The 69,775-nt window shown below is 36.2% G+C and overlaps 2 protein-coding genes across 2 annotated transcripts in view; both read left to right on the forward strand.

The window, feature by feature from the left end:
• Positions 1-4,792: 4,792 nt before the first annotated feature.
• Positions 4,793-12,896, forward strand: LOC129273446 (dopamine receptor 2-like). Its single transcript, XM_054910476.2, has 2 exons — positions 4,793-12,228; positions 12,282-12,896. Exon 1 carries the CDS (start codon positions 6,387-6,389, stop codon positions 7,821-7,823), a length of 1,437 nt encoding a protein of 478 aa, XP_054766451.2. The 5' UTR covers positions 4,793-6,386; the 3' UTR covers positions 7,824-12,228; positions 12,282-12,896.
• Positions 12,897-59,709: 46,813 nt separating this feature from the next.
• The window catches only part of LOC129272884 (flavin-containing monooxygenase 5-like), a 23,247-nt gene continuing 13,181 nt past the window's right edge, over positions 59,710-69,775 (forward strand). The window contains exons 1-2 of the mRNA XM_064107586.1: positions 59,710-60,107; positions 63,135-63,321. Of these exons, the coding sequence (XP_063963656.1) occupies positions 60,066-60,107; positions 63,135-63,321 (229 nt within the window). The 5' untranslated portion in view covers positions 59,710-60,065. The remainder of the gene's footprint in view (positions 60,108-63,134; positions 63,322-69,775) is intronic.

A 69,775-nucleotide genomic window follows, 5' to 3' on the forward strand; every position in this document is an offset into this window, starting at 1 on the left:
CACTGGAACAGCAGGCAAAATTATTATTGTAGATATTGCTTTGACATCTCCGTTTTACAGGGTCGTGATGTAAGTAAGCATTTAAATACCACGGCCGTAAACTTGTTTCTACGTTTACGAACTGATTTTACCCCCCCCCCCCTTTGGATCGTTACTGAGCCAAAATAAAACGAATTTGAGGTTTACAAAAACGATGAATGGAAATATTAGCTGAATAAAAACATGAAATGAATAAAGATTATGAGATGGATGAAAACATGAGGTGACATTATACGAGGTTGACAAAAGATAAAGCTGAATAAGATAAAGGGATATTCCTTAAAATGAACATGTAATATTAATTGCTCACAATACCTCCATTTCTTTTTAGAAGTCAATAAAATGTTATCTAATCCACATGTCGTCTGATTCTAGAAATGGTTCAAGTTAGTAATTTGACAATAATAGATACTGCAATTTGGTTTTAATGGGTAAAATGCAAATCAAGACTAAAACAGAAAGGAGGGGTTGGAGAAGTTATGAGTTTTCGAACTCGTTGAATCTAGGTTATCGCTTTGGATGTCCTAAGAGCCTCTACTACACAGCAAAAATTGTGTTGTCTGGTGAACATAAGGACAACTCCAGTAATTTTACTCCGGTGTTAAGTACTTGGTGTTAGATCAACACCTGCAAGTGTTATGTTCAGTCTCTGGGGTGTGATTTTAGCACCCGAGGGTGTGGTAGTCGATAGGTTTAAAAACTCCAGATTACATTGTTCGCTTCTGCGACGCAGACGCCCATTCTTATTTTAACATTTCAACAAAGTTATAAGATTAAAAATTATTGATAAACAAAATGAAATCAACAAATATGTATATATATATATATATATAAATATGTAAGAATAAATGAATGAACAGAAAATATAAGAATACAGTGGTAAAAAATAAACAAATATAATGTAACCATGAAGTAATAATTATGAGAATGGTTTGATATGCAGTTGCATGATTACATGACGAAAGTAAGTTTTACTGTAATAAAGCGAATCAATCTCTACATAATGAGTTGATAAATAATGGGCTAATCACTTAATGCATGCATTTCCTTTGTATTAGTGAAAATGATGTTATTTTCCTTATTCACGTAGGATAGCAGCTCTTCATCCCTTTTCCAATTCTTCTCGAGGACAATCGTTGTGCCTCTTAGGCTATTAGATACTTCCGAAGGAAAGAACGGTCAAGTGTTAAGAAAAGAATCAGGGCAAGGACTTCAGAATGGGCGCTATGCACTACGTGATAGTAGAAATACAATTACGGAAATATACACTTTGTATGAAAGAAAACAACCCCAACATGGTATCAGATATCTGGGCCCCGTCTTACAAAGAGTTACGATTAATCCAATCAATCGTAACTCTATGGAAATCTATCAGTGTCATATTTTTTTTCCAGGAAATTTGCAAAATGTTCTTTGTAAACAAAGGAGATCACACCAAATTGTCAAGAAATCAATTAATTTATGGATATACAATCATATCTGGATTTTTTAAAAAACAAACATGCATTTTATATGTTGACTTTGCTGGTGATCGGATCAATCGCAACTCTTTGTAAGACGCCCCCTGGTGTGAAATAGCCTTTTATATTTCCTTGTTTGCCAATAAACTATATTAATGATAGACAGAGAGATAAAAGAATTAGATGATAGAGAAATGAATGAGGGGAGCTTTTACCATGACAGCAGGAATGCTGGATTATAAAAATGTTTATTCGTGTCTTTTCTAAATCGCAAAGTCCCATCGCGTTAGACCTTTCGCCAGGTCCTGGTTGATACAAACACATCTTCATGGTCAGGTTTGCGTTACTCACCCAATAGGCCATCATCATATCTTCGTTTTCTATCATGAAACCTCTTCCCACTAAAATGTGAAATGAAGCTCTGTAAAAGCACGTGTTCATTAAATTGATTTAATAGGCAGGTGAGCCAGTCAATGGTAGGCGGGCTGAATATTGGACAGCGAGTGTACGTGCTGGTTAGAATTCTAATAGTACGCCTGCGTTGATTTCTACACGAGCATGAAGAAGGGGAATGACAGAAAGAGGGAGAGAGAGAGAGAGGTAGGGAGAGAGAGGGGTGAGGGAGAGGTGAATAGGGAAGGGGGAAAAGAGATGAGAGGAGAGGGAGAATGATAAAGACCTCCCGATTAACCCTTTGATTTCGGCACGAGCCTGAAAATAAATGATTGGTGAAAAGAGGGAGATAAGAGGAGGAAGCGGGAGGGAGATAGAATCAAAGAGAGAGGGGGTAGAGATAGCGAAAGAAGATAAAAGATAGATAGAGAAAGAGAATACCGAAGACATATACCTATCAACTCACCTTCAAACGACCTTGTTACTTTGCATCTGTATTCTTTGATATTGACCGTCAGTCGAGTTGATGGTTGAAGCCGTGCGTGGTGACCGAGGAAGGAAGATGGGCAGTCAGTCCTCATGTGGCCAAGAGTTGATTGACCATTCCACCTCTAAAGTCCTAACATTTTACAATTCCCTCCGACTCCATTTTTAGAAATAAATCCTAGTAGATGAATCATTCGAGATTCAAGTTTCGAGACTTCTATTCCATTTCCATATCAACAAAATAAGCAAATACAATATATATCTTGATAATTATAGTTAATGCATAGCACAAAAATGTAATCTGGTAATATGCTTTAGAAAATCGTCCAAAATTTATAATAGGTGTTTGCTATTGGCCTCTAATATTTTGTTTGATATTGTCCTTATTGGTCGCTTAGAGTCCCCTCTTTCTTCCTCACCCATTATGCTCTTTCCTTCACTCTTACATCATCCCCCTTTACTTCTTAAAGAAGATTACGCTCCTTATTTCATTTGCTATCTACTATCTGAAAAAAACACATTTGATTCTCAAGGGGGGGAAATATTGGAAATCTTTCCATTTTTTTTCTTCAAATTGCGATGCTATGCATTATTTGTTTCGATGGGAAAATTTCCTCGACCATACCAGCTTCACTTGAGTATCGCCTTTTTTGAACGATTGGTACTCAAAACCGTCGATGATTTTAGAGACTATTTTGTTAGGTCATTCAGTACATATCATGTAAAATTATATGTATTGGTTTTTTTTTCGGTTGCGTCACAGTGCATTTGTTTCGTAAGGCTGCACCGACACCAACATGAACATGATGATGTTGTTTATTCAGAATGTTGCTTTTTCTTCGAATGTCATTGTTTTTTAATATATAGGGCAAGAACTTGTGTCGTAGATGACTCTCTTGACACCACTTGAAGCACGCTTTAATAGTTAATAAAATAGGAGGGGAATGATTTTTCGAAATCGAATCGGGTGTTTGTGCTCCACTTAAAACGCTGAACAAGGTCGGATCAAAACGCTGTGACGTCATTTTTTGGTTCTGTTCATTCAGAAACACCCTCCGCTCTTTGATTGGAATTGATGACATTTAAAAAGCAAATTACGTCAGTTTATTGAGATGGATTTGATACGTCATATTGAACAAGTATAAGTTGCATGCAGTAGAGTTTAAAAAGTATTAACTTAATATCAGGGGCGGATTCAGAATTTAATGCATTGTAAAGATGAATTAAATACTCGGGTTTTTTTGTATTGTCTTAAATTATGGGAAATGATAGTGGCTGTGTAAAATACTGCTACTTATTTTAAGCGGCACCCATGACAGAGTTTTTTTTTTTTTTTCGTGTGTGTGTGTGTCTTTGATAATGCATGTCGTTCCGTACTTCTGTCACCTTATTTTCATTTTTTGCTATCATCTCTTTTTTTTTCTTTAAAATATTTTTTCCTATTTATCACATTATACTTTCCCATTTTATATTATTGTGTATTTGTACATTTTGTACAATAAACGAATTTCCACATTTCATTAACTGTTACTTAGCCTTTTCTCATTTGCTTAATAGACATTATTTCTTCAACTCGCTCTACAAGCAATGTTTTTTAGTGGATCCCCTCATTTCCATACACGCTTAATACTATTTTATACAAGCTTTTATTATATAATTATGCTGAGGTAAAATTGATTTTGTACTCATACTTTGGTTTGTATCTGTATTTGATTTATATTTGTCATGGAAATGAAAATAAACTTCTTGAATCTTGAATCTTGAATCTCAAACTTCATATGATCAACACTCGTCTTAAATGTTTTGGCCTTGAAAAGAGTAATCGGAAATCTTTTATAACCACGAAATATTACAAAATAGGAACATGAAGAAAGTGAAGGAAAACATAACACATTTGGCTTCCTCAATTTGAACGCAAAGGATTGATTATCTTTAAGAATTGCAATCCTTCCATTACAGTTTCAGATTATCAAAGCACAATCCAAATAAAGACATTAGGATGAATTACAAATATCTGAGATTCATGAGGTTATGACCCAATATTGATATCAGAGCATGAATATACCTTATCTAAAGGGAAGTTATTTTGTATAAATACATTGCGCTAACTTTGGAACAGAGCACGTCTAGAGAAATACATATCCCATTAAAAAAATCTCCTATTGAATTCGAGAACTAATATGTATTTTCAATATTCGGAAAAAAATCTGCCTTAAATTGGTATAAATGACCAATCGACTGGTTGTAATCATCTTCATGACTGCATTATCATTGGTTTGAGCATTCACTTTATTTTTGTGTTTCTTATTATTTTCATTATCGTTGTTTCGCGCATTCTATTAATTTTCGTTTTGGTCATTGTTTTGCGTGTTCAATTTATTTTCTGCTTTTGTTCTTGTTTTCATCACAGAGTTGACATCGATATCTGGTTTTGAAAATTGATGAGCTTTTAACTGAGTAAGGAAGTCAACATGATTCTTTCACCATTTTGGAAAAGATGACCTATACATGGAGATGAGCAGGACTATCGAACTAGGAGTATATACAGCGTTACTAAATGATGGCTGTCATATTTTGTCAATTCATATTTGCAACGCAGTTTATCTTCCGACTGTTTACACTATATTTTGGATGTACGTAGTCCACAAATGTGAAATCGGATGCATATATACATAATCATATCAAGGGATATTGATGTAGCCTACTGAGGAGGAATACACACTAGCTCAATGATATTGGTTGATTTGGATAACGCATAATCAGAATCACTATCACCATCATCATCAATACAAACACCACAGCCATCACCACTAGTACTATTATACAGGATCATCTGCGTTATCATTATTACCATCAGCAGCATTGTTATCTCCATCAGCATCATCATCACCACCACAACAGTTACCACCACCACCATCATCATCACCATTACCACCACCACCATCGTCATCATCATCACCATCACCACCACCATCATAATCATCACCATCACCACTAAAGGCACCACCACCATCAAACTAATCATCACTATCGTCAATCATCATCATCATTATCATCATTATCATCATCATCATCACCACCACTGTAATTTTCACAAAAGCAGTACTATTTTGAATCGCTCTTCTCCATTGTGACTAGCGATTATTAATTTATTCGATCCGCCATCTGAACAACCTATTTCTCAATCACGCTGTTTGCAAGGAATGGAAAAGCCGCGCCAACGAACGAGTGAGCGTGCTCGCACCACGCATGCGCATTATTGCTTTGCACGGAAAACACGGTAATGGGGAAAGTGGTCGAAATAAAGAGGAGCATTTGAATGATTGGAGTTAAAGCTGGAAGGTGTGTGCCTGACTGTCTCGCGTCAAACAAACAATCAGACAAAAAAAATCTCAAGCCAATAGCCAGCAGATCATTAACCTTAGGGAAACACGTTTGGGAAATTATTCGCTTGAAGTGAGTTTCAGCATTATGGATATGGCTTGGAAGTAGATCCTGTTCGTGTTTTTAGGACATGGCTTTTTGCTGACGGTATCTCACAAGGCTGTCCGATCCTTCACGATTGATAGAATACCTCGTTCGTGAAGACAAAATGGAAAGCTGGTGAGTGATGAGCACAGCAGGATTTTTTACTCGCCGGAGGTACCTTGTCAACCTGAATTGTTGAAATGATTTCGCATGTTCAAGCATGTTACCTTTATAAACAATGACTTGCATACACATCGATCTTTCACAGCGGAACGAATTCGTCAGTTACGTTCTTTGAATCAGAGCAAACCATGCTTTTAGTAAACTTTTACAAGAACAAACAATTTGAATAACTTTTGTCACATCCAAGGGAAGTTTTTTCTTTGCAATAGATAAAAAAGGAGGATATCTGATCATTAATACTACTCAAGGAAGAGCAGAGTTAAAAAGGAGCATTTTTAATATTTTAAAAACCGCAGAGAAGTTCTACCACCCAAAAACATCTTTTACGACACCCATCTTGTCGCAACTTCCCTGCAAATGTTGCCAGGTGAGTTTATCGCGAGGCAATATGAAATGACCACCATCCATGGTTTAGTTACCATGGGGCGAGATGCAAACCAATCATTCCGTACTTCGATCTTAACGCAATCGGCAATGTCGCTTGCAGGAGTAGAAATGACCGGGGCGAACACCAAGGAGTTTGACTTTGCATCCGAAAACTCATCAAACAATGCATCAGAGTTTAATATGGGAGAATTCAGAGGTCCACTTGACGGCCAGAGTTTACCTAGGACTGTCATCGTGGGCTGCATCCTATGTTTCTGCTGCAGCCTTACGATATTCGGAAATATGCTTGTGATTGCTGCTGTTTACAGAGAGCGAAACCTTCGGACGGTAACGAATTATTTCATAGTTTCTCTCGCCTTTGCTGATTTGCTAGTCGGAAGCATCGTCGTGCCATTCGCCATCATTGACACCTTGACAGCCGGATACTGGTTCTTTAATGCAATTTGGTGTGACCTATGGCATGCGTTTGATGTTCTGGGTTGTACGGCATCTATTCTGAACCTTTGTATCATTTCTTTGGACCGCTACTGGGCTGTCACACATCCGATGAGCTACCCAACCCGAGTTACCAAAAAGATGGCAGGATTCCTCATTGTCCTGGTCTGGCTCGCTTCAGCTGCAATCTCATTCCCTTGCATTCTGGTCTGGCGTGCCGTGGAGCCTCCGCAACCCCCGCAGAAGTGCATTTTCCCGCAGAACCCTTGGTATCTAGTGATATCCTCATGTGTATCTTTCTACCTCCCTAGTTTAATCATGATGTTCACTTACTACAAGATCTACAGGGCAGCTGTAACCCAAATGCGCCACATCCGGTCAGGAACTAAGCTTGTATCCGCTAAAGCAGCTGATAAAACCCATATGAACGGTGCGGTGTCCCTACGTATACATCGAGGAGGAGGCGTTAAGACAACCGGAAGCCCTCTGAGTAACCAACATTCCAATAATAATTTACACAATGGACTACCGCCAGAAATGAGGCCCCTTAACGTGCGACGGGACACCAAAATCGCACTCACCCAAGCCGCTGGCCGTCGGCTTCTCTCTAGAATGAACAAAGAACACAAAGCTGCTAAGACTCTGGGTATAGTCGTCGGTGTCTTCATCCTCTGCTGGTTGCCTTTCTTCATCATCAATGTCATGGCGCCATTTTGTTTTGAGACCTGCATCTTAGCCCCGGACCTTGTGATACCCCTCGCTACATGGCTTGGTTTCATTAACAGTGCATTAAACCCCGCAATCTACGCGTTCACCAGCCGGAACTTCAAGAGAGCGTTTAAGCGAATCCTATGCCAATGTTGCTTGCAGCAGAAAAAGAGGCAGTACATCGAGGGCCATTCTGTTAAAGACAGCACCCGTTTCATGAGCATTGATTCAGTTTATTCCATGGGTGATATCGCTCTTCAGTAGAGCCACAACTAACCGAAGACTCTGCATTCAAAACCTGACAACAATTGTCATTCTATGAATGTTCCAAAGAAATCGTGTACTTGGTGAAAGGAGTGTTAATTTAAATCATGAAGAATATTGATTAGGTCTCATTATCTGTACTCGTTGCGTATTTACCCACCGATAATTGGCAGGGGTCTCTGTTGTGTGTCATGGCTGGCTTACAGACATTAGTGGTAAGGCTAAATAAACAACGGAATATTCAGAGAATTTCAATCTAGTCACGAGTAGAAAATTGTAAAATCAAGCTGTTCTAACAGGAGAATCGAAAAATCAATTTAAAGCGAGGGTGAAAAACTAGAGCCCATAATTGAAATTCATCACACTTTATCAATGACATTAAGGACCAAAACGTCACACATTCCCTCACAAAAATATGCCTTATCGGAGAAGAACTTGAGATGACCTTTTTCCTAATATCCATACCTTTTCATCAACCTTTATTTATTACATTTTTCTCTTTGGACGGTGATTGTAGTAATGAATTCCAAATATCATTTTCTTTTTGCTCCGTTTTATATAAAAACGTCGCCAGATTGTTACATTTTTGTTTTCGTAAATCGCAGTTATTAATCGTATAATTAATTTTGTTCGATAATTCATCTTTTAAAAAGAAATCAAACAGTTCATCCAAAGGTCCATTTGTATTTCTGAATATCCGAATATTGTTTGTGTAAGTTGGGAAACGAAACGACGCTTCAAGTTTAATATATCTGGCAATCCTCCATGCAGTTCCTATTATTGGTCTTTATCTGTATTTGTCATGTGCACACTTTTCCATAGCGGTAACATGTCATTTTCTTTTATAGATTGAAAAGAGTTAGTTCATTGGCTCAGACTAGAGCGTGCACCGTGTTCATATGTATCTACGTTAGATGTAAACATACTATTTCGCAAGATTAGACAAGTAATGGAGCCCATAATTTTTTCATTGTCTTACTTGAGTTATCCTTACATGCATTATGTATTACACACTGTTTCGTTTTTTACGATTTATTTTGGATCCTCAAATACACCTAAAGTCGTACTGACGTTACACTTATCTGTATAAGATGTGAACGTACTGCTTCATATGCCTTTATTTGCAATCAATTCCATGGATTGCATGGATTGTCAAACTTAAGTTGCCCTTACTTTGTCATTATTTGGAAGTACTGTTTCAATAGTTAAGAGTCATGGAGCCTCAGGTACACTGTACTTATCTATATAAGATATGAACGTATTTGCATTTTATGCTAAAGCAGTCTCACATGAGTTTCCCTTTTTTTTTTAGATTTTTAAGTTCAGTTTTAATAGCTGTGATTTATCAAGAAGCATCAATTAGATTTACTGTCACAACTCACCATTATCTGGGTTAGATGTGGACTTACTGCTTCCCGTGCGTCTAATGGACCCATTTTATATATTTTTTAGTAAAAAAATGGTTATCATTCAAGCAAATACCACTCTCGTTGGTAACTGATTGCAGTTAATGCCAATTTAGTAAGGCAATGTTTTTTTATTGAAAAATACCTGAATACCCCCCCTCCCCCTTTAACACACATAATACTTTTAACCCTCCCAGCCCTCCTAGGAATATGTGAGTTTGATTAAATACTACCGTAACTTCGATTTATCTTCTTCACAATTATGATGAATGTTGCATTAAAAAGCTAGGAAACATTTCAGCTTGCTCCAGAAGAACACACACACTCACTTCGCAAAACAAAAACCCTCTTTGAACTTTGTTTCGTATCAAATGCCGTTGCAAAGTGTCCTTATTATTACATTGTGAATGAGACCTAACTTCTAGACAAGTCGATTAGTACGATATTTTTTGTTATGAGAAATTCGCAATTGCCGAATTTTGAAAATCCACCGCCCCCTCTCCTAGAAGAATCTCATTAATGTATTGTACGTAAGGAGACTGTAGCACCATTTAACATATTACCTTGTTAATGATTGACTGATTGCGATCAAGACGACAGCTATGGTCAATCTACCTGAGTATCGTTTCGTTTATGCAAGTAATCAGGAAGATGAATTTATTTGATTGTGTAACTCAATTTAGAGAAACAAATTCTGCAATAAACGTCTTTGAAATCTTTATTACAATATTTAAAAACTCCTTTCCTTAATTACCTTAAAAACTACACGTTTATCAACTCATTCGTATCCATAGGCTCCTATTGTTCGTAGCCTATAATCTGTTAGTGTATGTGTTAGTAACATACACTGACTCCCCATCTGCAAGTTTATGTTTGAATATTAAAACACCGTTTGAAGTTAATAGTTGCTTTGGCCGTTTGGTTATGCAATATTTAATTGTACCCACATAATAGCACACAATTCATTAAATATGCAAGCTTAAGGCCCCTTGACACAATGCATTACGATTGGTCGCATGGCTCAAGCTTACGCTTGACTGCATTGGTAATTATGTGCAATCGATCGTAGAAATGAAATGTGCGATCAAATACTCAGCACTGTGCTACAGGGTACTGGATGTATTGCAAACATAACGGTGTCTTAGACGTGGTTTCAATTACTTAACGTACATAATATAGCACGGGTATGCTGTATAAGGGCCTATGCTTTATTAAATTATCTTCACTAATCAGTTGCTAATTAATGGCAAAGGGTATTCTCATTACTTTACCGGTTATCTTGGGTAATTAACATCACAAGTGCTTTCTTTAATAGGGATATGGGTCTCTCTCTCTCTCACACAATGATCACATGTAAATCTGCTTTTTCTTGATCTCTCCCTCTATCTCTCTGTCACTCTCTCTTCCTTCCTCTTTCTTTCTATCTTTTCTATCTACTTATTTATATCTGGCTCTCTCACACCATTCTCGCTCTCTCGATGATCATGATGATATCTGTCTTTTGATCACTTCAATTTCGTGTCAGTGTTAGGTCCCAAAATCGATCGTAAATTATGAAATTGAAATCTGAAAACGATTGTAAATAGGATTATTATGTCTATGTCTATCTTTCCCTAGTTTTTTTTTCTCTCTCCCCTCTTTCGCTCTGATATTATAAAGCAATTCCCGAATTTGAGTTATAGATACAGTGTGAAGTTATCAAGACTCTTGCAAGAGTAACCCTTATGATTTTAAAGATGTATGTCACAATCCTGGCTCTTGAGGTAGAACTGGCGAATTTTTCATGTTTTCCCCCTTTTCGGCCAGAAATGTTGTTATTCATCAGGGAAACAATAAATTACGCACTTTGGGTTATCATTATGAAATAAGCCTGTATACTAAACGCTTACTCTGAATAGTAGAGTACATGGAAGGTGGGATGAGAACTGAAATAATTGCCATTAAATGAAAAATCGTTGAAAATCATACCGCTTGAGTAGAAAGACGTCACCCTGTACGCGAGATTTCCTGTCTATAAGAACATCGTTTTCAGTCATCGATATCTTATGAAAAATTCATGCCATAATGAAGAATTGATACCTTAAAACGGGGATTTAAAGGTAGATTGTAGTGGCTGGGGACTGGGAAGTCGTGAATGACGTGTGGTTGGGATAAAACTCAACTTGAAGGGGGAAAACAGAAACTCAATTCACAAATGAGAACTGGACGCTTGCCAAAGTTTTATAACAGGATTTCCACGCAGATGATTGTGAGGATGCTGAGAAGGGAAGATCTAGTTTTCTGTCTAAATCCCTGCCGCAGGGTTTTGGAGGCAATCGTAGGTTATTCTATTTTTACTGTTTTATAAGAATATGTAATTTGTACTTGAAAGTAGCTACCGGAAACACCAAGGGCGCCGATTTAGGTAATACCCATTTACGCCACCTACTTTGTCCCCCTCCCACACTCCTTTCGCATGTTCTTTTTTGAGAAACTACGGATGTGATTCTTCCCCATTCTACGTATTCTGAACACTACACATTACATAAAAAACTTGGAATTTAATATTCCATCCTTCCACATATGTGACCAGCCACCTCAAATCCAACAATAAATCGCCGAAAGTGAATTTTGAGATTTTTATTGAATTTGAACAAGCATACCCTAAGCTTTAATACAATATATGATTTGTCAAACTTAATCAATTATAACTCACTCAAATGCTTGATTGAATGCAGAGAAAACAACACGAGAGCTTCAGAAAATGAAGTTCAGGTCCACTCAAGCATGAGATGTTGCACACTTTGCAATTTCAATAAAACTTCCAAGCAGTCCACAAAAACTTGTGTCAAACAAACTCTTGTATCTTGTTTTCTATTCAACTTTACAACTCGACAGTTTAACAGTATAACAATTGCAGAAGTACTTCCTCCTCCCTCAGACAAGCTTGAATTTTGGCTTTTTGAAGACCAATTTACTATTTTGGCTATTAGCAGAGAACTTTCCATGGCGACTTATTGGTGGTTTTGGGGTGGTTGGTCACATATGTTCCATGAGTTCAGTATACATGTAGGTCTCTATTGCTCATGCACTGAATATGGTTTACACTGGTGACAGTTATTGGTTCTAGGAATATATTGATTTGGCAAAATGAACATGCGACGAGAGTGTCTGTCTCCTAAAATTGATTTTGTTTTACATTGATTTTACTTCAATCATATCGGTCAAAAAGCTAACCCACTTTCTTGCGAACTGTGTCCTAGAACTATCGGATGAGATAGAGTCCATCTTTCATCGCGTCCTCTTGTTCGAGTTTCGATTCATGGCAAAGTGGCGTGACAACCAGTTTTTTAAATTACATGTATCTCCATTTTGATGTTTGAATCTGGCTTTTTAGTTAATTGATCACGTGTTATTTTAGCATGCATGAATGATGATGTACTATATATGTCTGCAATCTGGTATTGTGCTATTTTTACATATCATGTATGTATGTTTCTTAGATTTTGACAGCTTTGTATCTATTTCTTTAAATGGATTTAATGAGGTGTAAAGATTGAAATTGTATAAAGGCTAGAATTATCTTATTTTTGCATTGTTGAATGTACATAAAAATATACAGCACAATTGTTGCTAAGAATTGTTATGAACATTGCTATCATCTATGAATAAATCTATTCACTACGATAAAAAGTATTGATCATCTGATTCGTACTTTCATCAGTTCGTAATATCATGTAGGTCATACCGGTATGAGGATGACGATTAAAGTATATGAGCTGGTGCGAGTAAAGGATGATGATGATCATGATGATGCTCACGACGAAGACGATGAAGATGATGATATTGATGAAGATGATTGTTGATGGTGGTGATGATGAGTATGATGATGATGATGATGGTTGTGATTAGGATGTTGGTGATAATAATAATGATGTTGAGGACGATGATGATCATCATCACCGATATCATCGCGGATTAAGATAAGGACTTTTATATGGGGTGTAAAATTTCACAATTATATACACACATACACACACCCTCATCACGCACCCCCCCCCCCGCACACACACACACACATATAGAGTGCGTATCAAAAAAAAGTTTACATTTTGAAAAAAACTCTGGGAATTGATGTTTTATACTTATTGTTATGTATCTGTTAGGTGCTCTCTACATGCTCTAGGTAACACAAGCTTGAGAAGTGAGGCTTTTGGTCATTATCAACAATTTATCTATAATCTTTACTTTATTTGATTTCAAAATTTATATCGTTTCATAGAGATTTAATTACTATGCTTGTAAGAACCAATGTTTTCTTCATCATCCTCCAGCTTACGTTATCTGTTTCATGAATATTCATATTCATTGTGACATAAATTATGCGCATTACCATTGCGCTTTGCGCTTTCACCACATAGCAACCAATGTTTTCATTTTGTAATTTGTGACACTTCCTTTAAGAACAAGATAGAATACGGTAGGCATCCTGACCATAATAGTCTGTAATTACAGGTATGTCATCTTCATTTATATAATTATTATTTCAATCGAACTAATTATTTGTTATTTATCAATTAATTTATTTATTCATTCATTCATCTTTCTAATGAGATTATGGAATATATTTAACTTAATGATAATTCAATGATAATTCATTGATGTGCAAGACAAACTTGGATGTTGTATCTCCTTATATTTTTTCAGACGCTTCTGACGAAGTCTTATCAAAGACGAAAGCTAAAGCTAAAATGGTGTCCTGCGTCATCTTTTGAGTTGGCCTCATCACAATATATATATATATATATACATATATATATAAATATATATATATATATATATATATATATATATGTGTGTGTGTGTAAAGTTATACATGTACAACAGCTTTGGCAACTCTTTTTATTTAAATATTGTAAAGAAATGGATGAAGAGAACAATGGTAGGCGTAGCTTAAATCAAGGTTCCCCCGAGCTATCTACCCTTTGGCGGCTTGTCATTGTTCGAAACCCACCTTCACCCGACAAAGGAAATTATAATTGGTATAGTGTCGAAAATTTGTCTATCTGACGGTCAGTCGGATCGGGGTCGCCCTAGCCACTAACCCGTCTCTGTGGTCTAGTGGTTAAGGCACCGGCGTTCAAAGCTGGGGGCCCGGGTTCGATTCCCGGCAGAGACATTTTTTCGGCGTCACCAATTTTTCCAAAAGGGTAGATAGCTCTGGGGAACCTTGATTTAAGCTACGCCTACCATTGTTCTCTTCATCCATTCCTTTACAATATATATATATATATATATATATATATATATATATATATATATATATATATATATATATATATATATATACGTATATATACATACATATATACGTGTATATATATATATACATATATACGTGTATATATATATATATATACATATATATATATATATTTATATATATATAAACTGAAACAGAACAGCATAATGATTAATTACAACCATTCATCATTCTCATGATAGATGCCAGTTCACATTATCATTCAGTAATTTGGCTTTCAAACAAGCGAATATGAGTTGCATTCTCTCGGTTCATTTTCCACTTTAGGTTACAAGAAATTTTAAGAGCGACGCGTATAAGAGAGTCTTCTATATTTGGACTACGTTGCCTCCTGACATTTATTTCTATACGTACGTAAATAATTCCTTGCAAATCTATTTTGTTTGGATTTCCCACTAACTCGAGTAATGAACAATACAAATCTTGTGTTTCTACCTGCGAAAGAAATTGTCTATTTTTATACGTATGTATACACGGAGGCCGTCAGTACGTTTGCTCCTATTTCGTTAAGGAGCAAAAAAATGTATATATATATATTTTATCAAGTAATTTTTAATTCATACTCTACTCAAAATTTAAAACAATAGGCATACTAAATACAAACCATTGCCCAGTCTGATTTCATTTTTTTCTTATTTGTTCATGGCAAATTCGATATTTTCGAATTTTTAGTAATTGCCCAGATGCCACATTATTCATTGAGTTTAATTCAGAAATTTTGCCTTTCTACTGAATCTGAAATCTATTTCATTGCAATTTAGAAATTGATTGACAATTTGCATCTATCATTTACTCTGATGAGCACCTCTTTGTGGGACCTGATAGGGCACTGGATAGCACACCATGTTAGTTTAGCGCCCGTGTCGCTGGATCGCGAGACTCCCATTCTACCCGCTGATCAATCGCGCCTATTGAATCCATCGTAAATTCGTAAATTATATCTAAAAAGTTTGTTGCATCACTACCAGACAAACGCTCCGGCGCGTCGCGGCGTCACGACATTCAATTAGACAATTTGAGTAGCCTATTTACATTTGACTGAAAATCAATGGCATTCTACTAAAAAATTTCAAAACGATTTCTGGGGAGAGGTGCAAGTCAAAGGAAAACATTGGATTTCACTATCGTATATGATATCAGTTCCTAAAAGAGTGACAAGGATTCGAATAAATCTGAATAAATTTTTAATTTCGCGTGTGGTTTTTCAATACCCCTCGCAATAAAAACTGCGCTGTTGTTCCCACGGTGGTCATTTTCCTGAGATTATGAGCTCGATTTTTAGCACCACCAAACAGAACACAGTACATGTATTGAAAATGCAAGTGGAGAGCTGAGAGGACTTTGTCGAAAACTGGTGAACCGGGACAAGCAGATCGTCCTAATAATAAATAAAGATGCTTTAATAGGAGGAAATTATAATGTGTAAACAAATTTTCGGCATTACTCCCATGTGTTTAAGATATGTGATCTGCAATATAAGTCAGATAAAATTGGAACCAGTGGGATTCGAAGAGGATCGAGGGTATTTGAATTCCAGTCCATCGTGATTTAGCCGTGAACCAGAATAGCCTGGTGGTTAAGTCGCTGCCCGGAAAGCAGTAGATGGCATGTTCGAATCCCACTGGTTACAATTTTTCTGACTTATGATTTTCATTACAGATCGAGCATGCGATCTTAAACACATAGGAGCAATGCCGAAAATTTGTTTACAGATCGTCCTAAGTTTCGGAGCTGACGACAAATTGCAAATATGTCGTTTGTCCAGATTCCGGGATAAAACTGCTGTTTTCATTCACCAATTTTCGACAAAGACTTCTTGACATAGCGAGGATGAAGACTGCTCAGCTCTGCACTGTTGATAAATTACTTTATTAAATATACATGTATCGCCACAGTAATCATGAGAAGAAATTTGTAATCTCATTAATATTTTCCCATCATGCAACGTAACGGAAGCTCGCGCTCTGTCGTCAACGATGAATACTACCACCGGAAAGGGTTAATGAGAAACGACACGTCGGGAATATATTGCTCATTTTTTAAATCCAGTTTTAGAATGGGGGGGGGGGGTAAGTTGTTCTTTGGGTGAAAGGCCAAACGAAAGTGATCCGATCGATGAGTTGGATGATGAAGCAGATGTTTTCCTACTCGATCTCTTCTGTTCTATACGTGTTGTTATTCCTTGCGGCGTAACCAAAGTCTACCTCAAACCCACAGGGCATGGGGTTAAAATGCGCCGAGGATTTCGCCTCCGTAGGGACTCGCGGCTGTGCGGTTGGTGCATGGTGTGCAAAAATCGTTTGTATTTTTGTCATATGAAACCTCAATTGTATCATTTAAAGTGAGCTCTGCTCTGCTTTGGCGATGCAGCCTTATATCTCAAAATGTTAATGTGTATAGGAAAGTGCAAAACACTGCTACTGTTTTGCAACTGGATTATGTTCACCCTTGAGAGCCCTTTCATGCTTGGGTTATATTGACTACACCTACAACATCGTAATTTGTCGCTTCTCTGGTATAGGTATAACTAAAGAAGTTCAAGTAGACTACTATACTATCTGATATATAGTCTATTAATGTTACATGTCCAACAGGCTAATTTGATCTAGCTTCCACATTTAGAGTACACCCCCTTAATAATCGTACTGGGACAGGGCTTCATGTCTTGTTGTTGCTGTACATAGCTTTTATAATGAATAAATCACCGGAAATTATACTGTTCACAATGGAACTGTTATTGTTACGTTGGTTTTTCAGTAAAACAATATGTTCATGTCGAGTGCATGATGTTTATCCATAAATTCAATTCAATACCAGCGCACTTTATTTAACACAACTACAAATTTTTCAAACCTTACAAACATTTTACATGTACCATGTGGCCTTATTTTGTTTAATTAAACGATTTGCAATCATTAACATTTGAGGGTGAGAAAACTATGAATAAATAGAGCATCTCATTACCAGTTTGACGCAATGTTTTCCCCGTGTTGATATTTAAAAAAAGCACTATCGTGAAAAAAAAAAGAGTTAGCATATCCTTACAACGCAGAAAGAACACGGAGTGAGATCAAATTATGCACCAGCTGTTGAATTAGGAAATATCTGTATGACTTAGCGCCAGAATTCATTAATTGATCGACATTCTCGGAACCTCCCTGTAGGCCCGTATACTTCGTGATCGTTATATGTATATGTTTCTATAATGATCTTTTCTTCTTCTTCATATTCTTCTTCTTTGTTCTCTCTTTTTTCTTTGTTTTTTCTCTCCCTTTATTTTTCATCTTTATCTTCTTGATAGGATAAGGTACAGTTTACTTCCTATGCGTGTGTGGGGTTATCAGTGACGCTAGAGAGGACGTGAGTGTGTGTGTGAGCAGATGTGTGTGCTTGTAAGCTTGTTTTGCGTTTTGTTCTTTTTTTGATAATTAGCAATTCACAGTTTTTACAGAATATAATGTAGATCTTCTTTAAAGGATAGATGTCTCATCTATTACCAGGACAAGGCATGTTAACCGGCTTTAATACTGCAGTATACGAATTGTGAAGAAAATCTGTAACTTGGGTTACACTAGTTATTACAAGAAATCGTCAGGTTTCCTTGCATGCTGTACACCAATTTCCGAGGAAAAAAGGCATGAAGAATGCATTTCAAAGGAGTAAACAGCGAAATGACAGTTTTCAATTTCCAGTGTTTACAAGCCGTCATCATAGTGATGCCTGAGAAACGAGTGAAACTAGAGAAAGGGAGAAATGGAGAAATGGGTATGAAAAGAAATCGGTTGAAAGGAAGACCGATTAGAGAAATAGCACTTCAATTTGGGGGATTCTTTGGAGATATGAGAGGTAAATAGAAACGGTGGTAATGGTAAGAGAGCGATACAAGGCGATGTCCCCTGGTGGCTTGGGTCGGAAGCAGTACTGGGAAATTAGAATAATTGCTATAGGTTGTCATTCGGTGAGACGGAAGCAGTAAGGTCTCCACGACCAATGTCAAGGAGAAGACAGGATAACTTGAAAGACTCTTAAACTCGAATCCACTGAAAGCGTTAAAAACTCAATCGAATAGACATTAATATTCAACGCATAACAAGAAAATCGTACTCCACAAGTTTTCCCCTATTTAATGTCTACTTGTCATTTGTTTAAAAAAATCGGTATCTATCTGTCCCCCTTTCTTCCCTTCCCTCTATCTTTTTATCACGTAATTAGCTTATCTTTATTTCCCCCTCTCTCTATCTATCTCTCCCTGTCTTTCTTCTCGTTTTCTTTATATATCAGCTGATGGTATCTCTCTCTCGCCCTTTCTCTCTCTCTCTTGTCATATAAATATGGTCTGTTTATCAAATCACTGAATTGGGCTGTTTTTTTTTTCATTATATCCAGTCTTTCTATTTCCTCTCTGACCTTATATTTCCTTGAGATCTCTGTTAGAGCAACAATTTGTACATTGACTTCGGAATTCTGTGATTCCCATATGTTTGTATATAGAGAGCATGTACGGTTCCGGATTCAAAGTTTCAGGTTTCAGTATAAGCAACAGTAAACTATGACTGGCCGTTCATGTCATAAGCCGTCATTCATTCAGTCAGTCGAGTAAGTGAATGGATGACGGCTTATGGCACGAACGGCCCATCATAATATATAAAGTGTTTCATTATCATGACGATCATTATATTTCATTATGATTGTTCCCATGCACAGCTGCGGAAGCGTACAAAGTATAAACGCCATTTAACAAATTATACAACCCTGTTTACCTTACAGTTTGAACAAGTGTATATAATCTTAAACAACCAATTTTATTTTCAATGCTTAGTTCTCAATAAATTAAGCATGGTTGCGTTGCTTAAAATATTGAACAACTACTGTAAGGCTTATAATTATAGCAAACAGCGTTTCACGAAATTTTAAGCAGCATTTTTACTGTGTATAAGTCAGTACAATAACCAGAAGGCAATAATTATCAATTATTTACTTAAAAAATGCATACCCATTACCAGCGGTTATAATATAGCATTCATAATCAAGGGCCTTTTAAAAGATTACAGTTGTGATCGTTCACTTTGGACGGATTGAAAACAATATTTGTCCTCATTTCTGGGGTGTATTTTAGTATTTGAAATGTCAAATTATTCTTTGAACAGGTTCATGACGTAAGTTTTTACGATAGATAGGTCTGAATAATGTATTTTCCTTTGCTTGATATTAATTCAAAAGATTATGTTGTCTGTTTGTTAAATCATTTAAACCTTTTCATAATCTGTGTTATTGAGATTTTTCTTTGCTTAACATTCCGGTGGATTTTAGTGGATTTTTATTTATTCCTATTCTTGTCAGGAAGAAAATGATGAACCTTCCAAAAACGTAAACAATTCATATTATATCATTTTCACTGATCCAAATTGACAACCTTATTATAAAGAAAATATGTGGATGCTTTTATGACAATGACAAAAAATTCTTTCACGTAACCTGTGTTATTTATTTTAAAGTATGGAACAGTGATAATTTCATCTTTAATTAATGAAAGATAAAAGGAAAGTTAATGAAAGAAAGAATGATGATGAAGGAAAGATAAAAAGGCGGATGATTGAAAGATAAAGCACACATCATTCAGATGAGATATTAAAGGAGAATAAATGGCGTCTTTTAATCTGTACAAATAAGGCGTACAGCGTTTCAATGTCGCCTAATTTATCTGAAAAGATTGAGTAGGCAAGAGATGTCGGTGACACATCTCGCACTTATCTTACCTAAACCGTGAAGCAAGGCGACCTATTAAACTGTTGAACCTCCTGGGTTTTTTTATAAAACAATCCAACGTCACCATTTGCTTTTCTACCATGACGCCAAAATCGCCAGTTAGAAAGAAGAACGAGGACAAACTAGCAAAATAGAGAATGTATTTTGTTGAAAAAACAAACATAAGAAATCCCAAATATACAGTTTAGGGTTCGATTCTTCATCTTCCAAAAGCCATCACGTATTCCGCCCAATCAAGTTTTCTAGAAAAAAGTGGAATTATAATTTTTTCAAAAGTCTGCTAACATTATAATAAAGTTGCACTTAAATTTTTGTAAATATTTTCTGCTGCCTTTAATAAAGACGGAATTCCCGCCTAAAGGCTGTCAAAATTTCAGTGACACAACATTTGCTCCATTCTTAATATCTTAGATGGTTAGAGCTAAGATTGTAAAGAGTTTTTGGTAGAACAATGTAAAGATAAAGATGAGGGTTTTAGTTTTGGAGGTTAGGTTTTATGTTGGGCTTAACATGTATATTTTCCATCGGAAGAATTGTCGCTGGAGCCGACAAATTGTCATGAAACCGAAATTTCATCGTCGTCATCAATTGCGGCCTTTAATTATTACAACAGGTGACTGACTTTCACATTAAGGTAATGATTGCCTTTTTCAATTTCTTCCGATTTCTCAATCATTCTTTTCCATTTTTTTTCTTCTCTCGACGAACATTTTCCATGAATAACTGTTCTCCTTTAGCCTACCTTTTCCGATATTCTCATCCAGAGCATGTCGTTTGCTTTTAACCCACCAGCTCGTCCTGAGTCCCTTTTACTTCACCTCATCTTCTACAAAAACCAAGGTTTTCCAGGAGCTGTGTTTTGTCTCGTGCCTTTTGAATTCATCTGCTTCCCGTTACCACCACATTTTCTCAGAATCTTTTTAGAAACTTTCGTCTCCCCCCTCTCTCTCTTTACACAGCAAGCAACGTGACTTTCGCAATACAAAAGCATGGATTTTTCTATTCCTAATAAATTCATTTTATCGAATGAAATCTAAATATCGATGGTCTCTATTATTTCTAGTATATATATATATATATATATATATATATATATATATATATTTAAATGCCCAGTATGTTTTAATTGCTTACTAGGTGTACCATCTTTTAAGACTTTAAACATAAAGCTAACGAGCCCATCTTGACAATGAACATACTATTTTAGTTGATAAGGTATTTAAGAGGACAGCGATGCAATATCTGTTTATTGTACGGATTTCTAATGCATTAAAATCGTTGTGTCGTGGGTCATTATTGGGATAGGTTTTTTTTCTAATTCTGTTGTGCAAGTCTGAACAATAAGTGATGATTTGATAGTATTCCTTTGTCAAATACGTAAACCTTAAAGTGTTTTATTATTCTGTGATGCTCGTTCATGTTTATGACATCAAAGACCAGGAATTCAAAAAGATAAAGAGTGGGTTGTTGAAGGTGATTTTTTGGTTGTAACAAAGGCAGATCACGAGTAATCTACAATTCCATATGCCTTAAATAATCAAAGAGTGTAAATCATTACATTTGCAATGAAGATTTTAAAGGATGATACCACTGATTTGATTAATAACTTGAGTGATTTGCGCTGGTGACGCACCCTCTTATTTACGCTCAGTATTAATGGACCACACGATAAATCTATACCTGATAATCCCACCTTGAAGCAAATATTTGTTTGCTCTGGATTGCCAAGTGGTGTCCTGGACACGGTATGTACCATGGCCACTGGTAATAATTGTTTAATAAATTAGTAGATACCTGCCAAGGTCGAGAAGCAGCTGCTGCAAAGCTTCATAACAGTGATTGAGATCGTATTTAGATGTTATGGATGATTTCACACGGATCGGAACAAACAGTTTAAAAATAATAAAATTTACAATTTCTTTAAATATCCATTCTTGTTGTGTATAAGAAATGAAATTGAAGTAAGAAATACTGCATCTATCCAGCGATTTGCAATCATTGGCATTTGAGGGTGAGAAAACTATGAATAAATAGAAGAGCATCTCATTACCAGTTTGACGCAACGTTTTGCCCGTGATGATGTAAAAAAAAACACCACCATTGCAATGTCTGGGTGATGCTTTCATAGTTTACTCGAACAAAGGTGCATTTGAACTTTGACGTAACTTTGCCACGTGACAATAACCCTTGTCGTCATGGTAACTTTGCATGTTAACTACCATGGTGACATGGGTCATTAAATCAGAGCCAAGGATTTTTTTTGTATGACCAGTTAAATGAAAGAATTCCATAATTATCTCATGCATTCATAAATCAGTTTAATTATTAAAAAACAAAATTACATAAACAACATTTTTTCCCAAAATGTTATTTTTTATTTGAAAGAAAAGTTTCATATATTAAAACGTATTTATGCATATCTAATGTTTTTTAAAACAATAGTGTATTATTTGGTATCACGTTGTTGAAAGCAGAAAAATATTTAACCAATCAATAATATTAAAGTAACCGAATTAGCAAGTTATTTAGGCCTGTTTGTATTTTGTTGAGTATGTTGTCACGCGCGGTCAAGGAATGACGTAATACTCATGTCACATACCTGTTCCCTGATTATATCTTTTTCATTTACCATTAATTGCCTTGATCACGTTAATTATCAATATAAGGGACGAGGGACCTACTATATAATTTCATAGGTCAAGACTGGTTTATTGAATTTATGATATTCTCAGCTACCATTTATCCCTTCAGCAAGCCAGCATCTGCACTTTTTATGATCTATAACTAGCTGATGTATACGGGCTGGTGAGTGACACAAATTAAATGCTAAAATTGGGGCAACAAATTGACTTACGCTACCTTTATCCCATCCTTTGCATGTGCCCCGCGGTGAAATATGCGTACAGATGAGGAAATACCAAAATGGCATGGCCTCGAACAATGCAATAACTGGGGCGTGAGCTTTTACTGGTTTTAAAGGATGTTTTACGGTAGTATTCTTCGTTAAGTTTACTGTTGTTGGTCTTCTTATATTTTTTTTGGGGGGATGGGGGGTTAAAAATGCAATTAAAGAAAAAATAATGAGTTACAACAATTTGGCTCTCTGTCTTTCTTACGTATGGATCTGTTCTCCTCCGGGGTGGTTGTTTAAGAACAACAAATACATTAGAATAATCAGTTAGTTTAAGAGAGAAGACGTATTGTCCAGTTTGTTGGGTGTGGTCTTGAAATAATTTGTCTTACTATTAGTCATTACATGGAGAGCTGTTCTCCCTTGGAGTTGTCCACCGGAAATTATCCTCCCAAGGAGTTGTCCTCCGGGGAATTATCCTCCCGATGATTTGTCCTCCGGGGACTTGTCCCCAAGGGCAGCTGTCTTGCAAGGTGTACTCGGGTGAGTTGTCCTTCGGGGAACATGCCCTCTGGGGGGAGTTTTCACCGGGGTAGCTGTCCTCCGGGGAACTCGTCCAAGGAGGGGAGGGGTGGTCCTCCGGGTGAGATGTCCTGCGGGTGGGTTGTCAGGTTGGAGCTTTCCACGGGGGAGTTGTCCTCCGGGGGAGATGTCTTGATACGTCTGATCGACAGTGAAATCGAAAATAGATTTTATAGAAAGAAAAGAGATAAGGGAAATAAGAGAAACTATGATACTTTTCAGCTTTCATTCCGTTCTTATGTTTTGCTTATTATGTAACAAAATTGTGCATAAAATTCAGAAATGTATTTCTTTCGAAAGATGTCCTTTGATCGATAATAATGATATCACAGCTAACTATACATAAAACCTCGCGTAGTTTCGGTACTCTCAAAATTGCATTCATCTTTGTCATTGAAATGAAATTTTATTTAAATTACCAATTCTGACAACATGAACAAGGTATATTTACATGAAAATACAAAAATACATTATATATCATGCATTAACATCAAGATGTATATCATACATCAATATATATTTATGTATACGTGAACGCAAAGACGCAAACACGGAATTTGTTTACATAAACACTTGGGAAATGATGAGCATGATTGAAGCCAAAAATAAGGCTTGTAGAATTTTGTCGACACCTCAGTAATCAAGTAGTGATTAATCTTGCTTTAATTGCAAATTCATCTATACATGAAGAATCAAACAAACTAAAAAAAAATAAACAAACGGGGATATAGTTTATAGGAGTTAAGAAGAAGGGAGAATAAGATGGGTAAACGAAAATGCAGCAATTCTTCCGGTATCGCCTATATAAATGACATTTAACAAAGCCAATTTCCTAATTTCTCACCATTACACGTAAGCACGAAACTTTTAACTGATGTAGTTTTAATTCACTGTTTCTCTTAACGTTTACCCTTCTAGCAGTATGGCGCCCCGTAACGTAATGGGGTTATGCATTTCACGTCCCGCTGGCTGCGTTATTCCATCCCTGCTAGAATGTTTTTACAGTGAATTAGACCTGACATAGCCCCCGGGGTACGCAATGAAACCCTCTTGCCCTTCAGCGCCAAAATAAAACATTCTCATTAATCTTGCATTCGATTTCATGTCCCTTTAATGAGATTCGATTGCTCTATTTATGCTAAATAGTCAGCTAGATGTCTTGAAATTCCTCTTTTCCTTCATTATTATGCCACCTTGAGAGGTTAAGATGAATGGAATTGAATTAAGTTTCAATCGCAGTTACATTTACCTTCTAATTTGATAAAATTGTTGAATGAATAACTGCGCGAATTCATAAAAATATGTTTCTTTCTCTCTCTTTACTTGTGTCCCTCAATCATTTTAATATTGGGAACAATATAAACAGACAATACAAATAAGGAGGTAATTCAAACTTGTAACTAACACGTTAAACATATTCACGAAATAATTATTTAATATCAGGGACATTGAACGATATATCGTGGTTTTCGGTCAATAGTATAACAAAATGTATTCCCTGGAATTACCATAAAAATAACCGTAAATGTTTTCTCCGCAAAAAAAAATAAAAAAATTACATCAAACGAAGGAATGAAAGAACATGAAGAATAAATGAACAAAGGTAGACATGATGGAAAAAAGTCACAAAGACATGAAGACAGACAGAAAACTGAAAAACGAGGAAAAGGAAAAACGATAGAAAGAAAGCAAAAAAACATGTCGATCCCACATGAAATTTAGGCGAGACAGTTTGGACTCAGCTTTCAATATTCTTTGTTGTGTGTGCTGGAGAAACTTTTCAATTCAAGAAGCGGTAAGCGTAACGACATCACCTGAAACAAAGCAATATTTATCGATCACGGATATTACAAACAATCGGGATGACAGTTTTGATTAAAAAATAATTGTACCGAGGTCGCAAAATCGTGTACCTGCGGTGATTGCCGAAAGGCTGTTTTGTTTTCTTTATATGAATTATGTATACAGGGCCGATAGATGAAAGAAAATGAAAGACCTTGTTTTCCTTTTTGCTGTTCTCATATCTTGCTTTCTTTTGACTTCAGTTGAATTTGTCATATTGCTTTCCCTTGTCCCCATTTGTGATATTGCTTTTTCATATTATTTCATTCTTCAATTTTTCTTAGTGTCATTATTATAAGCGAAAACATCTACTCAATATCGATTTCATGAATTGTCATCACCATTATCATAAGCATCATCATTACTAATTCTTCTTTCTGTTCATGCTTAATGGTCGCAATGGTATTTTCACGATATGAGGCAGAATGATGTAAACTTATTTCCTTCCTTTTTTGCAATATTTAATATCAACACAATCTCGGTGGCCATTATGACTGTCATATTTTCAATATACCTTTGGTCATCGTCATTTGTATATTAACATACTCATCATCAATTATATCACCTTCTTCACCATCAACACCACGACCAATGTAATCGTCACCGTCACCATTATCAACATCACATCACCATCAACATCTTCATTGCATCATTAATCATCGCCATCATCATAATCGTCTTTATTTCACGATCTGAAGTAGATGTAAACCTATTTTTATTATATTTTTATGCATTTTACAACATTGACTATCATTACAATATCAGTGGCCATCATCATTACCACATTCTTCAATATGATTTTGACATCGTCGTAATCTTGATTAACATCGTGGTCATCTTCACAATCTTTTTCAGCATAACCATGATCATTGTCACCATCACCATCGGGAGTAAATTATCACCCTCTTTGCTTGCTCATTATACTCGTCATTATTATCACATCATCATCACCATCATCATCATCATTACCAACATCAATCCATTGCACCATCAGTCATCGTCATCATAGTTATCGTCTTTATTGGGGTAATTTTACAATCTAAGGTAGATATAAAGCTATTGTTTTCTTTAATGATACATGTATATGGAATGCTGACGCCATCTTATACCCCTTTCACAAACCCAATTATGCGGATCATATCCGCATAATTTGGTTGTAAAATCGGAGCGGGACCAGAGTTATCCGCATTATTTCGATGCTGCAATTATCCGCATAATAGCAGCATCGGGACCAGATTTTGGCTTTGTGAACGCATTTCCAAAGTAATGCAGATAATTGCCATGGTGCGGTCACAAAAGGTCACCCTTTTCTAACACAACCCCATCGGAGGGGGTGTGTGCAGTTGCCATGACAATTATCCGCCTTTTTCAGGTCGGGCGCTCGTAAAAACATAGTGCGGATTATTTTCGGAGTTTGTGAATGCAAATTTTATTGAATTATCCGCATTACTCTTAGGCGGATAATTGGAGGATGAGTTTGTGAAAGGGGTTGTCCTGGTCATTCTCTTTCATCGTCTTTGTCATCATAATCTTTCTTTTCATCATGTCCGTCAGCACCACTATAATAATCATCATCATCATCAAATCATCACTTTCTTCATCGTAACCCATATCACCAACATCATTATCATCATCACTATATCATCATTACCGCTATCATCATCATCAGCAGCAGCAGCATCACCCTTATCGTCACATCATCACTTAATTCATAATCCTCAATGAATAGGCACATTGGTCATATTACAATCTACAGTAGATATAGAGCTATTTTTCTTTCCTTTTTGTAACACGGTGTGCAGCCTCTCGACAGGTGTAGAAAATTTTACCTTGCACGTGAAATATTTCATTTATCTATTCCAAAGTAGGGTGTAATATCGACATGTAATGCTCTTATTATCCAAACGATATTTAATAATGATTTCACATCTAATGGAGATATAAAGCATCTCGAAATGACAACGGGAACCTGTAACAAACATACTTCTGATCAATCACTTTCGTGAAAAGGATTAATCTGATTGTTCACTGCAGTCTATCCAGGGACAGTGCCAAGGGATGGCGAGGGGGGGGGGGGGTAATCAAACTTATGATTATTCAAGTAGTGAAATGAAAAGAAAAATTGAGAAATCAAAGACGAAAGTGGGAAGAAAGGAAGAAAGAAGGAAAAGGGCCATAAAAAGGAGAGATCTGGGCTATACTTCAGTTATACATATTATGCCGTCACTCTTTTTTCCCCACCCCCATATTAGCAATGCCACACCGATGGGCCTATTGAACATAATGAATAGAATGACGACCAAGTTGATAATTACTGCTACATTAACCCCCAAACCGCACAGATGAGTCTAAAATCCCGCAATTTCACATTGAAACAAGACTATTCAATCGGTCAGTAAAATACCATAGAATGACAAAGATCAAGTGAACATTTCCGGAAATTGAGAACATGATTTGTAATTCATTAATGCTGTTTCTTACACTGCGGACTGTATATGGCTTTTTATTTTTAATATCTTCTGACAACCATGCACCCCTATTTTCGATGGGTTGTGGCGGGGTACTTTCTTTTCCTATTTCGTTATTATTTTTTTTTGCATAGCTGTATTAGAACATTGGTGGCAGCACCAATAAAGCTTCTCTGCCTTCTAAGCTGTCTCCTCGTTTCATAAATTACTTCTATTTCTTGTGTATTCCAATATGTTTTGTAAATGTTATTTTCAATATATGAACGAAATAAATGCATATGAATGAATGAATAAATGAATGAATGAATAAGTCAAAACAGGAAATATAATAATATTTTCCAAATTAGTTGCTGATCTGTAAAACAGCGTAAGATCCATTAGGCAGTCCACCCCCATCTTATCGACTACGAAGATCTCTCTCTTCAAAACATCGGGTAAATCCAGGATTTATACAGCCTCCTATGTCTTTCATGTCAGCCTCTCAGGGCATGCATGACGGAAAGGGAAACCAGACATTGTGTTAATCTCTGGGGAATGATAGAAGATCTCCTTCATAGCTGATCAGCTGATCGTCTGTTCAGAAGGGAACAACCACTGTCTTAAAGGTATGAAGAATTCATTTCGTATTTAATTGCTCAATATTTTTTAACTAAAACCATACGAAAATGTAGTAAGATAATTATCATAGTCCACAACAAAAGTGATGTATTATTTTTAAACTAAAATGATACACTTTATGAATTGTGTAAAAATATAAATCATAATAATAAAATTCGTATTTAGAATTATTTCAAACTTATAAGTGAACATATGGCCACGCTTCAATTAGAAATTAACCTTATATACTCCGTTACCATTGTAATGAAACCGATATGACAACTCTGAAGCGATTATAGACTGGACAATAGATGTTGTGATATTAACATAGGTATATCCTGCTTTTCTGAGACTTAAAGCATACGAGAAAGGCGATGATGATAGCATCGATGAAGAAGGAGGTGGGTGTTGATCGGAGCTGACATCTACCTCTCAAGTTATCCTTCCTTTATCTTAGTTTGCCGTTGTAATACCCGATCTACACTTGACAAGGGTTATATAAGTTGACGTCTTGGATTATATGTTGTCACGACTGGTGTTGGATTGTTCCTGCACTATTGTATACTTTCTTTCATCATCGTGAGCCAAGGTATCCATGTCACTCATCGTGTGTCCGGACATCATAAACACCAAACGACGGTGGTATGTCAGGCATGCAGTCGAAGCCTTGGATTGAAAAACAGATGCGCAAAACAATGTAATGGATGATAGCAAATGATAACGGACAATCGCAAACTATTATGCAAATTATGCAATTCAACTTCCTTTTTTGCGCCACTCCTTCCCCCTCTCTCCCTCTATCTCTCTTTCTTTCTCTCTTTCACTCTGTCTCTGTCTCTCTATCTATCTACCCCCCCCTCTCTCTCACACACATTACAGTTACATTGTCTTTGTGTGTCCTTTTATTTTGATATCCTTCCTCTACTGCCCACATTGTTTTCGTTCCACGCCTATCTTCTTTCGTTGTGTGTCTTTCTATATAAGTAAACAAATATATATAAATTAAAATTACAAACTTCGTGTTATTCAGCGTGCGGAGTGCGCAAATATCTGTAGCATAATTCGGCCTCACCGAAATTTATTTATTTCACTCCCCCTCCCCATCCGAATCATGGATCGCATCAATAAAATCTTCACCATCTTTATTTATCTCCATCTAACTCTTACCTGCCTCTCTATTCACACACGATAGGTCGTATCCAGTAAGCTTTTAAAGCAATTCATCATATCTGCTTTGACGCTCAATTACGCTCCTCTAACACGCTGGGTTGGGACGCAAAATCACTCGATATCACCAAGTGTGCGAACGATAATTTCGTTACCCCGGGGTTGTAATTTATATATGTATCTATCTAGCATAGCCAAAAATATCCCATAATGTTCGTAATCTCGCTTATTTCTTAATAATATCACGTTATTTTCATCGCGAGGGAAAACACGACCGTTTCGTTGGACAGTAAATCTGTTTGGAAAAAATGCAGAGCCTCGATTGTGCTTTAGGTGATATTGAGAGGTATGGCAACGACGTAAACAACTATAAATTGAGTGGTATAGGCTTTGCGAATAAAAAGACAGAACATGTATGCATCAGGCGAGGCAGGGAAAGAGAAAGATAAAGAACAATAAACATACGAAAAGAATTAATGAAACATGATGATAATGATGGTGATCATGATGATGATGATGATGATTCATAAAGGAAAATAATATTGCTGCTTAGTCATTCTTCAGGCTATTTATATTAAAGGTGTGCATTTAATAAGACTTGATGAAAGGTATCAAGGAAATAAGCTCGTATAAATCTCCATCTTGGTACTTTTGCGAGAAGAGTGGATGTTCTTCGAGGCTGTCAAGCATATTCTCCATCATTAAGAAATCTATTTGATTTTGTTTGTTATTTTTACGACTTTCTGTCTTTGTTTTTTTTTTCATGGAGATGCCTTCTACTGTAGATTAGAACCTCATCAATCAAGTGTGCGAATCATTGATGAAGTTCTAGGACAACTCCCGGCAGGAAAACTCTCATGGTGATTGGCAAGTTGTCTTCGAATGATTGTCGTTTGGGTAATGTGTTCCCCGAGGAGAATGGTTCCAAGTGATGTTTTCCCAACGAGTGATGTGACTGTTTGGGGGTGTTGAAATGTAATCGTACACGGGGATCTGTCCCTATGCGCATTGATGAATAAAGCAGTATATAAATCGTCATTTTGTGACTTCAAGTTACAATTTAACACTAAAATGCAGAATCACCCAAATTGTTGTTTTGTTGTGTGAGTTTGAAGCAATATCATGTCAGACACGGGGCGAAATAAGTTGAGCTTAATCGCCTCGCGTCAATATCGCCTCAATTTTGCTTTAAAATTCGACCAAAATGGAAACGTGACATCGGAAAAGAAGTTCTCGTTAATCGAAATGCAGACATGATCGTCATTAGTAGTCTGAGAAACAAAACCTTCTTAATCTGATTCAATTCGTCAATAAGTATTTGATTTTAAAAAATTGTTGATCTAGTCCATCAAGTAAATCAATTTTCTTAGGCATATCGTATGAGACAAGACCAGAAAAAATAGTATTGAACTAGGAGCAGATCAAGGCTTTATGAACTCATACTGAGTGCCAAAATAAATGCTTTGCCTAATAATAGTCTACATCATCAAGCATTCAAGCTGTTGACACTTGACAGGATATTAGCAAGGCTTACGTCACTAACCCAGAAATTGAGCAAACAAGTAGCATTTATTTTTCATATCAAATGCTAATTCAAACTTTCAGGTGAAGCAGCCGGCTATACTCAAGTTTCACAGACGAGAGCAATCCAGACAAACCGATACTAAGTCATTCGATATAATGCAATCGTTTTGATCGGTTGATTAGATTTCGTTGGTGTGTCTGCGCTGGTATCCATTAAAAACAAGCCAAGTATTTAAATCTGGTCTCTCTCTTACGTGTTTGAATTGCATTGCTTTAGACATAAGCAAAAACTACGTATGACTTTTTCCAGAGTGAGGTGAGCAATTTACAACTGAATATGCTAATCTAAAGATGAATAATGATTAATAAAAAAAAAATCAGTAACTAATGGTTAGAGCCCATGGATGTCTTTACAGCGACGCTAGACTTCGGGATTCGTCTCGTTTCAAAATGTGTTTGTTTTTTTTCGTTTACCATGTTGAAGCATTAATGGGTGCAAAACATCATTTAAATATTTGAAAACAGGCTCGATCGTTTCCATTAGTTGAATAAAACTGTTAATTTAGAATCAAATTGATGCCCGTTTATTCTACTTTGGAAGAACATTTTTTTTTCTCGATACCACTCGTTATCTATTTTACTTTAATTACAAACAAAAAACCTTTGAAAACAGCGGAAGACTAAATGCCCAATGTGCGTTAATGCCATGTGAGGGGTAAACGTACACCCATATTCCCTTCAAATTACCATATTTATGTTTACAAATATTATATTTCTATCTTGTGAGAAGTTTGGATGTTTTTCCCGTGTTTCTTGTCTTGTAGAGCTGTTGTGCAGTTTAAAAATAAATCCCTCACTTCTTCGATGTAATATCAGTAAAAGTTGGTCCTGCAAATTCACTCGAACGATTGACTAAATTGATGAACAGGCGCCCCTTCTTAAATACAAATATTATACCCAGGAAATGAATGACGGGACAGACATATACTCTATCGGGATTAGAAAGAAAACCAATTTCTGTCTGACACCGCACACCAGGGTTGTAATAAAAAACGTTTTTTATTAAAAAAAACAAATAAAACGCTTTTTATTGTTTTAAAACGTTTTAAATCGTTTTAAAACGTTTTTTTTTCCAACGAACGATGTAATTTTCTGTAAATCAATTAAATTGTACTCTTAATACAGTATGATTTAAGCTCTTGATGTTTTAAATACATTTTTGGAGTAAGTAAGAGATGACTTCAATTTTTGTTACTGAATTTCCAACAGAAAAGTTCATATTTTCCCCCAAATAACTAAATCAAGGAAATTGAATGCCGAAAAAGTAAGTTGACATTTCATAAGTTTATTCCTCATACATATGATTTAGTCTCAGGTTTTTTTTAGTCTTGTCAATCTAGGGGGTGAGAAGAATTCGCACAATGTAAGAAAATTACATAATCTATAGACTATAGGCTTTCAATGCTTAATTTCATTTACTCAATATGCTTTATTTCATTTGAATCAATTATACCAATTTTAAGTAATAATAATAATAAAAGTCCGCTTTTATATAGCGCTTAATACATCGGAACGACATGTCTAAGCGCTTTAAAGATTTATTACCACAGTCATCGGATTCAATCAGTCATTCCCGCACAAAATGTATGCACATCCTCCACTCCCTGGGTAGTATACAAGTCGGTCGCCAGTGAGGCGCACACAGTACTGGACAAGCTACAATGAGTTTTACATTCTACCGGGTACCCATAAGTGCATGAAATACAAAATTGGGTTTAAATCTGTAATATTAGGCCCTTGAACTGCTTATTTCTTTAATTGAGGAATTGTGATCAAATTGTTTTTTTAATGTTTGTTTTAACTGTTTTTTTTTTACATATTTCTTATCTACAGTTTTGTGGTTATTTTTGTGTTTTTTTAATCAGTTTTTTAATGGAAATTATTGGCAATAATTTTCCAATCATTAACAAAAGGTATAAATATTGATACAGATAAAAATGTTGGCGAAAAATTTGCATTGGCTCTATACATGAAATCACGATATTGAGCAATTCTGGTCTGTCATGCACTTGTATTATCATTGAGCTATTAATGTGTTGATAGCTCCATGGTTATATCATAACCACATATCCATGCATGTATCAAAAAAATAGTCTTGAACAATATGGCGTGGCCCTGTTATGCTTATGGATTTATCATATAAATTTTTAAGGGGGCCATTAATGCTGAAAATTTCATCAAAATCGGATGTAAAATAAGAAAGTTATGACATTTTAAAATTTCGCTTATTTTTCACAAAACATTTATTACAACTCAGTGATGTGCAAATGAGAGAGTTGATAATGTCCATCACTCACTATTTTTTTTTTTTTAACAATACAATCTTTCAAGTTTTCCAGATTTGATAATAATGACCAACTTGACTGAACCAAAAAATGTTAAAACAATGGTAGTTCCACACATGTTCAGGGAGGAAGCGCAAAGTTTCACCTACTTTCGTGTGTACCTCAAGGTTACAATGTCAGTTATACAGTCTATTTGCAAAATATTATTATGTTTGTGCAACACTTCCATTTCATTCAAGTACTACTATTACATATTTGAGCTCATTTTAAATAGTGTTTCTTTCCCTGTCTAAAATTGAGCACAACACTCAGATGTTTGTTGAAATGAGAATATTCTTAAATATGGATTGATGTGCACAATTGAACAGGAGGAAAGGAACATGACAAAGCAATGGAGAAAGGGAGAATAAGGGGGGAAAGAGAGAGGAGAAAAAGAGTGGCGTTGAGAAAGAGATTTAGTTAGAAGAAAATAATAAACCAATTAAGAAATAAAAGTATTAAAAATAAATTCATGTAAAATCACATCCATGCATATCTATAACACACAAGTCTATGAGGTGTTTTAAAACACGTTTTTTTTGTAAAAAAAACGGGTGTTTTAAAACGCGTTTTAAAACATGTTTTAAAACACACCGTTTAAAACGCGCCAACCCTGCCGCACACCAACATGAAACATGAAATATCACATGATATATATGTCACAATGGGAGGATGAAATTCAGGAATGGACGACGCCGTCTCAAAATAGAGTTATGGATGCACGGGCATGCTTCTATTCGGGAAATTAAACGAACATGCCCGCACGTCGTAAACGGTTAAAACTTGATTTGATGGGTAGGGTATACACGAGGTCTGACTACAAATCAATGCTTTAAACAGCCAGAAGGATTAAGAGAGGAAAGATGGGGGCAAATAAGATGGTTGGGGTCTGGGAGGTTGCGACTAAAATGGGAAAGGGGATTATGATACAATCACAGCGACAAAACCGATCCCAGCCCGACCATATTAATAATATTTATTACATAATTTCGTTTGTGTAACTATATCGTAAAGCGCAAGAAGTGTTCATTAAGTTAAGCAGAATAATATACGGGAAGTCCATTTAAATCCTTCATTTTAAAATGATTTTTTTCACAACGTATAGGTCTATATGTCCTCCATGAACTCTGTGAAACGTTGATAAAAAGTTAATCCTTTGCATCACTGAAGAGTTCTACTGATAGCTATAAATTTACATCTACATATTCAAAATTATGCTCTTGCTGTTAAAATGAGTGGATTTGATCTGAAATAAAATATTTTTTATTCAGGCGTAACTTAAATATCAGCATTATAAACCTCGTGAATTCCCATGTTGTCTTCTCAGGAGAGAGGATGGAGTTAAATTGGAGAGAGCATCAATGAAGCAAACGTTATAATCATGAAATTATTTCTATTTTTATATACACAAATCAATTACAGCTTAACCATCTTTCATCGCATATACACTGCAAAAACTTCGGTGTTGATTTAACATCAGCTTGGAATCTATATATGTCCACACCAGAGAGGTGTACACCAGAGAGGTGTGAAACAACACCAGTTTGGTTTTGGTCTAACACCAGATACGTGTTTATACAACACCAATTAGTATCAAAACAGCATCGGTTTGATTCCAAACTGGTGTTGTTTCAATACTTCTCTGGTGTGGACATATATAGATTCCGGGCTGGTGTTAAATCAGTTTTTGCAGTGTATTTGACGTATTTGAGTCAAATTTGGCAATTCAACAGGGAATGTACAACGCGAAGTTTAAAAATCAAACACAGTGGTTAAACCAAAATACACTTACACTCTATATAATCGCCATGGATGGCGATGAATATTAGAAGGTGTACCAAAAATCTTTCACACCAAACACTGTGGATTTAATTGGTGTAGAGTACCACACCAGTCATTTCTCCGGAGTTAAATGCTGGTGTTAGTTCAACACCTTATATGTGTTATGCACCTTATGTCGTTACTTTTGCACTCTTTGGTGTTAGGTAAATATCTAGGGTGTAATTTTAACACCCTCAGGGTGCGGTCCTCTTTGGACACCAACATAATTATGCCAGTTTTCATATCTCAGTTTTTACATTTCCAATGCCTGATGAAATCTGCATGTATTCATATCTATATTCCCGATTGTGTTGACCTTGAAGATATGGATTTGGGAGGGGAAGGGCAAGGATGGCTTTTGTTACTGAATAAAAGTTGTTTAGGCCTATCTTATCAGTGATCAAATACGATTGTACTTCGCGAAATTAAATATTTCTGAACCATCAGATTCAATTTATCTTTCAATAACAAGCTATAAGTTTCACGAATTTACAAAAATACTATGGTGTCCTTAGATTGTCTGAAATGAAATTTGGTCTAAATTATCAAGACGTTCTCAGTAAACGGGGACACGTGGCATTGTTATATGAATGTATTTTTTATAAAAATCAACAAGATTTAATCCAAAGTATATAATCCAAAAAATATTATGCGAACGGAATTGCCGTGTATCCAATAAGCTAACATGCAGACGTCGTGAGTGGTTATTTCCAGTAGACCAAGACTAAAAAAAAATATTAATAACTTGAAACGTGACTGGATTCGTCTTGAATTATTTCAATAGTTATCATAGATCTTCCTCCTCCTCTCCCCTCCCCCTCTCTCTCCCTCTCCCACTCTCCCCCTCTCTCCCTCCTTTTCTCTCCCCTCTATCCCTCTCTCTCATGCGCAGTACTGCTCGTGCCTTTGGCTATATTTAATATCCATTCGTACTTTTAAAAAACTCTTTCGAGATGACGAACATAACCCCCCCCTTTCCCTCCCCACTGTATACAAATACAAAAGCATTGATCTCACTTGGTCCATTTTCGAGGGGTTCCCAATCGCCATTACCGACTTCTTGTAAAACCCTAAATCTAATATGCCGAAAATAACCTAATAATGGTGTCATCCAAAGGAGATGAAATGGATGACTTCCGATCAAGATAAGATGAAAGGAAAAAAAGATACTATTCAGAAACTGCATCATTTCTGAATTCAACTCAATAAGAAAAATAGGTTCAACTTTGCACCTTTAAAGGTGCAGATCAGATGTCACACTGGGCGCACCTTTAAGGTGCACCTTTGTACCGTAACCCTTTTGGAAAGGTGCACTTTGCACCTCTCTGAAAGGTGCAAATTAGGGAAAGAGTTCCATATGTAACCCAACCAAAAATAACAAAAGATTGTCGGGTCTTCCGGTTTGTTCACTTCAGATTTTTAGGTGTTACTTACCTTGCTTGGGACTCGAACTCACCTGGCTGTAACTGCAATCAAGACCTCTTCCCGTTATGCTAGCGAGAAGCGCTGGTACCGGAAGGTTTTTTTTTTTACCGATCATGTGCCGATAGTTCGACTAGTTTAGACTTAAAAACCCTTTACTGACTAATTAAACCGATGTCTATGGACAATTATACGTACTCGATCCTGCTCGAAAATTTGACGGAATAAAGCCATATTTTGGTATGTATTTTCACTCTCCCATCATTTATGTTCTATATTAGGGCTCGATATATATTATTCTTAACCTTCTCCATATTTTTATTTTCAACTTTAGTGAGGGTACATAATGAAACTCTTCCCCAAATTAGCACCTATAAGGTGCAGAATGTCATCCAAAAGGTGCTAATTTGCATCAAGAAAGGTATAAAGTTAAACCTTAAACAGTTAAAGGTGCTCCCATTGTGAAATCTGGTCTGCACTTTTAAAGGTGCAAAGTTTAACTTAAGACTGCCACGGATCGAACTTGGCACGTTTTCAGAGTCAGTGATTTCTAACTCTATACGACATTATTTTAATAGGAGCAAGTACGCAAGTAAAAATATAGATTTATTGTCATTGCACGTATACAAGACGTACATTCTTACACAAACACAAACAAGAAGAAAGGCATTTTTTCATTGCCGAGCAGGTTCAACTTTGCGAGCATTTTGATAAGGATGAAGTATGACAGGAACCTAGACTATACGCGAGGTTCAAACTTGCACCCCAACCACCCGCTGCGGGCCTGCGCAGGCGCGATGGCGAGCGAAAGGCGCAACTATGCTCGAATACTCGCTCTGCACCTTTTCCCGCAAAGTTGCACCTTTCTTTCACCTCTATTTCTTAGTGTGTACCTACTTTTTGTGACAAGTTAATTTGTTTACAGCAAATCGCTTTTTTGAAATATTTATCATCGTTAGTAAAGAGTTGAAAGGTCTGTTAATCATGGCAGGTGAGATAGGTACAAATATGCACCTATAATGAAACAATATCAGAATTTTCAGTTTTAGGCGCTATCTTCCAAACATCATGTCTTATGCAACTACGCTAATGTATCCTTAATGGTGTAAAAAAAAATGCGGCTTAATGGGTGCACATTTACATTCTAACTTAGAGTACCTTGCTACCTTAAAGTTAGATAAGTGTTGCTTGCTGGTTCTTTGGGTGCAAATGGAGAAAAAATGACCTTCTTCTAAAAAGTTGTGCCCATGAATTAGGAGCATAGAGTAGAGGATGTAATTATCACCCCTTTCTGAAGAATTTCGTTGGACATAGTTTTATATTTCAATGACCCACTAAAAATTTAGGCATTTTAGGCATTTAGGCATTTTATTTCTTTTCAGTTTAAATTCAAGAAATGGAGCGAAAGTTGCAGAGACTCATACTGGCATGCCGTAGGGGTTTTCCCTTTGCTACAAATATGTAATTTATCAAGCCTATGTACTGATAACATCTTTGTGTTGCTGATGGCTCAAGGAATCCACATTGAATTATTAACAACCAGGATCCTTTAACAATTACAAAAATACATCATCAAAGAAAAGGGAGATGTAGGACCTATACGTACAAATTTTATTTTTATAACGTGATTAATGCCGCCTGAAAATGTTTCTCTATATTCGCGAGGGTTTAGCGATGGATTGTATTACTTTTGTGATGAAAGCAGTTGTTATGAATCGATCACCCTATATCTGGAGTAATGGATCCCTGATTACGGTCTTATAGTACATAGTCTTTAAACGCGGAAGAGTGATAGCCATCAGAACGGGACGATTACACTTGGATCTTCTGTGACAGGTAATTCTTATAAAATTAAAGTCAACCATCCATTTTCTTTGAAAATAAACCACCTGGTTGCTCTTATTATTTCATCCGACTCCAGACAACCCTATCCACTTTCATTTTGACTTCTATTTCCTTTCTCTCTCTGTCTCTCTTTATTTTTAGTAATAGTCCCACATCATTTGATTTGATGTGTGACGTACTTTCTGCACCTGGCGCAATGGAGATGCAATTAGCTAAATTGCGCCTTTATGCGCCATATAACCACTACTTGCCTGGCTAATGCATTTTCGCCCAAATTTTCCTCCGGCCTTTTCATATTATTGTCTTCCACTTCTTTTCACCCTCGTTTTTCCTCTTCTTTCTTGATTAGGAAAGAGCAAGAAATACTTGCCTTCGGTTAAATATTTTTGTTCACCTTGACTGAGTACGTTCGGAAATTATTTGGAGCGCTGAGGTGAATTTTTAAAAAATCATCTGATATACGAGTATGATTGCTCTACGCACATGTTGGGTAATAAATGTAGTTTTATGAAATAAATGAAAATGGATAATTGCTTATTGATCTGTTTTGAGTCGCTATTGCCCAAAATTCATTTTGCAATGTTTTTATTCGTTACCAATAAAATAAATATTACTTAAATTATGAAATGCGAGTAAAATAAAGTGCAATCTCAACTTTGTGTTGTTTTTAAAAGGTATAGGTTCAGGGAACTGTTCAAGAAACAGCAATTTTTCAAGATTAATTCATCACGATTTCTGACGTATTCTTAATATTCTAAATCAATTACTATAGATTTAGCTTATATCCTAGGAACCAGGAACCTTCAACTGGTTCAACTATAAATAAAGCTAAAACATTAACTTTAATTTGTTTAATTATTTAGATATGTCCATCTGACAACCATCTAATTCGTCCGCATGACGAATTAAAATCTAGTTTTGTTTAAGTTTTGCTGAAGTACCCCCCCCCCCCTGCTCACCGTGCGTCACGATCCCTCACACTCAACTTCAGGAAACCCGGTTTATGAGTTACCTAAAACCCATCTCATCTCCACGGCATCCGTATCTGTCTCGAACCTGACATGATTTCGATTTGATTTCAAGAGTTATCTTTGCGATTTACAGTCAGATTCTTGAGATTCCAGGTCAGTTTGAACTTTATCAATTCCCTCTCGCGCTCTTTCCGTGCATTGCGATGAAATCTCCCACTGGAAGCAGAAAATATAATTTTTCATTTTCTAATCTTATCTGGCCATCGTAAAATGGGCATTTTATACGCTGCATCTGTATGGATTCAGTGTAAACCAATCCGGATTCCGCGGCAAATTACCCGCGAGATACAGGGTGCGTAAAAAAAACCGGAGAGGGTTGGTCTCCGCATTAAGCTGGGAGATGTGATTTCCATAAAATCACAAGGAGGGGGGGGTACTGCCTATTAATTTGAGATTAATTGAACCAATTTATTCACGCTCTCGCTCTTCACGGCACTGCGTTGAAAGAACTATTTTTCATTTTCTCATCTTATGTGACCATGATAAGGTTGGCATCTTCACGCCGCTTATGCTGACATTCAGAGCAATGCAATCCAGATTAATTATTTGCAAGAAGAGGATGCGTTAAGAAAAAAGGATGTCTTCTTGAAAGTGCAAACCGATGCCCTGTACAATATAAAGAGAAAATGACCAAAGTTGGTCTGACCTTTTGTAATTATGGAATAGTGTAACCATTGTAACAATTTGATAAAATGATGGCTCGAAGGCCATTTTATGATAAAACTTACACGACGTGTAATTTTCTTAGAATTGAAATGATGCCACTGTGACGTTTAATCCGATGACGAGTGAAATCAACTAATTTTCATTTTTTAACACATTGAAATTTGATTAGCAATTTTTTCATGACCTTATGTTAAACACTGCAAACGGATAATAAGTGACTATAGTATTAAAAGAGACTTCATATTAATTCTAAAGGATTTTATTTGACCTAAATCACAGCTCTGATAAATGGGATGAACAATAAATTATTTCAGTTATTTTCCCACAAAGTGTTAATTCGTGTCCCATAGATCCAATAGATTGAGGGTGGGGTCACGTGGTGTAATAATATGCACCCCTCCTGATCGTCATAATCATTACCCTGCAATAAATAGGACTAAAATCTCGTTTATGTGCCCCCCTCGGAAGTGAAGATAGAAATATGGTGGGTTTTTGTGCAACATTGGGTCTATTTTGAATCGAAAGTAATAAATGATGAGCCAATCAAAATGGAAAGGTTGTTCTGTGCTCCACCCGTTATTTACGAAAAAACCCAGAAAGGTCTTTGATGGATGTGTCACATATTTGGCCAGTACATGGTTACATGAAAATATATGATGAATATTCAATATGGGGAGAATATTATAAAGAAACTTGTGTGTATAGAGAGAAACTGTATTTTGTTTCATCCCCTTCGTGTTGTGTGTATCACTTCGCAAGAATCCAAAGTACGCCTTCGATCATGCTAATAAGGCATGCCAGTTGTGAATGAACTTGAGGGAGATGTGCGTGTGTGGGAGAGAGGGAGAGAGGGGGAGGGAAAGAGAGAAAGATGGGGAGAGAGCTCAGGGAATCGGTCACTTTGTGACAAGGTCGTATAGTGTTACTCCCCTGATGCAGACGCCATGGTAACAGTCTCCTCCTGATCAAGATTCGAGTCTACCTATAATTGCGGGTGAAACTTTCTTAGAGAGATTTAGAAATCTTAATCACGATGTGTACATTTACAGAGTTAGAATCACCAAAAGGGGACAGAAATTTCATCTGCTTTGAAAAAAACTACATGTTTAGGGCCGTGCACAAAATTAATGTTCGACCTTGTCTTTTCCTATTTTATTTATTTATTTTTGCGGGGGGTTCTGATATGCGTACTCTTGCTGAGTTCTTTGCAATATAAACTTTATATGATACGAACAAAATTCTAAAGAAGCTTTGCATTTAATACCTACACCTTCTGCATAACAAGAATTCCGTCTATACGACTTTATCCGCAGTACTGTTACAGTATTCAGTCAGTATGTCTGTGTGTATGTCCTGCAGGTTGCTTGTCTCTTTGAACATACTTTCTTGTACTTCCTTGTTTTACTTTTTCATTTTTTGTATTTATTATATGTATGTTTTTGTTACATGTATGCAGGGCCCCCAAGAAAAACAGTGCTTAGTCCACTGACGGGGTTACAAAACGAAATAAATAAATAAACAAATAGATACAAAACAAAAAACCGTCTCTTGGCCGATCGAAGCTATTACGTTATTACCAATCACATACCATCGGTCGGTTTGAAGTCTGCTTCGTTGGTGCGACTTTTAGCATAAGAAACAGAAAAAGTTAAATTAGATCTATATCAGAAGAAGGAAAAATATCATCCTTACGTCATAAAGCAAGTGGATATATGCATCATTATTTGAGATTCAGGAAAATTGATTGGGTCGTGTGGGTTATTTCGAACCGAGGTAAATTGTATTATTGTATTCATACCAGATTATGAGCAGGGTGTTACGCCCCGAGAAATTTCAAATAAGTGTTTTGTTGACGGTTGTCTCTTTCGTCCGTTAGTTGGGCACCTCTTAATTTTTTTATTGCATTATCAGAACTCTTCTTTATCTACGCGTCATGCACATGAATTTATGAACATTTGATGAATCGTGTGTTTCCAACTATAAAATCAAACATATTCTCATTTTTGTGTGGATATTCTTTATACAGCATCTTATGAAATACGATGTGATCAGACGAAAATAATTATATTCTTTTGCCTGTATTTTCAGACCTTATAGTATATTTAAGGGCATTATACTGCTGCAAGGGAATCGGCAGGAACTATAATTTTCACATCGCAATACTAATACTTTGGGGATCATTTATTCAGTCATTAATAAAAATAAAATAATATTCCTACTTTGGGATTATACAAACTAGCTCCCCCCACCCCCCAAAAAAAATAAAAATAAAAATAAAGAAATAATGGAAAATAGTCAAATAATCTTCTTTTTTAAGTTTTAGTATTTAGGTTTAGTTCATAAAAAGGAAATAATAGTTATGTTTGTTTCATCAATCATTCTATATACATCCAGTGAATTCATGACGGACAAGTCGGATATTAGAATTTAGAAAGGATTGAATTTTTCGAATAATAGCACCTGTTTCCTAGAAACTCCAAAGTATGAATCCTTTAATTAATTATCCATTGAGCTCATATTCCATCTGCCCTAAATGCGTCTTCGCGGGAAAAAATAATTCCTATGTTGTCATGGGGTGATCTATTCTAGTGTCACCGATATTTGCATGAATCGTGCGATCCTCGGGTAGTATCTCGCTCTTGTATATTACTCTTGATTTATGGCTATAACTTTTTTCCCGCCATAAACCTAAGGAGTTGTCACGCATCTAGCGATGTCCATATCACTCGTCTCTTTTATGTAGTCGTACATGCATTTTTTTTTTATTCTAAAATATAAGAATCGCCCAAAATAATTATTTCACATTTGTAGCGTATTGTGATTGTGAATGCATAACAATGCAATAATTAATAGCGATTAATAGTAGCCACAGGTAAAAAGGAAAGAAAAAAGGTAGTACTATATATCCCCTCCCTCCCCCTCTTTCTCCTTCTCTCCCTCTCTCTCCCTCTCTACCAGCACACCATCGCCCCTATTTGACATGCCCTGTGGATTACATTGCTGAATAATTACAGAAAATTCGACAGGATGAGAAATTGGACTGCAGATCGCCCTAATGTTTTGTCATGTTTTCGACATGATATTTCCAAAGGGTATGACGAATTTAGCAAAATGTTGTTTTGTTGTTGGAGTATAATCTTGCGGGCGGGCAATGAATAGTCCCCAGCGGACCTCATCATTTAAATTTGTGAATAGTCGGAGACGAAATCTCTGACGTACCTGGGAGATCAGCGAAACCATGATTCCAATTCTTTAAAGGTTTCTGAGATACAATCAGTTTCTGCTGGTAATATAATTTAAAGAATATCATGCCCATAATGTGCACGCCACTTTAGAATAAGTGACGCTGTTTGTAAATGTCATGGAATATCTGACACGTGTTTGGCAGTGTGCGCCTTCCGCGCAGGTTGATTTGCCCCTGTAGTTGAGAAGTTCACTTCATGGTCAATTTTTCTTTCTCTCCTTAAAACGACGTTTGGAAGGCAATCGCTTTTTAATATCTCTCTTCTTACTTCATGGGTTATGATGGCTAAAGTTTACGTTTAAAAAAAATGAAATGATCATTTGATTTTGTTTCAAGATTGTTGAACTAAGAAACCTCCCCCCCAAAAAAAATCATATTAAAAAAAAATCATCAACCACAAGCGACAATATAATCTGTAATTTGCGATGCAAAATAGATCAGCTTCACCTGAATCACCTCCTATTACCATGACAACGATTCATTACTTAAGTGTTTCCTAAAATGTTCGTTAAATTCGTTGAAATTAAGGAACAAATTGAGAGCTAAATTCATTAAATTGTTTTTACGAGAGTAACTGTATCACCAACTGTTTCAATAATTGTTTTTAAAGCATGTCCATATTTGCATTAAAAGCTTAACAATAAATTATGTTCATTTTCACGTATTTATAATTATCTCTCTTTTTTGATGAAATTAAAAACTAAATGAGAAACCCTTTTGCTTGCCTTATTCAAGTCGTTCTTAACGTCACTCGTACCTTTATGAACAGATTTATGAAACGTCACCAGGGAATCACGTAACACAATTCAAAAAAAAAATTGAAGAGAAAAATTAGAAAATCAGGGAGACATTTTTTAGGAAATGCGGCCTGCTGGTCGAAAAGTGGTAATTTCCGGTGAGCTTGGAAACCGCAAGAAGTAGAAAGTGAAACGATATGAAATGTTTTATGTCACAGATTGTTCTTCATTAATATTCATTCGTTAGCACAAGTTCATTTCAAAACACTATTATACAGTGCGTATCAAAAAAAGTTTACACTTTGAAAAAACCCTGGGAATAAAAAAATATACAACATGTGGGTAATTTTTTCACATATATTCTTGGGTTTGGGTCTCGCCTATCCAATGAAAGTAAAAGTTTTGACAGAATGTTACACTTGAGCGGGCACTGTCCATTTTTTGTAAAGCTCGCAGAAATCTGTTTGCGCAGAAATGCTTGTTTTCACGCTGTGTCAAGGGGAAAGGGCGAGATCAAACTTACCCTGCGAAACATTTCTCATACATTTCCCTCGCACTTTTAGTCAAATGAAATAAAACGGATACATTCAAGCATTTTGTAACAATTTTGCCACCCAAATTGAAATTTCGACACTTAGGCAGTACAACCTTTACCCTTTTTGTACCAGCTGGATCTGAGGACATAACTGAATGTGAACAAAAGTTTATATCAGATATCTCCAGCATTTTTTCAATAAGTTTTATCATTTAAAGTGGGTTTACATTTCATTTTTTTAAACTTGTTTCTCAACACTTTTCCCAACCTTGACAATGATTAAAAAAATGAAAATCAAGCCTAAGCCATTTCATGTAAATCACAACTCAGTGTAAAACAAATATCGTCACGATGGCCTCGGTGTGTGGGGGAGTGGGGTGGGGCGCAATGCATTCTCCGTAGTGTTTTGGGCAAGGAAACAAGTTAAAAAAGGTAAAAGATATCTTTAAATCAATTTTTCTAGCTAAATTCCACGTGTTCTTCATGATGAAGGTCTACTTTTATTCGCATAACTATTTCAAAGTTCTGCGCAAGTCATTTTTCACTAACTTTTCAAAAGTAAGTGGTGCTCACTCAAGCGGAAATATTTTTCGACAGTTATTTCGTCATTTGCTTAAATAGATCTGCACCAATGTTAAAATGTGTAAAAATCTTCAGCATATTACAAATGTATAATTTTACACCATTTTTTCTAAATGTAAACTTTTTTTTGATACACACTGTATATCCATATTTGTTGTATTTATTTCAGTCATCCCGGGCGGATGACTGAAGCCAGTGCGTTGTGTGTAAACGTCTCTCCCATGTTTCATAGATGCAGGCTATGTTACAATGGAAAACACTCTGTCCCTCGGATAGGACGTTAAATGGAGGCCCCGTGTAGAGGAGAGTCACCACCTTTGCACGTTAAGAACCCACTGCACTATTCGTATAAGAGTAGGGGGAAACCCCGGTGTAGTGGTCCACCTGCATTCCCCCCAATCAGTTATATCGGGAGGAGAGACCTGCGGGACATAGTGATTCAGTTCGCTTTTCGCCTCCCAGGACCCAGGCACAGGTGACGCCAAAACAAAATAATAAAATAACAATAACAGCGTTAACTGGAAAATCATGCCATCAATCACGTTTTGTTTGCAAGATAGTTTGTATTCGATTAATATTGTGCATTTAAATTCTTTTCAACATTTTATTTTAAATGTCACATGACTGAAAATCATTTGACATGAGAAACTCCGATATGAACTTTAAGAAAATTTATACAAATAAATAAAAAAAGATGTTCTCTGTTTGCTATAGAATACCATACAAATTCAATATTTTGATAAAAAAAAAACGATGTACGGGTAGGTGCTATAGATGGATGCGCCTACCCCTAGCCAAATACCCCCCCCCCCCCCCCCATCGCAAAGTGATATTTTTCTGCTTGCTTGAATTTCAAATAAAGCGCCCTGCATACGAAACCTAGACATTTGGGGACGCATCATTAGATATCCAGGGGGAGGGGGCTGGAAGTTTTTCCCCCAAAAAATGACTTACTATATGAGCAAAAAAAAAAAATGGTCCACTGACAAATCACCTGATAGGTGCAACAACAAAAACTTGTCTCAATGGAGTAAGAAAAAAAAACTTTGCTCAATAAAGAAAGGGAAAAAAATCCATCAACCCATACTTCCACCACCCCCCCCCCCCCGGTATCTAATGGTGCATCCCTTATGCCAGTGAACAATTAAAAAAAAATGCAACACATACCGCAAAATGCAAATAAGATTTTTAAAGCATTTTTCTTTTGAAGAAATACATTGTTTATTTATATGTATATTATATTCTATCGTTTGCATCGTTGTTTGGGCAACAGAAATGGCATAGACGATGATCAAGGGACTTTTGGATACGATATATTTATTTTGCAAATGAGATGTACAGGGGGATTCATATTTTTCGAAAGGAAATTGGAAAAACATGCCTCTTTCCTGTTTACCTGTGTGATATTGATGATTTGAAAGATCAAGGTACCGTAGTGACCTTTAATGGAATTATGATTGAAAGTATATAGATGAAGATTGAGTGAAAAAAGATACGATGTTCCGGATTGATTGGGTAAACGGTTACGGAAAAAAAATTCTACCATGGACCAAAGATAAGCTTAATTTCTAGTAGTAAGACTTGTTTTATGTTGTTAATGGAGTAGTAGTAATAGTAGTAGTAGTAGTAGTAGTAGTAGAAGTAGAGGTAGATGTAGAAATGGTTGTACGAAAGACATGACTTCACTCCTAAGTAGTAGTAGTAGTAGCAGTAGCAGCAGTAGTAGTAGTAGTAACAAGATTAGAATTAGCAGCAGCAGCAGTAGTAGTAGCAGTAGTAGTAGTAGTAGTTGTAGTAGTGTAGTAATATCAGAAGTAGTAGTAGTAGTAGTAGTAGTAGTAGTAGTGTAGTAGTAGTAGCTGTAGTAGTAGAGGTAGTAGAATGAGAGGTAGTAGTAGTAGTAGTAGTAGTAGTAGTAGTAGTAGAAGAGGTGGTAGTAGAGGTAGTAGAATGAGAGGTAGTAGTAGTAGTAGTAGTAGTAGTAGTAGTAGTAGTAGAGGTAGTAGAATGAGAGGTAGTAGTAGTAGTAGTAGTTGTAGTAGTAGTAGTAGTAGTAGTAGTACTATGTGTAATAGTAATAGTAGTAGTAGTAGTATTAGTAGTAGTAGTAGAAGTAGAAGTTGTAGTAGTGTAGTAATATCAGAAGTAGTAGTAGTAGTAGTAGTAGTAGTAGTAGTGTAGTAGTAGTAGCTGTAGTAGTAGAGGTAGTAGAATGAGAGGTAGTAGTAGTAGTAGTAGTTGTAGAAGAGGTGGTAGTAGAGGTAGTAGAATGAGAGGTAGTAGTAGTAGTAGTAGTAGTAGTAGAGGTAGTAGAATGAGAGGTAGTAGTAGTAGTAGTTGTTGTAGTAGTAGTAGTAGTAGTAGTAGTAGTAGTAGTAGTAGTAGTATGTGTAGTAGTAGTATGTGTAGTAGTAGTAATAGTAGTAGTAGTAGTAGTAGTAATATTAGTAGTAGTAGAAGTAGTAGTAGTAGTAGTAGTAGTAGTTTTCCTGGGTTGAAAGTAGCAAAGTATGGATGTTTTTCTTGATGTTGTAGGAATTGAACCCACGTCCATTTAAATACGAGCCGGGAATCAGAACCACAACACCGTGGCTCTTCCGTTAGTAGCATTCACTCTTAAAGGACAAGTCCACCCCATCAAAAAGTTGATTTGAATAAAAAGATAAAAATCCAACAAGCATAACACTGAAAATTTCATCAAAATCGGATGTAAAATACACTGCAAAAACACCGGTGTTGATTTAACACCAGCCCGGAATCCATATGTCCACACCAGAGAAGTATACTGAAACAACACCAGTTTGGAATCAAACCGAGGCTGTTTTAATACTAATTGGTGTTGCATAAACACCTTTCTGGTGTTAGACCAAAACGAAACTGGTGTTGTTTAACACTTCTCTGGTGTGGACATATATAGATTCCGGGCTGGTGTTAAATCAACACCGGAGTGTTTGCAGTGTAAGAAAGTTATGACATTTTAAAGTTTTGCTTAATTACACAAAACAGTTATATTTACATCCTGGTCGGTATGCAAATGAGGACACCGATGACGTCATCCACTCACTATTTCTTTTGTATTTTATTATATGAAATATGAAATATTCTAATTTTCTCCTCATTGTCAAGTGAAACAACAATTAATTCCTCCCTGAACATGTGGAATTAGCATTGTTTTATACTATATGGTTCAGTCAAGTTGGTCCTTATTGTCAAATAAAATATTGTATAATTCAAACAATAAAAAAACAAAAGAAATAGTGAGTGAGGGGCATCATCGACTGTCTCATTTGCATATCACTGAGTTGTGCATATCACTGTTTTGTGAAAAAATAAGCGAAACTTTAAAATGTCATAACTTTCTTATTTTGCATCCGATTTTGATGAAATTTCAGCGTTATGCTAGTTTGATTTTTCTCTATTTATTCAAATCAACATTTTTCTGGGGTGGACTTGACCTTTAACGAAAGAACGTCGTGGTTGAAATTCTCGATTTATATTTTGAACAAGGTCGATCACTTTGCATGCGTCCCAGGGCTCGATGCCACAGAAGGAGTCTGAAGATGGCCGTCGAATGGTATATCCACCGGTCCAGTAATGCATGAAATTGGCCTATAGCTTGAGCCCTTGGGATTGATCAACCCTCTTTGAAAGACAAATATCATCAGTTGAAGAACTTCTTGAGGCCCAAGCGTTTATCTTGGGGTTTCCTGGGATGACTAACGAGTAGAAACACAGTATAAGGCTCAATGCATTACCTTTTTCAGGAGAAGAAAAGTGAAGAATATGCGAAAAGTTACAAAACGCATGCAGCTTCGCGCTGCAAAAACGCGGGTGATAATTTAACTCGGTCCACACCAGCTAGAGAAGCGTTGAAACAATTAACACCGGTTAAGAATCAAACCGATATCGGTTTAACACTGATTGGTGTTGCTTAAATGGCAAATTGCTGTTAGCCTAACGCCAAACCGGTGTTGTTTCAACACGTCTCTGGTGTGGACTGAGTGATATAGATACCAGGCTGGTGTTAAATTAACACCGACGTTTTTGCAGTTCGGTCTGTATCATGGATAATGTAAAAACAAAAAATACATTCGTTAAACCTTTTTATCATGGTTAAGCACAGTTCAAAATATACCACAGATGAAATATTCCGATACTATTGGTGGAATCTGATATATAGTTAACGATTTTGACATCACAACAACTTAATCATTTCCAACGACAACTTCACATCTAACTGAGATTATGAAGGAAATAAAATGCAGGGGGGGAGATGGCCGAGAAGAATCACAAACGATTCAAATGCCATGAAAGAAACGGAAAGGAGTAGAAATGACATGAAATGGAAGATAAATAAAGAGATAGAATAATTACAAAGTTCATGAAAGAATTACCATGTTACCTCTTTCCCTACTTTAAGATAAATGCCAGTTGTGGTAACGATCTCTAAATGGTTTTTTACAGAATCCAATATAATGACCACCAAAGTGTCTGTTTGTATGGAAAAAATGTGTGCCAAAGGATTCTGGAAGAAATTGTTGAGAAATAAGCAAAATAAGCACGGATTCGGGCACTTTAATCGGGTCTTTATTCCAGCAATAATGATATACACTGACCCACGTGTGCGTATATGTGTTGGCGATCTTCAGTGTGATCGTTTTTCAGCTTAGATTTTATGATTTCACAAAGTTCAGTTTATGTAACTGTACCAGATCTAGATCCACGATGATATAGAAATACTTAACCTTGGTTTTACTTTCTCATGAAATCTGTCTTATACTGCAACTACTTTCATTTAGTTTTAAACCATGCCTCATGTATTATCATGAACATCTTATTTGAATCATAAATCATATTTAAAAATGATTCCTAACAAAAGCCATTTACTATAAAATCATTATAACATTAGAAAACAATGCTGAAGGATTTTCATTTTAGGAAAATTGCTTTAAAATATGACAATAATTACAGGAGAGCTGAGAGGCACAGGGGCCCTACTGTTGCAAAGGTATGCTAACTGTCGGATGAAGCAGACTTTGTCGGATAAAAAAATCCGACCTTATTTCAGGTTCCTGAACCGATTCAATTTTGCTTAACGCACCGATCTGGACACCGGCAAGTGTATCATAGCTTGTGTGAGCTTGCGAAATCTTTTCCATCCAAATTACGGCAACATATTTTCAAAATCTCTCTCGTAAATGTTCAAGTCCTTCCCTACTGACAAAAAATGAAATAAAAACATTAAGTGAGATAAAAAGATAAAATTTTGAATGAGAGCGCCGTTGCAGCCCATTCAACAACATGAAACACTTTTCTATGCTGGATAACCTACTTTACATGCTTTAGGACACTAATACCAGTTAGATTTGGCGAACTGCATGTAGCTGAGAAATGCATGAGTCTTCTTGCATTGCCCCGATTTATATTCGATTATGATCCTTAGCAGCGGTTTGAGCAGCACAAATAATTTTATTATTCATCTCACATCTCTGCGAGATAAAACGTTGAATTGCTTTAAATACAGCCTAATATATTACCGTTAAATCCTCAGAAATATATTGTTACATTTCTCTTCTTCTTTTTTTAAGGGGGGGGGGTAACTGTCGTCGGGAGCCACAAGATAGTAAAAGCAAGCTCATGCTATGCAGCTTCTTTCCTCATCAATTTGGAAAAATCAACCGACGAAAGGCGGAAATCGATATTAATCTTGGGCCATCGAAATTAGTTCCGGTTATGAATTCCTCTGGAACCTTCCATGTACTCGATTAAATGGTAGGATACTTTATCTCGCCAAGTCCACTTAATTTGTAGGTTCGTCTTTCTAACTCCCGTAGGAACTCGACAGGAAAGCTCTTTGGCTTGTAAACGCCAAGCTGGTATATAACCAATTACAAAAGAAACGTTTTACGTCTAGTAAGTTAATCAGGCGTAGTGGCCGACATTATAGACGATATTTAGTACTCTCGGGTCTTTTTTTAAATGAAAATGGCGTAAAATTACGAAAGATCCAAGTTAATGGTGTGATCAGTGTAGCCCCCAATTTTGTTCTGTAAATCGTAAAGTTTACGGTAAAATGTCGCGCATGCAGCAAGTTGCCAAGAACTTATAGTAAAAATTAAAAAAAAATTAATACCTGGAAACTTGCTGCGCGACTTTTCACCATAAAATATACGATTTAACGTAAAATTTTGGGGCTGGTACAGTTTTATCGTTAATTTGGGTTTTTCGTAAATTCTACTCTTTTTTTCACCGTAAACAAATAATTATGATTCCCCCGTAAAAATGACGGTATTTTATCATTTATGCCAAATTATACCCCCCCCCCCCAAATCGATCATTTTAAGAATAACCGAGGAACCAATTTAACGAATTTCACATACAACATTTTAGAACATAATATTAGTAAAGAGTGCATTCATAATATTACATGACGATTCTAGATTTTGGAACTGCTGCAGTATTCAAATTAAAAAAAAACATCCATTCCTTAAATTTTTTTAACAGAAAACTGAAAACATGTTTACTTGAAACATACAGAGGTCCTCAAAACTAATTTTGTTTGCTTTACATTATTCCTCTCTAATTACAGATTTATGCTTGTAGTGTCTTTATTATCTAATTACCTTTGTTTTCCAGTATGGCTCGTCCTGTTTTCAATTTCTCTGTTTTAATTTTCACAATTTTCGTCTTCGTGACATTTCATTATGCAGCAGCCTTCTTGTGTCCTATTTTCGTCCTTTTTCTGTTTTTGTTCTTTTTTTTGTTACCAGAAAAAAAAGGAAACAACAGTTGTCTATCCCCTCTCTGTCTCTCTTAGAGGTCTCACATTATCATGATTATAGAAGCTATGCTTTTGTGCAGATCCATTATTTCCATATTTACATATTTATTTTAAAGTGTTTATTGTGAACTTTTGTCTATTAAAATAATCTATGTTAGTACACTTTGTTTATCGAATACCGAATATAATTATATGTATTTATTTGACAATAACCATGACAAACTTCACAGTTTAATAGGAAACGTTTTCGATGACATTAATTCGATTATATTTTTGAATTATGTTACTTGGTATTTTTACTATATCAGGCCTTTTTTAAAAATGTAGATTGCGACGACTGAGGCAACTTATAATAAATTTTCCCTGGGGAGGGGGGTTGTTTAAGTAGAAAAAGTCTTCCCTTCAAAAGGCCTTTTAGTTATTCAGCTCAGAGCTTTTCGAGTTGAAGTTCAGTAACGCACGATTACAGTTGTACTTTCTTGTCAAATTCAGGGAAATGTTAGCGTGGGTTAAATGAAAAGGATGTAAACAGATCGAATTACAACCGGAAAAAAACAACATCGAGATTGAACAAGGTTGAAAAAAAAAACACAGGTAAGGTCAGGGATGCATATATCTTGCTCTTGACGTTACCATCTTAAGATTGATCGAAAAGGCTATTTTGTTTGTTTTATTTTTCTTCTGTACTCATAAATGATAGTCTTTTAAAAATTATATCAAGTAATACACGAATATTTCAATTGTGGATGACATTGTGAGACAAATCTTAAAAAAATCTTCGAAAATTCAAACTGTTACTGTTTTGAAGAGTTTAAATTTACCGTGTGTACAATGTTGGTCAATATCCCACTGTATTCATCAGTTCATTATGGTATTTTCCTTTTGATTAGTCGTTATACAATAATGATTGGCCAATATCCTGTGTAAGACGGATTTGTTTGATGCTATTCATTTCGTTTAAAGTCTGAGTGTTTCATGTTTGCTTGTATGTTTCACTGCGTGTCACGGCGCCGCGACATGAAATTACAAAGAAAATCTCCCCATAAAATCTGAAGAGATGAAGGTTTTATTGAAGGCAGCCCAAGAAATGAAATATGACGTCGGACATTGGACTTGATTAGACGTTGTCCTATCGAACGGGTAAACCAACCTTTTAAGATGACATTTTACAGATCGAATCAATGCGTGTCGCCTGGCGGGCATGTGAAGGAGCATTTTCACACGTGACTACACAATATGGACCAATGGCGTCATTGCAATTGATGCACGGTCGCGATCCCTCCAGAGGGGACGTCGCAAATATAAATGAACTTTTTTTCAGTACGGATTTCATAAAAACTCTTCTTTTCACGTGTCACCAGTACATGTAAACCCCTCCCGGGAATGTTTTTGGTTTGAAGGATTTATTGGTTTTACATTGTTAGTTTATTTTTTTCAATATCCGCCTTTATCATATTTGTTGTTGATTTTTAGTGGATTTTGTTGGTTGATGTTTTAAGCTGAGTGCCTTACAAAAATATGGTCGACTTTAATGCCGACTATCCCTAGCGTTCTCTATCTCCTTGTATCTCTCTCTCTCTTTGTCTTCTGGTTGTTTTTCTTGTTTTTTACGTATTTTATTTTGTATTTTTTCTTTTTCGTCTTCTTCTCCTTCTTCTTTCTCTTCTTCATGTTATTTTCTTATTTTTTCCACTTCTTCTCCTTTTATTTCATTTTTTCTTCTCTTTCTTTTTCCTCTTATCTTCTTCCGAAAAACCCTCTTGTTTTTCAAGCGAAAAAGGGAAATTAAGAAATAAAGCAAAAGAATGAAGAAAGAATAGGGACATGTAAGCATGGCATTAGACAACGGTTGATTTTTAAGCTACTTCTTTTGGTATACAAATCACTCAATAACCTATCCCCAAAATATTTATCTGATTGTTTAGAAATGTTTGTCCCAGGTAAAAGAACTCAAGACCCACTTAGATTATCATATCAAACTAACCGAAAACAGACCGAAAACAGAACCTTCACTGTTGCATCCTCAACGGAAACAAACTCCCTCTCACATTAAGAAAATCATTTAATATGTATAGCAGGCATTCTGTGTTTGTTTTATTTTGCTTGTATGAATTTGAAATTGTAAGATTTTTTTTTTAAGCGCGTTAATATTGGGTATATTATTATGGTATCTTTACAATTCTCTTTTTTACCACCTCTCCTTTTGGTCCACCCCCCCCCCCTGTATCACAAATTGATATTACCTCATTAGTTTAACATGCATCCATTTTTTATGAATGTCATAAAATAGGGAATAATCAATAAAATGTAATAATTGAAAGGAATGAAATCAAGCTATTTGTTCCCCAAATCTGATTCATAGATTTTTATCAGTTTGCTATTCGTTGCCCGATGTTTTTCAAACGGTTATGTAATTGTTTATTATCATCATTATTATTATTACTATTATTACTATTATTATTATTATTATTATTATCATTATTATTATTATTATTACTATCATTATTATCATTTCCTAAACTCTACTTTCTTCATATATAATTATCTTCAGGTATATGGGGGGCGTCTTTTAGAGTTCCGGTAAAACATGCATTTATACGGTCCGAATATAGATATGACGGTATAAACCTTTATAAACTTGTTCATCTATTAATGACAGCTCCTTTCCCATCCTAATCGTTAATCTCATTGGATTTTAGATGTCCAACTTTGAGGACAAGAAATTTTGAGATTCTGAAAATTACTATTTTCATCTTTTCATCCTCGCTGGTCGCACACTTCATATACTAAATGATGCAGCGTCATGGATATGGCGAAAAAGGTGGTGTGTCGATAGTTCCACAAGTTTCCTTACTTAGCTTTGGTTCATTTAGCATGTTTAGAATGATTATGAAATAGTTTTACCTGATTTTACCTAAATCGCAGCTCCCAATACAAAAGCTCAAACAATCACACACAGTCATGATAGTGTACCTTTGCCTCTCCTGCCCGCCTCCATATATCCTTAATTTCCTGATATAACGATGTTAATTCCCAACGAAAGTGTACCTTTCCATTCAACATTAAATCAAACGTTCTTAAAAATCTTGCTAAGAATAATAATGGTGCAAGATCAAACGGGCATGCGTTCAGAACGATTTGTGTGCCGAGATGTTAGAAAATCATACAGCCAAATCTTTTCTAAGTGTTTCCAACTATAAATCTGATATTCAAGTCACGCTTTTTCACTCCTATAAACATCATCTATTGCATACTTACAAGGAAATGTACATCTCGTTCCATCAAGTGTTTTTCAGGTCAAGTACATACTATACACCCCCCCCCCCCCCGACTTCGCAGTTTTGCTAACGAGAGCACTGCGAGAAAGAAACAAAGAACGATAACTTCGTTGGAAAATGAAAAATCGATTCGCAATTAAGTGCGTGCTGAGTTTGTGAAATATAAATAAAAGGGACCGTTTGAAGCATGATTTTATCTTACCACAGTGTTCTTTGGGGGGTAACCTCGGGATCAAAATTAGAATTGATTTTCTCATCATGCAATTTACGCCTACCACGGATCGAATTTATGTTCGGAAATACGCGAGGTTGAATGCCGACATGATGCAACTATAGCAACTGTTATGTATTTTTTTTTGTCAATTCGTGTCCTGCTTTTTCTTGACATTTTGACATTGCTTTATATTTTTCCTTTTCTGGCCATTTTCAGACCTTTCTTGATGAAGCTAGAAAGTAAGAGAGGATCTTATTGTTAATTTGTATTAAGGTCAAAAGTTCATCTGAAAGAGATTCTGGTTCTTCCTCCTACACCTGTCGTTCCTCCTCCTTCCCCTTCTTCTTCTTCTTCTTCTTCTTCTTCTTCTTATTATTATTATTATTATAATTATTATTATTATTATTATTATTATTATTACTATTATTATTATTATTATTCCCCTTCCTCTCCTTCTTCTTCGTAGAAAATGACATTCTGGTCTGCGAGCTCTTTCATATTCCAAACACTAATTATCATCATCACCACGAAGAACCACTCCTCTTGTACGTGTATTCGCCGAAAGATTTGGGGCAAAGATTTCATAAATGAAGAGTGAGAAGGGGGCAGGGGGGGGGGCTTGAAAATGGTAGTTCTTCAATAATTGTAATCCTTAAAATTCGTGAATGAAACACCCACATTTCTGTCACAATTACATAGAAATTTGTAGTTTCTTAATTTCGTCTGTGTTCACCCTTTATTGCATGTTCACGATCATGACGACTACAAATACATTTTCCGCTCCTGCGCCAACTAACGCACAACACACACCCGCAAGTCGTCCCACCACACGCACAAACGCACACCCTCGCTATTACTGTCCATATTGTTGCTTAATTCGCTGTCTTCACCATACCCTGGTGTATTTCATTACCACTGGCATGACCCCCTCAACTGGTGATGGGTAAACTGACCATTTGTATTGAAAATGAAAAGTAGGCCACCCCAAGGGAGTTCCTGAGTGCCTTGCTTTCTTACTCGAATGCTTTACAACTCGCCCCGAGGACAGGTTCAATGAACGAACAAATTTTGTTTCATCATTCACGAACAGCGAGAGGTGATGGGAATATGATACACCTTCAGACCGTTAGAGAAACACTGCTTTGAAATATGGGCCCTGTTTCGATTCATTAAACTTACTATCAATATCAAATAGAATGCTCTTTTAGAATGATCAATTACAAATTTGATATCGACCAATCGAGTCGTAGGATTTCAGAAACCTAATAACAGAAGATTAATATTTGCTATTGGCACAATAGTAGCAAAAAACACAACTAATTTCATCTTGAGTATCTCTCTGGTCGATATTTTTTTACCGGACAAACGCCTTCATGATATAGGAAAATAAAAAAATGTTATAATATTTCGGGATTAGAATTAAACTATTTCTTTATAAAACATGAAAAATATTGAGCGGCTGACAAAATCGGAATAAAAGTACATGCATGGCTATACATCAGCATAAACGCAACAGTGAGATGAAAGTATTCGCATTTATTTCTTGAGGTGCGATTTACTTACATTTTGAAGGGGAAAATAAGGTTTGGCATTTCTTCTGTCAAAATATATACTTCATATTGGATTTAATTGAACACCTATGCGAACTTATTCTGACCAGGGTCCCAAATTTTCATTAAAAAACTTGTTATGATAACAAATGTACATTTCTATATCAGCCAATCAGATTGAAGGTTTTCAGTTGATTTTTACTGTTATTGCAAATTTGTCAACAAGTTTGATGAAACACTCCCCAGATCTGAGACCGTATAGGATGGCACCACTTGTTTGGCGTCAAGTGGTACTTGGTGATGAAGCAATGCAAAATTTGTTTTTTATGTAAATTTTGATTGTACTTCAATTCTTATGGAACTATCCGGAAAGGGATTTTTACCGCGTAAAATTTAATTGGTATAGAAAATATCATAATGAAATAATAATCGTGTTTGTATAGATGGAGATTACTGGATAACAATGAAAATGGTTGTTGGAGCGCACTTGTACAGGCACTGTAAAATTAAAAAGTTAAATGAGCATTTTAAAGGAAGGAGGATATGAAACCCTTTGTTACATTTACCACTTCATGTGGGGAGAATCAGACGATGCAATTAATACCTTTTGGTCTGCCCCCTCCTACCAGAGCCATGCACTGACAAAGATCTGGAGTCTTTCAACCAAAAGTCAGATCTAAATTGTACCCTCCACTGGACATGACTTGTGTAGTGACCCGAGAAGAAGAAGAAAAATAATTGCTAAGTCCACTTAACTTGTGTGATTCATCTTTATGTATGGTTTGATATAATATTTGCCACTCCTTCAACCTTTCAAAAGATGATTAAACATCTCATTCTTTAGCGTTTAAGAAATTGGAAACATTGGATTTACGCCTTTCTTCTCCCTCCACCCCGAGAGCATATTCTGCATGTAGTCCTTATAATTCTACATAGGCGTCATTAACCATAATCGGGAAGCTCCGATGTTGTTTGCTTCATTTAATGAAGGTTGATTCCCAATCCGTGCTGATTGGTCATGATCATCTTCTGACATTTACCCGCGCTCGTACTCCTTTCGTTTTGTAACCCGACGATCATAACGATCATGCGATGGATCAATTAATCGATATCGCAGCGTTTTCACAGGTTGGTCGAATCGCATGGAAGGAATATGTGTGATAAAAAGGAAAAAATACATATATAAAACAGCGTTGCTATATACGTGCCCTGTCTGTCACTTCTCCGTGAATTTTTCTATGTAGTTGCCTTTATAAGGGCTTACAATTTTTCATAAAAAGAGCGAAAATCGCAACATATGCAGCAAAATAAGTGTCAGACATTACGTACAGCTCGTATGTCGAGTATTACTCAGGGAGTTTTCGTGATCTATTAATTTCTTTTTTTTTTTGGTCATCATTTTTTTTCTTCCAAAGGGCACAGATTCCCTTGGCTTCTTTTTTGTCTTCTAATTTGTCAACATTCAAAGAGTGATGGTGCAAATAAATAAAGCAACACTCTGCAGACACAAGCAATTCTTCAAAGTAATTCAGTAATGCACGCATAATTCTGACCTAGTATAGCATGAACTCAGTTCTTTTACTGAAGCTAATCTTTGCTAACGTGTACAAACAGTATATCGATTTCAAGATTTTGCCTAATCAAATAATAAAACTGGCTAATTCGTGCTGCGGGACTCACATGCTAACTATCTACATACGTTGCCGAAAAATATTTACAAATCATTTTCTTGGCATGGGACATAGACCTACATCAGTACGTGCACTATTCACCCTAGGCTATACCTTTCGTGGGCTAAAATCAAATTTGAATAACGGATTTCTTTTTCATTTTGGATACAAGAATCAAGTTAGTAACTTAATCACTCAAAAAGAAGGGTTTTATGAATTAGGACAGGTTTATGGGAACTTGGCAAATTCAGTTTGCAAATGCAAGTATTTGCTTTGCATGGTCACAAGCCCCCCCCCCCCCCCCCCATCTCCACCCCATCTGCCACCCTCTTTCGGTGGCTTTCAATGAATCAAAGCATATTGTGATTTTAAATGTTTGATTGATTGAATGATGATTGGTTGATTGGTCGGTCGGTCGGCTGGCTGGCTGGCTGGTTGGTTGGTAGGTTGGTTGATTGGTTGATTTATTGATTGATTGATTGATTGAAAATAAAACAATCATACGCGATTAATCACAAACAAATGAACACAAATTAAAAGCATAAAAAAATATTTCATATTTCTGTTGTGTGGGAAAAATTGACGTCATCAATTATTTTTTTTCATAATTTTCTAATCAATTTTCAGTGGATGCAATGATGATGATAACGATGGATTCGTTGTGAGCGATAGGACAACGGCCAAGATATCGAGGGTGGCGGATTGTTTGAAAGAAGAGAATCAGAACAAGACCACGAAGCGCACACCACTTCGTGGGGCTTACATTGGACTCTCATCCATTTTCTTAAACCAATCATCCATATATAGATCCACCTAATTATCATCACAACCACCACCACCAATGCTACCATCATCATCATCATTACCATTATCATCATCATCATCATCATCATCAGCTCTTATTTAATGTTTGCTCGTATTCGTTCACAAGAGGGCGTTAACAAATTAGACGATACGTGGTGATTTAGGGCATTAGCATGATCAATCCAAGATTATCATGCTTTGGATTCGTTTTGCAGGTAAGAATTTATAAAGTTATATCTCCTGTGATATATGGCAAAATATATTGCACTTTTTCAGATCTAAGTTTGAATTTAAAATAGATCAGTGGATCGTCAGATGCAAGGGGGGGCAATATTATCGACATCAAATGAGGGGTCGGAATGGTGTCGCAGGGGTACAATAAGCAGGAAACTACTAAGTTAATTCCAGGAGTAAGAGGGAGTGGGTAAAGAGATAATTGTAACAATGTTTTAATATCACAATAAAAATGGGTAGGTATACATCCTACTTCCCATTACCCGTTCCACCACATAATTCCATATTCCACTGTTATAGACGAGTTCGTAGTTACTCATGGACAATTTTAGTCAAATGACCTTTCATTTCTTTCATTATGATAGGCAGATTTCAAAGCAAGATAATACGTAAGCTTGCCTTACATAGCAGGATGAAGAAATTGAATAGACCAGGTGACTAGAATAGCACACCAATGAACACTTTATGAAGGTATTTGTTGCATTCCTACTTTGAATGCATATCATAGCATGATGCACAATGTACTTGGCAAACTGGGAAATACCAGTCGTTCGTGGACACCTTGTTGTTTTTTGTGGATGTAAATGAAAACCACTATTCAAAAAGATATATGAATAATCAAGACATCAAAGTTGGTGCTTATCTCATTAGATTTTAAACCACCATGTCACGTTAGTACAAATGACCTTCATCTGATCATGCGTAGAATCTTTTGATCATGCGCAGAAAGGAACTACGAACTAGTCTGACCCTGATCGAACAAGAGGGCCTTCACATAAGATTTGCACATAATATAAAACTTGTTGAGTGGGCCTTCAGCACACACAGGTCATTATAGGCTGCGTATTCAGACCACTTATCTCAAGGGAAGTGCCATTTGCACAGCAGACTACCCGGGCACCACCAAATAAGGTACCCTTGTCATTCCCCCCCCCCCCCAACCCTATATACACACACATTCACGAAGTTCAACTGGGGTTCAACATGTTCAAAGTACTCGTCAATTAAAATGGAGTCCGCAATTTACAGATTTAATTTGATTGTATCAAAATGAGAACGTGCAATGGATGTAATCTACATTGTCTTTTCCAGCATTATGTTTGACCCCCAACCCCCCCCCCAAACAAAAGATTTTCCAAGAATGTTAAACGGTGTAGGACTGTAGGTTCTATAGCGGTACTGCGGGGAGGGGGGGGGGGGGGTAGCCATCTTACTATGGCGAGAAGTATCCGCACATTTACACTGTATTGTTACATAATTGTTTAATGCGATCAATATGACCTCAAATTATAGCTGGAATTTTACCTGTTGTCATTATTTTTTGAAAGACAGGAAAACGCGACACACCGACCGACCGCACTCCAGTGGGGCTACATTTTCTTTTTAATTGTGCTCTGTCGAAAGGAAAAAATGGTAATGGACACTAGCGTACACATGGGGGCTTTGGGGGCTTGCCCCTCTCCAAAAAGTCGAAAAAAATCGACGAAGAATTATATTTAAAAAAAAACATGGAAAAAACGAAGTGTAAAGGAATACAGGGTAAAATGTAATAGTATTTTCTGAACATCACATCATAATCAAACGCAAAATAATATTTTTCATAAGAAAAAAGAATCAAGTCTCTGCCCGCTCGCAGAAACAAATTTTGCTACACATACCACGTTAATTGTGCCCTTTCAAATGTTTTGCCCAATACGCCACTGGTAATGGTGTGAAAGAATGACTGAACCATTGAGCTATTACAGTGTTTAATAGCTCGATGGTTGGACTTTGAACTAACGGGGCTTCGGGATACATTTTAGATCGATCTTTGAATTTGCCTCTAAACAAACTGCCTCCCGGAGTAATTGTTAGTTTCCGCTGAAAGCACTCTAGCATATTATGATATCTCTAGAGTCTGCAGTCACATACCCTGATCGAAACCTCAACAAGTGGGTCTCGAAATAAATCTAGGAAAATACAATGTGTCAATTACAGTCAGTATGTGACCTGGGGGGCGTTTCATGAAAGGACTTGTCGGACATTTTATCCGACAAGTCCCATTTTATCCGACAGTTACCATAGGAACATTGCCTCTCAACCCATCAAAATCATGGAAAGATGTCAGATCTGACAACTTGTCGGATGAAAATATTGATGAAACGCTCCCCTGGTCTAATTATGTTCAAAAATGTTAACAGAGCTCCAGGTTTATAATCGTCATGATTCGTTCAAGGACATTAATTGAATAACGGATAAATAGGCAAAATGACATAGTAGGGACAGAGCCAGGGTATTCAGTTGGGGTGTACAGGTGCATGATATCCTCTATTTTTTCTCACTTGAATAAGATGGGTAATATGGTGTCAAACTGTTTGCCCCCCCCCCTCTCCCTCTCTCTAGCCCCCCTCCCCCTTCTTCCCCTTTCTCACGTTTAACGTGCTAGAAGTAGAACCCCAAAAAATGATACTCAGTATCATTTTTTTGTAATCCAATCATACCCCACCTCTCCACACCAACATTGGCTATAGTGAACCACCCAATAATGTGCCTCAACTCTATTCAACTACATTTTACTACAAACGAATCCGATCGCAATGCTTGAGTGCACATTTTATAGACAATCACTGGCGGATCCAGGGGTGGGGGGGGGGGGAGTACAATCAAAATGTTGAATGTAAATATGTCTTTACAACAGTAGTGTGCCCCACCCCCCCCCCCCCCCTTTGTAGGCGACGGATGACCTTTTTTTTTTGCTTGTCAAATTATATCCTCGGGAAAATGTGCCCCCCCCCCCTCCTGGAAAATCCTGAATCTGCCCCTGCATAAAATGAAAATAACTGAACAGAAATGCATTGTATCTTCACTTAATTGTGTCTTTATACGAAAACACATAGGCCTACTTGAACCTAGAGATTCATACTGTGCGGAGGCGGTCGTCCCCTACCTCCTCTCCCGTGGCGCCTCCCGATCGCTACACTGAATCTATTCTCCAGCGATATTGGTTATGATCTGTCTTGCCTTCACAGTCACCGTGGATTGTACTCCCTCATCATATTAGTATACCCTGTTGCTCCGATATATTGAATGCAGAGCTGATAATGGATAGATTGAAGGTAGCGATTATCGGAGCTGGGGTCTCGGGTCTCGTTGCGGTGAAAACATGTCTTGAGGAAGGCCTAGAACCGGTTTGCTTCGAAAAAGAACATGAACTGGGTAGGTCGTTACTATCTCTCATTCCAGGATATGTATACACTCATTTATGGATATGTTTATGTAGGGTGTCTGTTGGCTACGTACCCCGGAAATACACACGGGGGTCACTATTCGTACATGCGTAATATATATCATAACTGATCTACATAAATATTACTCAGCAGTGTGCGAATCACGTTTTGATTGTCGTAGATCAATGGTATAACATTTTTTTAAGAAGAAACAAATATTGTCCAAAGTAAAACCTTTTCACGTTTCTCTTTTAGAATAGAAGCTCATAACTTAATCTATCCATTTCAAAATTGTTGGGACTGCGGCCAGCCAAATAGTGAGATCATCTTGATTCAAGACTGTGGCTCCCCCCCCCCCCCCCGACATTGTAGGCGGATACCTAGTTAGCTTCGCGGCCGGTGTACCGGCGGCGCGTTTCCGTTTTACACCCTGGCGAAGGCATTTTCCGGAAAAATAGCCACAAAGCGACTAGTGAAGAGTCTACGTCTACGTTTGCAGCTGAGCTTATAGACCAAAAGCTTCAGACTCTGTATTTTGGTTGTTCCGCTGAACTATATACGTTGGCTTCATGATTTTTTTTTACTTTATCGCACATGATCGTTTAAATGAATGACAACGAATAATAGCTAAAATATTGAAAAATAAAACACATAATTACTTTTTTTTCATATTATATCTATCCTTATATCTATCATATCTGTCTATCCACTATCTATGTTATAAATCAATCAATGGAACTACATGATATATCTATCTGTTAATTTGTCTATCTACTCTGTCACTCTCATTCCCTTTTTTGTGCTCGATTCGATTCAATTACTACTTTATTTACTTGTTACCATTGTTAAATGTCTTGTATTGCATAATGATTTTTTTTCTTCTGAAGGTTGCCTCCTATTCTCTTTCAAATTCCACCTCTTGCTTTCCCTTCTCTTTGTCTTATCCCAATTTCTTTCCCTTCTCTCACCTCTTTCCTCTTCTCTCTCCTCTTTCTTCTTAATCTTTCATTCCGCTTTTTTCTTCTTTGGTGACACTTTGTAGTACTTTTGGCCTTTTGTATTTATTTATGATACATTTCTTTTTAGCTGTATGAATTTATATTGTATTTGATATTTATTTATAATGTTTACTTTATATTTTGTTATGATTCTATTTGTATGTAAACATTCACTTATTTTAGTCTTTGACTGCTTGTGATTGTATTTTGATAGTTTTTATTGCAATAAAATCCAATATATAAATATATATATATATATATATATATCTCAAATATATATCTCAAATTATCTCTATCTATCCATCTGTCTGTCTTTTTCTCTCTCTGTTTCTCTCTATCCGTCTATCTATCTCTCGAATTCTCTCTATCCATCTGTCTGTCTGTCTCTCAAATTCTCTCTCTCTCTCTCTCTCTCTCTCTCTCTATCATATCCATCTGTCTGTCTTCCTCTCTATCCGTCTATATATCTATCTCTCAAATTATATCTATATCTATCTATCTATCTATCTATCTAACTATATACAGTATCTATCCATCTGTCTGTCTTTTTTTTCTCTCTCTCTATTTCTCTTCATCCGTCCATATATCTATCTATCTATCTATAACATCTCTCCATCTCTCAAGTTCTCTCCCCTATCTATATATCTATCTATCTATCCATCTCTCTGTCTTTCTCTCTCTCTCTACTTCTATCTATCTATCTATCTATCTATCTATCTATCTATCTATCTATCTATCTATCTATCTATCTATCTTTCTATCTATCTATCCATCTGTCTTGTTTTCTCTCTTTCTCTATTTCCCTTTTTCCGTCCATATATATATCTATCTATAACATCTCTCCCTCTCTCAAGTTCTCTCCCCCTATCTATCTATCTATCTATCTATCTATCTATCTATCTATCTATCTATCTATCTATCTTTTTATCTATCTTTTATCTATTTATCTATCTATGTAACTACAGTATCTATCTATCTGTTAATTTGTCTATCATCTCTGTCTCTCTCATTCTTTATCTATCTATCTAACATCTATCTATCTCTCAGATTCTCTATCTCTCTCTCTCCCCCTCTATATATCTATCCATCTGTCTGTCTTTTTTTCTCTCTCTCTATTTCTCTTTATCCGTCCATATATCTATCGATCTATCTATCTATCCATCTCTCTGTCTTAGTCTCTCTCTCTACTTCTATCTATATATCTATCTATCTATCTATGTCTCTATCTATTTATCAGTCTTCTATATCTATCTTTCGGCATATAAGTGTATCAAGTCAAACTTCAATTTTCTTTCTATATTGTATTTATATGTTTATTTTTATTTTGTCTGTCATTCTATTCATTTAGTTAATAATTTATATTTAGAAAAAAAAACTTTTTCATAACTTTTCATTAAAAAACGTAACTGCAAAAGCATGTACGGATTTCACTCATATGACTGCTCTCTGTACATGAAGTGCCGAGGAACTCTATGCTCTGATCAGTAACTGTGCAGATTGCATGCGGTGGTGTGGGACTCGCCTGTGTCGCACGCTGCAACCAGCGACGTGTGTAGACTCTTCACTAGTCGCTTTGTGGCTATTTTTGCGGAAAATGCCTTCGCCAGGGTGTAAAACGGAAACGCGCGTACCGGCGGATCCTGCGCCTGGCAGATACTGTTCTAGGCACCAAATCCGCCGGCGGATCGTGTTCTACTCCGGCGGATTCAGTACCACTCTCTTCGGAAGATATCGTTCTTGCGCTATCGCGATATCCTTCATTCACATACGTCACGTGGTACGAGAAAACTAGTCAAAAGCGGTAGATTTCATCAATTAAAGCTTGCAGAAAAAGATATTTATGTTATCTCTATGTGATATGAGTGAAAAAATAAAATGCGTAATCTGAAAGGGGAAAATAACGCATTTTCTTGTTACAACTCTATGGAATTACACCACTTCTAACATTGCGAGGCCGGTGAAAGCATTTTCGAAACCCGATATATTCAGCTGTAAGCGATGACTGCATGAAACTTGCATTTCTGTTTTTAGTTTAAATTAATAGCTTTCGATTTGTCTGATTTGTCAATTAAATTTTGGGGTCTGGTCTGGGTCTTTAAATACTGAGTCCACACTTAGTCTTCATTCAACTGTCAATGTCTGCTGCACTACTAGTATACAAAGAATTTTCCCCCAAGATAATGCTTGTATTCAAATAACATGCATTTGTTAATTTATTTCATACCTATTAATTTATTGCAGTATGAAAAATCCTTCTTATCACAATTTTAGGGATAAATTGGGCACAATATGCATCGATTAATACAGAGTATTAAATGAAGGCAAACAATGGCAGTTTCGATAATTAAAATCAGTATTTTGTATTAAAAAGATGGTCCGGGCTGAAAATATTCATATCTTAATACATACAGTAGAATTCACTGAGCAAAATGCTGAAAATTTCATCAAAATCGGATAACAAATAATAAAGTTATTGAAGTTTAAAGTTTAGCAATATTTTGTGAAAACAGTCGTCATGAATATTCATTAGATGGGCTGATGATGTCACATCTCCACTTTCCGTTTTCTTATGTTATTACATAAAATCATAATTTTTTCATTATTTCATACTTGTGTGAATAATATGTCTCTTTTATAATGAAATAAGTTGCAGCAATAAATATCTAATGCACTAAATCAATTGTCAATTGAATTTTTCTAGTTCTTGGAGGAAAAAAATTGAATAAACCTAATTTCATATAATAAAATACAAAAGAACAAGTGGAGATGTGACATCATCAGCCCACCTAATGAATATTCATGACGACTGTTTTCACAAAATATTGCTAAACTTAAAAATTCAATAACTTTGTTATTTGTTATCCGATTTTGATGAAATTTTCGGCATTTTGCTCAGTGAATTCTACTCTATTTGTTAAGCTATAAATACTTTCAGCCCGGACCATCCCTTTAAGCTTTCTAAAGGGAAGTATAAATAATGATCACTGCAAATGAAATTCTTGATTTACGAAATTCCAATGTATTACTATTATTTCCTCCACATTTTCTCGTATATATTTTTTTATTTTCTCTCCCTCCCCTTCCTCTTTCTGTTTCTTCTTTTTGGTGCTATATTACCCACGCGTATACGCCCCAGATATATTATTCATAATGTGCCAGAAAGGTTACGAAACTGGAAAAGAGGCAAAAGGGGCGAAATGAGCAGGGATAGAAAGAAAGGCAAAACAAATAAAGAAATGAAAACCAGGAGGGGTATAGTGAGAAACAAAAGATATAAAGGAGAAATTATATTTCACTAAAGATCCCATATTGATCTTAAAATTAGATGACTGAGAGGTAAATTAGGGAGCACCAAACGGTACGTGGCGTATCTAACTTTTGTCCGGGTGAACTTCCGGTCCCCTATAATTAATTCAGATTCCTTAACATTGAAAAAAAAAAATGTTTTTTTTAATTCTTTTTTTAAATACATGAAAAATTAAAAATAGGCTTACAATTAACTACATAAGAAGTTGATCACGTTTTGACATTCTTTTTTTATGTTTGTTAGAAATATCAAATTTATGTTTTTACCAAAAATTAGCATTCTACAAGCAATAATATTATGAGCGAACAGCAAAACATTATTATTTTCATACATAATTTGCATCATTTATTTTGAAATATGAAGTTTTAACTTGTTGAAATTTTTCTAAACATTGTAGTTTAAAAAACCTATAGGCCTATATGGGGTGCAAATTTTCGCCAAACAGTCTGGCAAACTGACACTAAACATGGTGTGAAAAAGCACAGTTAAAGAGGTCGATGCATACTGCGGACTGAAAAAAGTATAAAAATTCACAAAATAGAATGATGAAAATTTCATCAAAATCTTATAATAAATAGCATAGTTTTGGCGTATGTGCCAGGTCTATGTAATACATGAAATATCGAGACATCATTTCTCCTATTAATCCTCATCCCCATCGAGCCCTTTGTCAAAAGCTGTATGGATCCGCCCCTGAATAAGGATTCACTAAAGGCGGACGAACCCCCCCCCCCCCCCCCCATTGCGATCGACATTGCCTGCAGAGCCGCGCATGCGCGCGCTGCCGAGGTTGTCTGTCCAAATCAATATTAAACGTATAGTCAATAGAACCAAATCCGCCGAAGAACCAAATCTGCAAACATCAAGCCGCGTCAAACCCGGCGGATATGGTTCCGATTAAAAACGATATCGGCCATTTAGAACCATATCTGCCGGCGGATACGGTATCCGCCGGTGGAACCTAATCCGCCGCTACACCGACCGCGCCCCTCTATTGGCGGCGGAAAAAAAAAGAAGACAAGGGGGAGAGGGGGAAGCTTAGGGGGTACGAGGCTCTTCGCGCTAACATCAATTATTGATCTTGCTCATGGCTATGTCTATGGAAATGCTTACATCAAGCTTTCGGGTTAAAAACCAAAAATTTCAGCTCGCATTACTTATTTAGAGTTAATGAGATACCATAAAATGTACGTAAAAAAATCAATCATTAGTGAAAAAAAAGAAATAGCTCTTAGTGGCCGATCGAAGAAAATGTGAGTTAAAAACATCCCCGTCATATTGGGGAAAGCTGGATCCACCCCTGTCCGTTATACGTAATATTAGTTTGCGGATTAGTGTTATCTATGATGCCTATATCGCTGAAATGCCTGCTGGTATACGCCTACTGGAGCATTGATAAAAGAAGATCCCCTTTTGATGTCGATCGGTTGTTAGCCTGCAAGAACAAATATGACACTTTAATAAATTATTGTTTAGTCGGAGAGCAGATCGACTCCTAACCCATAACTCTTTGTGTGAAATCATGACAACAGTTCACCCACAGAACTCGAAAGGGCCATGGGTTCGAATCCCAGTCATATCGTGTTTCCCTCTGGCAAGATATTTTTGTGTGCTACAATGTCTCGGTGAATTCACTGGAAGCGACAGCTCGAGCTGAAGCCAGTTTGATATTAAATTTAAAGGTCAAGTCCACTTCAGAAAAAAGTTGTTTTGAATCAACAGAGAAAATTCAGACAAGCATAATGCTGAAAATTTCATTAAAATCGGATGTAAAATAAGAAAGTTATGACATTTTGAAATTTCGCTTATCTTTCACAAAATAGTTATATGCACAATTTACCCACATGCATATGAGAGAATCGATGATGTCCCTCACTCACTATTTCTTTTGTTTTTTATTGTTTGAATTATACAATATTTCAATTTTTACAGATTTGACAATAAGGACCATCTTGACTGAACCATATAATGTTAAGCAATGGTAACTCCACATGTTCAGTGAGAAATAAAACTTTGTTTCACAGGACAATGAGGAGAAAATTAGAATATTTCATTTTTCAAATAATAAAATACAAAAGAAAAAGTGAGTGAGTGATGTCATCAGTTCCCTCATTTGCATACCGTCCAGGATGTGCATA

The sequence above is a fragment of the Lytechinus pictus genome, chromosome 12 (assembly GCF_037042905.1).
Source record: "Lytechinus pictus isolate F3 Inbred chromosome 12, Lp3.0, whole genome shotgun sequence".
Lineage (NCBI taxonomy): Eukaryota > Metazoa > Echinodermata > Echinoidea > Temnopleuroida > Toxopneustidae > Lytechinus > Lytechinus pictus.

Excerpts from the sequence above, each read along its gene's own strand:
- LOC129273446 (XM_054910476.2), top strand. The coding sequence starts at position 6,387 with ATGTTGCCAGGTGAGTTTATCGCGAGGCAATATGAAATGACCACCATC.